The sequence below is a fragment of the Nipponia nippon genome, unplaced genomic scaffold (genome assembly GCF_047370975.1).
Source record: "Nipponia nippon isolate SJK-2023a ecotype South Korea unplaced genomic scaffold, ASM4737097v1 scaffold_45, whole genome shotgun sequence".
NCBI classification, from domain to species: domain Eukaryota; kingdom Metazoa; phylum Chordata; class Aves; order Pelecaniformes; family Threskiornithidae; genus Nipponia; species Nipponia nippon.
The window spans coordinates 424,199-494,522 of record NW_028262364.1 but is presented as its reverse complement, the minus strand read 5'-3'; the positions used below and the strand labels follow the sequence as shown (position 1 = coordinate 494,522).

The window sequence follows — 70,324 nt, the reverse complement described above, 5'->3', positions numbered from 1 at the left end:
CACCTCCTGCACCGGCGGATCTGCCACTTCCTCAATACCCCTGGGGCGAGTTGCAACAATGTGTGGAAAGGGAGCTGACTGATAGATTGCTGGATTGGGTCCCGGGGGCCAATGTGGGATCCCAGCGGTATCGCGAACTACGTGAAGGAAGATGGCGGGAAGGAGAAAAGGAAGGCAAAACACCTGAGGATGCCCCATTGTATCCCAGTGATCGACGAGTGCTGGACACACAGAGAGCGGAGGCAGGACATCGTGGGGGTGTGGTAGGGCTCCCCCGGCACTGCCAGTGATACGTGAGCCAGCAGAGGGAACCCCTATCCCTGGGGCAATGGGAAATCAAACTGGTATTCCCTCACAGTGGAGGGAGCCTGTACACGATTACCCCATGAGCTCTGATAGCAGTGAGGGCGAAGCGGGTGACGAGGGATCCTCGATTGTTGCTCATCCACCCCCGCTTCCGAGACGGACTAACGAGGTTTCAAGGGAACTCGAGGCATTGATCAGCCGATTGAGAGGGGTGGTGGCAAATGCGGAAAGTCTTATGCCAGGGGGAATGCCGAAAGAGAGGGCAAACGGGACGGATTGGCGGATGATTGCAAAAAATTGTGTCTTGGAAGGAGTGCGATTCCAGGCCCCTCCGATTCAAGCATTTCCTATCCGAGCAGCCCCAGGTGGAGGATATGAGTGGCAACCGTTAGATGCGAAGTTGGTGAAAGAATTGGTCACAACGGTGAAAAGTCATGGATTAAATTCCCCAGAGACCCAAGTCCTATTAGACTGTGTTTTTGCAACGCCGCTTGCACCTTTTGATATCATTCAGTTGATGTGGGCCGTATTGACCCCCTCGATGATGGTATTGTTTAGGGAGGAGTGGAGGAATGGGTGCACCCAAGTTGTTATCGAGGCACAACAGGCCAACCATGCCATGGCAGGAGTGACTTTAGAGCAGTTGACGGGTGAAGGACAGTTCGCAACTCCTCAGGCACAGGCTCAGCGAATGCGGGGGCGTGATTTTGCTGCATCTTCGAAAGCTGCCCAGGCAGCGATACGCATCATCGCGGCTCTTGATAAAAGGGAGCCTCCATGGGTCCAAATACGGCAATCGTTAAGTGAGCCCTTCACAAAGTTTTTAGACCGGCTGCAAGCGGCGCTCCAGGTTGCTCGACTTCCTGAGCAGGCTAAGGAGGCGATATTGCTTGACTGTGCACGTACGCAAGCAAACCCACAAACTGCAGTGTTGCTAAGACAGTTACCCATAGGGACCACGCTTTCACAGATGATTCGTTACGTGCTGGAACAGGAACAGGTGCAAAGTATGCAACCGGTAGTGGCTGCGGTCCATGCGGCCTGCCGTGGCGCACGACTTACGTGCCATAAGTGTGGGGGGCAAGGACACATGGCGCGACAATGCCCTTCAAAAATAAACACCCCCGGAACAGGGGAAGGAGAGAGAGACCTACGATGCTGGCGCTGCAGGCGACTAGGCCACAGAGCTCGACAGTGTAAAGCGGGGAGTCAGCAAAGGAGACCGGGCTGGGGAAACGAGAAGAGGGGATGGCTGAGGGCCGTGCCATCCCCACCTGCCCCAGTGATCAGCTCAACAGGCCCGACAACAGCAGCGCAATATATGGCACAGGGAGTCTCTCCTTGCCCGGGACCAGCAGAGTCGCCTGCGGTTCCAATGATGCAATATTCAACTCAGCTGCCTTGGGGAGATGGGAGCGCGCAATAGAGGAGGCTGGGGATAGAGCCTCGCCGTATGTGGCGCTCACCCTAAACATGACCACATGACCAGAAGTAGATATTATAGTTACCCCATGGCTCCCAGAGTTGGGGGGAACACCACGCCTCGTATTAAGAGCCCTTTTGGATACAGGAGTGGACGTTACAGTAATCCCATCGCATCTATGGCCAGATGATTGGCCACTCGAACCGAGAGGTTCGCTGCAAGGCGTGGGAGGCATGCAGACCTCGCATCAAAGCAGGAACCCAATGCAAATTATGTTGAAGGATCCGGAATCCAGACAAGCTAGGGTAGCATGGTGTAGCCCCGTCATTGCTGAGTTACCCATTGTCATCTTGGGACGATGTTGCTTGCAGAAGATGAATATAGTGCTGTGTACAAATTTATCATAATGGCCACTGCCTGTGTCCGCCCATTAAAACTCACCTGGTTGACAGATAAACCAGTGTGGGTAGAGCAGTGGCCATTGACAGAGGAAAAGAGGGCGGCTGTTCGACAATTGGTACAATGAGGACTTGACGCAGGACACATCGAACCCTCTACAAGTCCCTGGAACACCCCCATTTTCATGATAAAGAAAAAATCGGGAGCGTGGCAACTGCTACATGATCTACGCGCAGTTAATGCATGTATACAAGACATGGGCCCGCTACAAGCGGGCCTCCCTTCTCCGGCCATGATTCCACCTGACTATCAAATAGTGGTTATAGATATTAGAGATTGCTTTTTTAGTGTTCCCTTGCATGAAGAAGATAGAGTACGCTTTGCCTTTACTGTTCCTGAGCCTAACAATCAACACCCGTGCGCCAGATATCAATGGAAGGTGTTACCCCAGGGCATGAAAAACTCACCAGTCTTGTGTCAAATTGCTGTAGCTGCTGCGATACGCCCTATTCGAGAAAATTTCCCTACAGTCATCATTTTCCATTACATGGATGACGTGTTATTGGCGTCCAACCAAGAGGAGTTACTGGAAAAGGCACGCGTGCAGCTGATAGTCAGTTTGGAGCGACATGGGTTACACATTGAGCCTTGGAAAACACAGGTAGGGCGTGCAGTAAAGTATTTAGGTACTCAACTGAGGCCACGAAGCGTGACAGCACAATCATTTGAAATTCGGACTACAGTGACAACACTCCATGAGGCGCAAAAATTAATTGGACAACTATTGTGGCTTAGAAACTTTATTCCAATATCTGAGGCAGAAATGACTACCTTATATCAACTCCTGAAAGGAGGAGATTCCTCCCTAGCTCCAAGGACTCTTTCAAAAAACCATCAGGAGATTCTTAGGACAATCATGGAGAGGGCCCAGCGTTGGGCTCTCGCTCGATTTACACCTCAACAACCGGTCACTGCCCTGATTTACATGACCGATACCGCTGGCCATGGTTTACTAATTCAAAATAATGGTGAAAAAGGCTGGCCTTTTGCTTGGTTGTATCAAGGCAAACCAAAGACAGCTTTAATTTCTTGGCCAACATTATTATCCCAGCTTATTCTCCGCTGTCGGAGGCAAACTCAGCACTTAACAGGGAAGGACCCAGAGGTCATCGCATTGCCCTGTTCTTTGGCACAGTGGGAGTTGGTACTTCCACAAGTGGGGCTCCTGCAAGCGGCGATAGCTGAATTTACGGGTCGTGTTGAAGGTCTAAGACCACACCCCTGTGGGGAGATAATCCAGGTACTGCATTTTTTGCCAGCTAGTGCCATTGTTGAACAACCCACCGGAGGCCGCACGGTTTTTACCGATGCATCATCGATTACTGGGAAAGCTGTTGTTACATGGCAGGAGGATGGTCAGTGGACCCACATTAGTTATCAAGATCAAGGACAATCTGTGCAGTATCTTGAGGCCAAAGCGGTATGGATGGCTCTCACTCAATGGCCCGAAGAGGCCTTGGATCTAATCACAGACTCTTGCTATGTATATAAGTTACTGAAGAAGTGCCGATGGGCACTTGGGGCAACGTCGGAGATTGCTGGAATGTTGCTCACCGCACTGCAAATGAGAACCGCTCCTGTCTGTCCTATCCATGTTAATAGTCATAGTTCCATACCGAGTTGTCTTTCTGCTGGGAATGAAGTAGCGGACAGCTTAGCAAAGAGCGTACTGGCGGTTGAAGAAACTTCTAACCTAAGGCGAGCTTTCCGCCTGCATGAGCTGCTCCACTGTGGAGCTCGCGGTTTAGCTAGGCTCGCTGGCATTACGTTGCAAGATGCTCGCTCTGTAGTTGCTGCTTGTCCTGTGTGTTCCAAAGGTCCCCTCTGGGAGGCAGGAGTAAACCCTCGAGGGTTGCAGCCCAACCAAATATGGCAGTCTGATGTTACAATTTATGAACCCTTTAATCCACCTAAGTATCTGCATGTCACAGTTGATACCTGCAGTGGAGTTATTTTAGCGACTATGCATGCTAAACAAAATGCTCTCGCAGTTATTTTACATTGGCAGGACTGTATGGCGCAACTTGGCATCCCACACAAAATTAAAACAGATAATGGAGCGGCATATGTCAGCAAGAAGACAAAGGACTTTTGCGCGCGCTGGGATATTCAGTTGAGTCATGGCATTCCCTATAACAGTACGGGCCAAAGCATTGTAGAACGCGTGCACCGCACATTAAAAGAGTTACTCGACCGACTTAGGGAGGGGGAAAAGATAAGCCCAGGAACAGGGGTTCCCCCTCCCCTTGACCCTCCCTTATTTCGGGCACAGCGTCTGTTGACGACGGCACTAATTACCTTAAATCATACCATTTGAGGGAACACCTATAAAACCCAGACTGCAACCCAGGCACATTTCCGGCTCGATGAGAACGAAGGGCCTTACCCTTTGGTTCAAGTACGGGACCTGCAAACCCGTGAATGGCGGGGGCCTTATTCCCTCCGTTGCCTGGGACATGGGTATGCGTGTGTGCAAACCGAGAAAGGGACGCTAGAATGGGTACCAAGTCTAAATATTCGACCGTATAGACATTAATCAATTTATTGAGTCTTATCTTGACAGGTTACCATTTCCCTATGCATCCTGATGATGTGGGGGAGTAATGAGGGAGCCGTGAGGCACTACTGGCTGGACTGGGCAAAATCCATGAACGTAACGGATGCGTGTCTGTATAAGTCTCACCACATATCGATTATTTTACATACAGCTTTCCCAGCAAGATCCAGAACTACTGGAGCTAAGGGAGGGGGAAATGTAGTAAAGATAAGGGCTGACGACCGGAAGATCACATGCTGTACGGAAAGAGTTAAGGGTCGACCCTCCCTTGTCTCTGCCCCTTATAACATGACACGCCTACTGCTGGGGGTATAAAGCCCGGGTGGGCTGGAGATCTGGCGGGATAACTTTGATGTGTAGTGTTTGCTAGAGACAGGCTGGGAAGGTGAGGAGCGGGGCTTGCCCTTTCAGCGAGAAGCAGCTGGCATTCATGGAGCTCTGCTTTGGGACATGCAATGAGCGAGCTCAACATTGTGGTGGGAGGCTACTAGAGATCACCTGATCAGGAACCAGAACTAGAGGAGGCCTTCTTCTGACAACTGGAAGAAGCCTCATGTTCACTGGCCCTGGTCCTCATGGGGGATGTGAGCAGTACCACGTGTTGGCTGGTGGGGCAGTCCAGCAGGGCACAAGCAATCGAGCAGTTTTCTGGCATGCACTGATGAAAACATCATCAGAGGAAGAATTGGTGGTGGATGTGAAGGTGAGGTGCAGCCTTGAATGCAGTGGTCATGCAGTGTTTGAGCTCAGAATCCAGAGAGAGAGGGAGCAATGGAAAAAAGAGGACCGCAGCCCTGGACTTCAGGAGAGGCGAATCTGGGCTCTTCTGGGATCTGCTTGGAAGAATCCCATGGGTTATGGTCCTGGATAGAGGAGGGGTCTAGGAGAGCTGCTTCATTTTCAGAGGTCACCTCCTTGAGGGTCAAGAATGATTCCTCTTGAGGAAGCAGAGGGTGAAGCATAGGTGATGTGGGAGGGATCTTCTTTGCCTCATTCTTTGCAGGCAGTCCTGGCTTTGAGGAACCCCAGGTCTCTGTCCCCCTTCAGAGTGTCCAGAGCTGGGAAGACTTGTGTCAGTGGAGGAGGATAATGCCAAGGCACAGTTAAAGAACCTGGAGGGACATGACCGTATGGGAAGTGATAGGGTGCACCCACGAGTGCTGAGGGAGCTGGCTGATGTCGCTGTGAGACTGCTCTTAATAATTTTTGACGTGTCTTGGTGATTGGGAGAGTTTTCTATGGACTGAAAGAAAGAAAAGGACAGTCCCATTGCCAAGAGGGAGGATCTGAGGATGTCCAGGCCTCTCAGCCTCATCTAAGTTCCTCCAAAGGTGATGGGGCACATAGTTCTGGAAACCATTGCCAAACAAATGAAGGCCAAAAAGGTGATTGGGAAGAGTCAGCATGGTTTGTGAAGTGGAAATCATGCTCACCGAAATTTCGAGCCTTCTACAATAAGACGATGAGTTTTGGTGGATGAGGAGGGAGTAGGTGTTGTGTATTCTGAATTTAGGTATGCTTTCAGCACTGTCTCTCTGAGCAGTGTTGTAGACAAAGCTATTTCTGATGGCCTAGATAAGTGTCCAGTGCCATGGAGTGTTCAAGGGTACATCTTCCTTGCTCCAGCCTTTCTCCCTGGACTCTGGGACCTGGGATTCCTGAGGGCCACTCTTGCCAGTAAAGACTGAGGGGAATTAGGCCTTCAGGACCTGCCACTGGGTCCCCCACCCCATTCAGCAGTGGGCCTGCATTTTCCCTTGCCTTGCATAAGCATGGGCCTCCTGGCAATTGTAGCTGCTCGTTGGGATGGACTGCTCTTGAGCTCAGCACTGGTGAGACTGTGGACTACTGCGCCCAGTCCTGGACTCCCCAGCACAGGAAAGACATGGACATACCAGACCAAATGCAATGACGGGCCATGAAGATGAGGAAGGCAGCATCTGACATACAAGGCGAGCCTGAGAGAACTGGGTTTGTTTAGCATGGAGAAGGAAATGCTAGGGGGGGATTTGTCAGTGTGTGTAAATACCTGAGGCTGTGTAGCCTCCATTCTTGGAGGTATTCAAAACTGAACAGCACAAGGCTGTGGGCAGCCTGCCGTCCCTAACCCTGCTAAGCAGCTCAGTCCCACACCGCTGCTCGCTTAGTCAACCTCAGTAGGATGGGTGGAGAGAACCGGCAGGGTAAAAGTGAGAAGATTTGTGTGTTGCGATAAAGAGAGTTTAATAAGCAAAGCAAAAGCTGCACGCGGAAACCAAGGAAAATAAGGAATTCATTCCCGACTTCCACACGGCAGGCAGATGTTTAGGCCTTTCCAGGAAAGCATGGCTTCATCACCCATAGTGGTTACTTGGGAAAGACAAATGTCCTAACTCCCAATATCCTCCTGTGCTCCTTATTTCCCCCAGGTTTATTGGTTCACATGGCTTTATGTGGTATGGAATATCCCTTTGGCCGGTTGTGGTGAGCTGTACAAGAAGGCCTTCATGCTGTGTGAGCACTGTTCAGCAACAGCTGAAACATCAGTGTGATATCAACCCAATTTTGGTCACAAAACATTGCAGCTGCCCATACAGACTGCTATCAAGAAAATGGACTGCATCCCAAGGAGACCCAGTACATTTACTGAACAGCAGCTAACCCTGTTTCAAGCCTGAGGGTTAAACTAGGTCTTTTCCAGAGGTCCATGACAGCCTCAGCTCTTCTGCATTTCTAGGAGCAAAGCTGCCTCCTCTTCTGGTCCACTTTCTCATGCCCTTTCTGGGGAGCCTGAAAGGACAGCATCAGGCCTGATGGCCAGCCAGAGCTTTGAAGAGGCAGCTTTGGGGGCTGGAAATGCTTTGGGAGTACTCTTGCGTCCTTGGGTTTCTGACTGGGGGGAAGACCTCTAGTCTTTGCTCCGGACCTCCTGCGCTGCCAACATGCCGCCATGGACCCCCTGCAATCCTCTGGCAGTGGCCTTTGGCTGTGGTTGAATTCCCTGCCCTCCACTCTGTCCAGGCACCCTGGACACAGCAACAAGTTGTGGTTCGCAGTTGGGAGCAGCCAGTTAACCAGTCAAATGGTGATGAACGTTTTTGCCCATCCTTCTGAAGCCAGGCTCTGGGTTTGTGTACGTGGTTGTACAAGCTCGTCACATGCGTACGTAGCTGTATCTGCAACTTTACAAAAGAACACCAAACCATAAGGTCTAACAGAAGACCACACACCATAAATACAGCAGACGCCAGAAATACAGCAAACACAACCATGCTGAATAGCTCCCCCCAGTCCTCTGTGTGCTACTGTTTCACCTGACCATATTACTTGTGTATCACTCGCATATCTCTCTTTTGAGTTCCAGCTTTGAAACTTGTAGGAAAGTGAGTTTTCCTCAGCACTCCTGTAAAAAGCTGTTTCTGGCAGTCATCAGGGCCCTAGCTCTGAAAGGCAACATGCTCACTGCAATACCACTTGCTTAGAAGAATGAACACGTCCTGAGACTGTGAGCTTTTACCTCAGGCTCGATGCGACCTGATGACCCAACCTAAGCCAGCTCTTCCCAACTCAGAACACCCCATACCGATGATAAAACAAGAGAAGATTTAGCCTTCAATGAAACCTGGCATGTAACCACAGCCAGAACTGCAATCAACCCAAATCCAGGATAAAGCCTTTACGTAGCAAAGTCTGAGTTTCAGTTTTCCCCTTTGCCCTGTCACATATCACCTACAAAGTCGTGAATGTGCCTGTGAGTCTTTCGCCAAATCACAAGGTGGTTGATGTTGGAAGGCACCTCAGGAGGTCATCTGGTCCATCCCACCGGCTTCAGCAGGGCCACCTAGAGCCGGTTGCCCAGGACCATGGCCAAATAGCTTTTGAATAGTCCAAAGCAGGGAAACTTCATAACCTCTCTGGGAAACCTGTGCCAGTGATCAGTCACCCTCAGCATGAAAAAATGTTTCCTGATTTTTTCAGAAGCAGCCTGCTGTGTTTCAAGTTGAGTGCACTGCCTCTTGACCCGTCATTGGCCACAACTAAAAAGAGCCTGGCCCTGCCTTCTTTGTACCCTCTCTTCAGGTATTTCTAAGCATTGATGAGATCCCCCCTGAGCCCTTCCTTTTTCCGTGGTCAACCGTACCAGCTCTCTCTCTCCAGTCCCATAATCAGCTTTGTGGCCCCTCACTCGACTCTCTCCAGTATGTTCATGTCTCCCTTGTACTGGAGAGCCAGGACGTGGAGCCGGTACTACAGATATGAGCTCTCCAGTGTTGAAGAGGGAGGGAAGGATGACCTCCCTCAGCCTGCTGGCAACACACCTCCCGGTGCGGCCCAAGATACCATTAGCTGCCTTTGACTCAAGGGCACATTCCTGGGTGACGCTCAGGTTGTTGTCCATCCGAACCTTCGGGTCCTTCATGGCTGCTGAGTAGCCCCCAGCCTTCCATGGTGCCTTGAGTTGTTCCTTCTCAGGCAAAGGACTTTGTCCTTCCTCTTGTTGGACTGCATGAAGTTCCTGTCAGGCCATTTCTCCAGCCTGTCGAGGTCCCTCTGGATGGCAGCACAACCTTCTGGTCTATCAGCCACTCCACCCAGGTTGGTGTCATCTGCACATTTGGCGAGAGTGCACTCTGTCCCATCGTCCAGATCATTAAGGAAGATGTCGAACAGGACTGGAGCCAGTATTGACCCCTGGGGTACACCGCTAGTTGCCGGCCTCCACCTGTACTGTGTGCCACTGATCACCACCATCTGGTCCCAGGCATTGGGACAGTTTTTGATCCACCTCGCTGTCTGCTCATCCAGGCCAGACTTGGTTAGCTTCTCTAGGAGGATCTTACAGAAGACAGTCTTGAAAGGGTTCCTGAGGTCACAGTAGCCAATATCGCCATCTACAAAGCCAGACATTCCATCGCGGAATTGGTTATCCTGTTGGTCATGTGTGAATTCCCCTAGGTGAATCCTGATGACGTTCTTGTCCTTCACCTGCCTGGAAATGCTTCTGAGGATTAGTTGCTCCATCACCTTTGCAGGCAGCCTGGCAGTCAGAAGGTCTTTTCTGTACAGAGCAACTAATACTAGTATCGTGGCAAGGGAAACGAATAATGGTTTGATTTATATTTAATGGCTGTTATTCTGTTTTTATTCCCCATAAAGGTTCTATTTTTCTGTTGTTATTACTAGTCTCTTTCTAAGTAATGGTTCTCTTGTGGTCACAGCAGGTCACTGTGTGTAATATAGTGTCATGGTTTAACCCTAGCCAGCAACTAAGCACCACAGAGCCACTCGCTGATTCCCCCCGCCCCCGTGGGCTGGGGGAGAGAATAGGAAGAGTAAATGTGAGAAAAACCGTGGGTTGAGATAAGGGCAGTATAATAACTGAAATAAAGTAAAATAGTAGCAGGAGTAATAATAATAATAATAATAATAATAATAATAATAATAATAATAATAACAACAGCAGAATCTACAAAGCAAATGATGCACAATGCAATTGCTCACCACCTGCCGACTGATGTCCAGCCAGTTCCCGAGCAGTGGTCACTGCCACCCAGCCAACTCCCCCCAGCTTATATACTGAGCATGACGTCATATGGTATGGGACAGCCCATTGGCCAGTCTGGGTCAGCTGTCCTGCCTGTGCTCCCTCCCAGCTTCTTGTGCCCCTGGCAGAGCATGGGAAGCTGAAAAGGCCTTGAGCAGTGTAAGCACTAGAATCATAGAATCATAGAATCCCAGGTTGGAAGGGACCTCAAGGATCATCTGGTCCAGCCTTTCTAGGCAAGAGCCCAGTCTAGACGAGATGGCCCAGCACCCAGTCCAGCTGAGTCTTAAACGTGTTCAGTGTAGCGGAGTCAACCACTCCCCTGGGGAGATTATTCCAATGGCTGACTGTTCTCATTGTGAAAAATTTTCCCCTCATGTCCAATCAGAATCTCCCTGGGAGTAACTTGTACCCATTACCCCTTGTCCTCATCATGTGCCTCCTCGGAAAAAAGGGAGTCTCCATCTTCTCCGTAACTACCCATTAAGTACTGGTACATGGTGATGAGCTTAGCAACAACTAAATCATCAGAGTGTTATCAATGTTATTCTCATACTAAATCCAAAACACAGCACTATACCAGCGACTAGGAAGAAAACTAACTCTACCCCAGCTGAAACCAGGACAGTATCCAGCCCTTGTTCTATACCATCTGCGTCATGCCCAGGTCCAACACTTTCCAATATATTCCAATTAATCACCACCACTTTTCCTGTCTTTTCATATATACACACAGATAGCATTCCCTTAGTGTATGGGCCATCCCTCTAAAACATCCATTTGAGTTCATTCAGTCCATGACTTTGGGCTCCACCCGTCATAACAGTCCTTCAGGGCAGGAGAGATGGTGTGTGGTGTTGGGCTGTTGCATGCTGAAGCCAGTTCTGATTCCATTATCGCTGCACTTGTCCAGTTCTACCATTGCTGCACTTTGCTCAGTTTCATCAAACCTCCTTCTTCATTAATCTGGGTGATTCTTACTGTAATACCATTGATATGGCGTATAGCCACCACAGAAGTCATTTCAGAATCGTAAAATCATAGAATCATAGAATCAGAAAGGTTGGAAAGGACCTCTGAGATCATCGAGTCCAACCATTAACCTAGCACTGCCAAGTCCACTACTAAACCATGTCCTCAAGCACCACATTTACCCATCTTTTAAATACCTCCAGGGATGGAGACTCAACCACTTCCCTGGGCAGCCTGTTCCAATGCCTGACCACCCTTTTGGTGAAGAAGTTTTTCCTAATATCCAACCTAAACTTCCCCTGGCGCAGCTTGAGGCTGTTTCCTTTTGTCCTATCCCTTGTTACTTGGGAGAAGAGACTGACCCCTACCTTGCTACAACCTCCTTTCAGGTAGCTGTAGAGGGCAATAATGTCTCCCCTCAGCATCCTCTTCTCCAAACTAAACAACCCCAGCTCCCTCAGCTGCTCCTCGTAAGACATGTGTTCTAGACCCTTCACCAGCTTTGTTGCCCTTCTTTGGACATGATCCAGCACCTCGATGTCCTTCTTGGAGTCAGGGGCCCAAAACAGTACTTGAGGTACAGCCTCACCAGTGCCAAGTACAGGGACACTATCACATCCCTGGTCCTGCTTGTATTCCTGATACAAGCCAGGATGCCATTGGCCCTCTTGGCCACCTGAGCACACCGCTAGCTCATGTTCAGGCACTGTCAACCAACACCCCCAGGTCCTTTTCTGCCAGGGAGTTCTCAAGCAACTCAAGCCTGTAGCGTTGCCTGGGGTTGTTGTGACCCAAGTGCAGGACCTGGCACTGAGCCTTGTTGAATCTCATACAGGTGGCCCTGGCCCATTGATCCAGCCTGGCCAGGTCCCTCTGTAGGGCCTTCCTACCTTGCAGCAGGTCGACACTTCCATCCAACTTAGTGTCATCTGCAAACTTACTGAGGGTGCACTCAATCCCCTCATCCAGATCATCAATGAAGATATTGAACAGGACCGGCCCCAAAACTGAGCCCTGGGGAACACCACTCGTGACCGCTCGCCACCTGGATTTGACTCCATTCACCACCACTCTCTGGGCTCGGCCGTCCAGCCAGTTTTTAATCCAGCGTAGAGTGCATCCATCCAAGCCATGTGCAGCCAGCTTCTCCAGGAGAATGCTGTGGGAGACAGTGTCCAAGGCCTTGCTAAAGCCCAAGTAGACAACATCCACAGCCTTCCCCTCATCCACTAAGCGGGTCACTTTGTCATAGAAGGAGACCAGGTTACTGAAACAGGATCTCCCTTTCATAAACCCATGCTGGCTGAGCCTGATCCCCTGGTTGTCCTGCACGTGCTGCATAATGGCACTCAAGATGATTTGTTCCATTTGTTCCTCAAGTAAGAGGAGCTCCAGTCCCATTGTCACCTTCTTGGCCCTCACTGGCCTCTCTCCTCTATGCCCAAGTCTCTCCTGTACTGGCGAGCAGAGAAGTGGAGCCAGTACTGCAGGTGTGACCTCAGCAGTGGTGAGCAGAGGGGAAGGATCACCTCCCTGACCTGCTGGCAATACTTTGTCTAATGCAGCCCAGGATACCATGGACCTTCTCTGCCACAAGGGCACATTCCTGGTCAAGCTGTGGTCCACCAGAACCCTTGGGTGCTTTTGTGAGAATGCGATTTCCAGCTGGGTGGCCCCCAGCCTGCCCTGGTGCATGGGGGTGTTGCTCCCCAGGTGCCGGACTTTGCTGTTGCCCTCCTTGAAGTGCAGGCCGTTCCTGTCAGCCCATGTCTGCAGGCTGTGGAGGTCCCTGTGGGGGGCAGCCCAGGGCTCCGCGTGTCTTGGTCGGCGCGGGCAGGGGACGGGAGTGAGGCCAGGGCGGGCTGGGGGTGCGGGGCACGGGGAGGGTCCTGCGAGGGGCCGCTGCGGGCCGACAGCCCGGCACCGGCGCTGGCGCTGGGGCTGGGGCTGGGCGAGAAGGCGGGAGAGCGTGGGAGCCGCGCTGGGAGCCAGGGGCCAGGAGCCTTGGGGGGGCGGGGCGGGGCGCTCCTGCTCTGCCCACGGCCCTGGCCCGCGTCCCTCTCCGCGCCCGCCCTTCTCCTGGCGCGGAGGGGCCGCGGCCCCGGGGGGCCGGGCCGGGTGGGTTGGGGGCGGGCAGAGGCGTCGGCGCTGCCCCGGCGAGGGGCCGAGGCGGCGGGGCGGGCAGGAGCAGGAGCAGGGGCAGGGGCAGGGACAGGCGCAGGATGAGGATGGGTGCGGAGCGCGGGTCCGCTGGGCTGCTGTGCGGCTGGGCCCGGGCCCTTGGGCGCCGTCCGTCCCCGGCGCGGCAGGGCGTGATGGCGCCCGGGCTGGGGCCGTGGCTCCTGGCCTTGTCCTTGGCCGCGGGGCCGGCAGGTGAGAGGCGGGCGGGGAGGGGAGCGAGGCCGGGGCTGGGCCCGGGGCTGGGGCTGCCCGCGGGCGGCCGTGCCCGTGCCGGGGCCGCGGGGCTGCGGCTGCTGCCGCGGCGGGCGCGCTGTCGCCTGGCGCTCGCCTTCGTTAGCGGGGGAGCGGGGAGCGGGTGGCGTGGGCGGGAGAGGGAGGGGGAGAGGCAGGGGCAGGGGCAGGGGGAGGCTGTCGGGCAGCGGGTCGGGCCGCAGTGTCGGGAGCAGGCGCGGCTGAGCCCCGAGGGGGGCAGGCGGGGCATTGCCCCGGGCGCGGGGCTTTGGCGGGAGAGAGGGGGGTGGCGGCTGGGGCTGTGCCGGGGCGGGGGGCGTCGGGGCGTCGGGTGAAGGTCGTCGGGCCGTGGGCGCGCCCTGCCCGGCTGCGAGCGCTCTCCGTCCGCAGGGGTGTGGGCGCAGCTGAGGCTGGTGGAGGCCGGCGGAGGGCTGCGAGCGCCCGGGGACTCCGTGCTCCTCTCCTGCCGCGGGTCCGGCTTCACCTTCCAGAATTATGCAGTTCTGTGGTACCGTCAGGCACCCGGTGGCACACTGGAGTGGGTGTCCTACATCAGCTCCGCTGGTGGTACCAAGGAGTACGGGGCAGCAGTGGAGGGTCGAGCCATGGTGTCCCGGGACAATTCGCAGTCTGAGTCGTCTCTGTCCCTGCGTGCCCTGCACCCGCGGGACTCTGCCCGCTACTTCTGTGCCGTTCGCACGGAGACAGGAAATCCAGCTGAGCTTGAACAGAAAGGTGCTGGGGCCCAGCTCAGGTTGCATTAGATGTGGGGAAGGTGAATGTTGGCAGGGGTGAGGAGGGGGCAGGTCTCAGGGCTGTTCCCAAGGAGTCAGGTGGCACCACTGTGCACCGCAGGTGTTCCTGGCCTTCGCTGCACACTCTGGGAATGCTATTTTATTGCCAATTAAATTAGAGCAGAATTGTGAGTCACAGCAAAACGCCTCCTTAAAACACCTTGCCCCCCCTGAATCCCCGCCGCTTCCCAGGCTCAACTTCAGTCCTTCATTCCTGACTTCTCTCCCTCCTGTCCCCAAAGTGCGTGGGGGGAATGGGGTGTGGGGTCAGTCCACAACACGTCATCTCTGCTGCTCCTTCCTCCCTCCCATGGTCTGCAGTGCTTCACCAATGGCTCCAGGGTGGCTCCTTCCCAAGGGCCGTAGTCCTTCAGAGTAAACCTGCTCCAGCCTGGGCTCTCCACAGGCCCCAGTTCCAGTCAGGGCATATTCACATGCTCTGGCATGGGATCTTGCACAGGCTGCAGGGAAATCCCTGTTCCACGGGGGTCTCTTCCGCGGGCTGCAGGCCAATCTCTGCTCTGGCACCTGGAGGGTCTCCCACTCCTTCACTGACTTGGTGTTTGCAGGATCGTTTCTCACACTTTCTTTCCTCACTTCTCAGACTGCTGCACCCTCTTTGGACCACTCTTAGATACGTTGTCCCATAGGCAATGCCATCTTCACTGCTGGGCTCATCTTATGCCAGCAATGGGTCTGCTGCCGAGCTGGCTGGAAGAGCCCATCTCTGTGCCCAAAGGCTCTTGCAACCCTGTTTTCACAGAATGGTTTAGGGTTGAAGGAACCTCCCGAGGTCATCTGGTGCAACGCCCCTGCTCAAGCAGGGCCCCCTACAGCTGGTTGATCAGTACCATGCCCAGGCAGCTTTGGAATACCTCCAAGCAGAGAGACTCCACAGCCTCTCTGGACAACCTGTGCCAGTGTTGAGTCACCCTGACAGTGCAGAAGTGTTTCCTGATGTTGAGAGGGACTGTGCTGTGTTTTAGTTTGTGCCCATGGCCGATTGTGCTGTCACTTGGGAACGACTGGGAAGAGCCTGGCCCCGCCTTTATGTGCCCCTTCTCTTCAGGTAGTAGGAAGTCTGCGTTTCTCTCCCAGATCTGACGTTACAATGGGAGCAAGAGCTTGTGATCTTGTGTGTTTGCAGCTGCTGGATCTTGGGGGTGACAAGCAGAAGCCCAGGGAAGTGGTGGAGTAGGTGAAGCAATTGATCGATCTCTTGTTGCTGGTTCATCCTTGTCTCCTGGGGTCGCAGGTGCCCTTTCTGAGGTGCAGACAGAGGCCTCAGGCCCCACGGTCGGGAAGGTCTCAGAGTCTCTCACGCTTACCTGCCACATCTCTGGTGTCCCCATCAGCGACAGCAGCTACGCTTGGGACTGGATCCGGCAGGCTCCTGGCAGAGAGCTGCAGCAGATAGCGTTGCAGTATCCTTTCCCGGGACTCCAGCACATTGCTTGATCCTTGCAGACGCGAGTCACCAGCTCTGCAGACCCCTCCAGGAACCAGCTGTTGCCGGAGGTGCTCTCGCCCACAGCTGCAGACAGGGCCACCTATTTCTGCAGCACCAGAGAGCTGGAAAAGATCACCGTGCTTGAAACACCGGCAGGGCCAGGGCAGAAGTGGAAGGAGGTGGGTTAAATCCAGCCAGGTCATTGGTGGTTGGCCGCAAGAAGGCTTCTCAAGACTAGACTGGTCTGGCTTTTCCCAGAATCAGGCACAGAGGTGGAGCAGCAGCAGCAGCAGCAGCAGAGTGTCCCACCAGCACACACCAAACCATGAACATGTTGTTAACTTCCTTCCTTCCTTCTCAGTCTCTCCCACGGGCAGAAAGGGAGAGGTAAAGAGGTTTTTTTTTGAAGAAGCAGAGTGAGCACTGAAGAACTCAAATGTGAACATGGAAACCCAGAGCTGAATTGAGTTTTGAAACCTGATGTTGTTGAGGGAGTCCCAGAGCAGTGCCACAGAAGGAGTTGAGCTGCAGAGTGCCTTTTCCCCTGGACATGATGAACAGTCTCTTTGTTGTGTTGTTAGTGTTGGCTGCATGTGCATATATGCTCATGTGTGTACAATGAGATCCAGCTTGGAATGTTGTAGGGGAATCCCAACAAGAAGGATGTGGAGGGTGGCCGGGGCCACAACTCCAGGCCTCCATGGGCTTGGAGCCATAGGGAACCCGGCATGTCCTACCATGCTGGGCCAGCTGCAAGTGTCCCCGTGCACCTTAGGCCACCCCAGCCCTGCATCCCCCTGCTGCTTTTCCCATCCTCAAGCCTCCAGTTTCAGTGGGCTCCTCTACCCTCTGCAACTCCCCTTCCCACGCCTGTCCTGGATCCCCTCCCCAAGGGGGAGCACCCAGGAAAAGCGAGGGGAGGGGAAGGATTCAGACAGTCTTTGGAGGGCCAGTGTGGAGTGGGCACTGTTCCCCAAACTGGTGGTCCCGGTCAAGATGGTGACACTGTGTCAGGGCTCAGTAGGTGTCTCATCCTTTGGCTGCAAAGGCCCTAGGGGGAGCTCTGGGTTCCTGCTGAGTAGGATGAGCACAGAGAAAGGAGTGTCCCTGCGCTGCTGAGCAGCCCCAACAGCCTGGTCCCTGCTGAGTCCTGTGCACATGAGTTTTGGTAGATAAGTTGGGAGGCTTGAGCCTGCACATCTACCCCAGAGCTTGAGCACCAAGGACAAGCCAGATCTCACGTGCCCAGAGCCCTGTAGGGCCTTTTCTGCTTGGGGGTGTGGGAGGCTCTTGCCAAGGAAGAAGCAGGTGGAGAAGTGTCAACGCGAGGGAGGAAATGGAGGAGTAGGGTGGTGGGCGGGAGTGGAGGGAGCAGGGTGGGGAGCACATCTCCAGTGGAGTGTCCATTCCAAGCGGAGCGGGGCTCAGGGGAGACCCATCCAGGAGCAGCATCTCAGGAGCACCAAGGGAGAGGGGCCCACTGGGAGGACAACCTGCCACCCCCAGGGCCAGGTCCACAGTCCCAGCAGCACCCTGCTGTCCTCCCTCAGAGGAAGGTTGTAGGTGGCTCTAGAGCCACACATCACCATTTGCCCAATAGAGGCTTTCCTGTCAATTGAGAGCTCTGTTATTGCACTCTGCAGGGTGGGAGGCACCCAGGAGTGCACCAACAGGTTCAACTTCTGCTCCTCCAGCCCCCGCCTCTCACTCTCACTGTTGTCATAGACTGAGGGAGTGCCTAGGAGGGACGAGGACTGCCTGCAGTGACAGAGGCCCAGCCAGGGGAGATGTGGGCAGAGCTGTTCTGCAGGCAGAGTGAAGGTGGCGAGAGGCGAGCCAGAGCGCACCTGGGCATGTGGACTGCCCTGTGCGTGGGGTTATTGCCCATCGCAGGTAAGTGCAAGGAAGGGGTGATGCTCAGGAAGCGTGCATGGCCCTGTGCTCTGCACAGCTCTGTGGAGCTGTGCTGGCTGCTTGCAGCCTGAGCTGCCTCTGGCTCGTCGTCCTCACCCATCCCTGCAGAGCACAGTGGGAACAGCCCTCCTCCTCTTCTAGCTGTGAGTTAGACAGCTCTGTCCAGCCTGCCTCGTCTGTGGTGTGGGGACAGGCAGGGCACCTACCTGCTACTCCCACCTCCTGGGTCCTAATGCTTTGCCATTGAAGTGGCACTCTGCTCCTGGGGCACTGCAAGCCATCTTGCAAAGACCAGGTTGAGGATGGCAGCATAGGGCCCAAGCCCCACTTGCCTGTGAGTGGTCCTGTGCTCATTCAGAGCAGTTTCAGGGACAGGAGAGTCAAAGGGATTTGTCCGCCATGGTGCAAAACCTTCCTGCTTTGAATGGGAAAATCAGAAAAAGTTCCTTGTCTGACAGGGAAAAGGAGGGAGGGGAATGTGGTGTCTCCCTCCTTGTGAGCCCTGATTCCTGGTACCATCTCTATTTTTCTGCCCATCTTTGTCAGCTGGATTCAAAGAGAAGGATTTAGTCCTCCCAGTAGTCCGATGCCACAACAATGCCTCCACCTGCGTTGTCTTGAGCATTGCTGATTCTTGGAGTGATCACAGCTTGGTCTTGCTCTCTGCAGCAGTCACTGGCCAGGTGGCCTTGGAGCAACATGTCAGGGAACTGGCCGTGCGAGAGGGAGATGAAGTCACCTTCCAGTGCAGCATGCATGCAGCCAGCATGAGCAGCTACTGTATGTTCTGGTACCGGCAGGGGCCACGTGGCTCTCTGGACTGGATTTACGGGGAGGGTGATTCCTATGGAGAAGGTTTCCAGGATCGCTTTAAGGGATCAGCAGAGAGCTCCCAGAACAGATTCATGCTGCAGATGCAGGCAGCAAAGCAAGGGGATGAAGCAGTGTATTACTGTGGTGCTAGGCTCACCCTGGAGCAGCTCAGCAGCAGAGTGGGCCAAAACCCGACTGACAGAGAATACAGATCTCTCAGCTTTTCTTTCTAGCAGCTGCTAATGAGAGGTTGGTGTCACGAAGTGGGAAGTGCAGGAAAGACCTTTGCATGCTTGCAGTAGAAGGTGGTGAAGGGAAGTGTGGTTGAAGGGCTGAGACCATTTCTGATGCAGGAGGATCTACTGTGGGAACTTCAGAGGCTGTGTGGTGAAGTGCAGGTTAGTGCACGTTGCCTGGGCTCCTGTCCAGCATGGCCCAGTTTTTGCTCCCTGGCTTGGCTGTAGAGCTCTGGGATCCTGGCGGTGCAGCGCGGTAGCTGACAGGAGTGCTGTAGTGGATGGAGCCAGGCTGTTCAGGAAAGACAGGCTGGGAAGGCGAGGGGCAGGGCTTGCCCTTTCTGTGAAAGAGCAGCTGGCATTCATGGAGCTCTGCTTTGGGACATGCAGTGAGCCAGCCATAGCCTATGGGTGAGGATTAGAGAGCAGGTCAACTTTGTGGTGGAAGGCTACTACAGATCACCTGATCAGGAACCAGAACTAGAGGAGGCCTTCTTCTGACAACTGGAAGAAGCCTCATGTTCACTGGCCCTGGTCCTCACGGGGGGCGTGAGCAGTACCACGTGTTGGCTGGTGGGGCAGTCCAGCAGGGCACAAGCAATCGAGCAGTTTTCTGGCATGCACTGATGAAAACTACATCAGAGGAAGAGTTGGTGGTGGATGTGAAGGTGAGGGGCAGCCTTGAGTGCAGTGGTTATGCAGTGTTTGAGCTCAGAATCCAGAGAGGAGGGAGCAATGGAAAAAGGAGGACCGCAGCCCTGGACTTCAGGAGAGGCGAATCTGGGCTCTTCTGGGATCTGCTTGGAAGAATCCCATGGGTTATGGTCCTGGATAGAGGAGGGTGTCTAGGAGAGCTGCTTCATTTTCAGAGGTCACCTCCTTGAGGCTCAAGAATGGCTCCTCTTGAGGAGGCAGAGAGTGAAGCAAAGGTGATGTGGGAGGGATCTTCTTTGCCTCATTCTTTGCAGGCAATCCTGGCTTCCAGGAACCCCAGGTCTCTGACCCCCTTCAGAGTGTCCAGAGCTGGGAAGACTTGTGTCAGTGGAGGAGGATAATGCCAAGGCACAGTTAAAGAACCTGGAGGGACAGGACCGTATGGGAAGTGATAGGGTGCACCCACGAGTGCTGAGGGAGCTGGCTGATGTCGCTGTGAGACTGCTCTTAATAATTTTTGACGTGTCACGGTAATTGGGAGAGTTTTCTATGGACTGAAAGAAAGAAAAGGACAGTCCCGTTGTCAAGAGGGAGGATCTGAGGATGTCCAGGCCTCTCAGCCTCATCTAAGTTCCTCCAAAGGTGATGGGGCACATAGTTCTGGAAACCATTGCCAAGCAAATGAAGGCCAAAAAGGTGACTGGGAAGAGTCAGCATGGCTTGTGAAGTGGAAATCATGCTCACCCAAATTTGGAGCCTTCTCTAATAAGACGATGAGTCTTGGTGGATGAGGAGGGAGTAGGTGTTGTGTATTCTGAATTTAGGTACGCTTTCAGCACTGTCTCTATGAGCAGTGTTGTAGACAAAGCTATTTCTGATGGACTGGATAAGTGCTCAGTGCCATGGAGTGTGCAAGGGTACATCTTCCTTGCTCCAGCCTTTCTCCCTGGACTCTGGGACCTGGGATTCCTGAAGGCCACTCTTGCCAGTAAAGACTGTGGGGAATTAGGCATTCAGGACCTGTCACTGCGTCCTCCACCCCATTCAGCTGTGGGCCTGCATTTTCCCTTGCCTTGCTTATCCATGCAGGCCTCCTGGCAATTGTAGCTGCTCGTTGGGATGGACTGCTCTTGAGCTCAGCACTGGTGAGACTGTGGACTACTGCGTCCAATTTTGGACTCCCCAACACAGGAAAGACATGGACATACCAGAGCAAATGCAATGAAGGGCCCTGAAGATGAGGAAGGCAGCATCTGACATACAAGGTGACCCTGAGAGAACTGGGTTTGTTTGGTGTGGAGAAGGAAATGCTAGGGGGGGATTTGTCAGTGTGTGTAAATACCTGAGGCTGTGTAGCCTCCATTCTTGGAGGTATTCAAAACTGAACAGCACAAGGCTGTGGGCAGCCTGCCGTCCCTAACCCTGCTAAGCAGCTCAGTCCCACACCGCTGCTCGCTTAGTCAACCGCAGTGGGGTGGGGGAGAGAATCGGCAGGGTAAAAGTGAGAAGACTTGTGTGTTGCGATAAAGAGAGTTTAATAAGCAAAGCAACAGCTGCACGCACAAACCAAGCAAGATAAGGAATTCATTGCCGACGTCCACATGGCAGGCAGATGTTTAGGCCTTTCCAGGAAAGCAGGGCTTCATCACCCATAGTGGTTACTTGGGAAAGACAAATGTCCTAACTCTGAATGTCCCCGTGTGCTCCTTATTTCCCCCAGGTTTATTGGTTCACATGGCTTTATGTGGTATGGAATATCCCTTTGGCCGGTTGTGGTGAGTTGTACAAGAAGGCCTTGATGCTGTGTAAGCACTGTTCAGCAACAGCTAAAAGATTGGTGTGAACATGGTTTTGGTCACAAAACATGACAGCTGCCCGTACAGGCTGCTATGAAGCAAATTAACTCCATCCCAAGGAGACCCAGTACACCTACTCTAGTTGATCGAGCTTCGAGCAGGAGGGTTAAACTAGATCTTTTCCAGAGGTCCATTACAGCCTCAACTCTTGTCCTGGTTTCAGCTGGGATAGAGTTAATTTTCTTCCAAGTAGCTGGTAGAGTGCTGTTTTTTGGGTTTATGGTGAGAATAATATTGATAACACACTGATGTTGTAGTTTGCTAAGCAGTGCTTACACTGGTCAAGGCCATTTCAGCTTCCCATGCTCTGCCAGGTGCACAAGAAGCTGGGAGGGAGCACAGGCAGGACAGCTTACCCAGACTGGCCACAGGGCTATTCCATACCATATGATGTCATGCTCACTATATAAAGCTGGGGGAAGAAGAAGGAAGGGGGGGACGTTCAATGTGATGGCATTTGTCTTCCCAAAAAGCCGTTAGGCGTGATGGAGCCCTGCTTTCCTGGAGATGGCTGAACACCTGCCTGCCAATGGGAAGTAGTGAATGAATTCCTTGCTTTGCTTTGCTTGCATGTGCGGCTTTTGCTTTACCTATTAATCTGTCTTTGTCTCAACCCCCGAGTTTTCTCACTTTTACTCTTTCAGTTCTCTCCCCAGTCCTACCGAGGGGCACTGAGTGAGTGGCTGCGTGGTGCTTTGTTGCTGGCTGCGATTAAACCACGAGAAATCCTCTGCCATCGTGTGAGCAACACTGGCTCCTCTTCTGCTCCCCTTTCTCATGCTCTTTGTTGAGAGCTTGAAAAGACAGCATCAGGCCTGATGGCCAGCCAGAGCTTTGAAGCAGCTTTGGGGGCTGCAAATGCTTTGGGAGTACTCTTCCATCCTGACAGTGGAGAAGACCACTCGTCTCTCCTCCTTTCCTCGTGCGCTGCCAACATGCCGCCCTGTACCCCCTGCAGTCATCTGGCAGTGGCCTTTGGGTGGCTGTGAGGGAGAAAGGGCGAGCCTCTGCCAATCATTTCCTGATTGAATTCCCTCCCCTCCACTCTGTCCAGGTACCTTGGACACAGCAACCACCTGGGGCCCACATTCAGCCTCTCAGGCGCCAGGGAGCAGCCAGTCAACCGGTCAGATTGGGACGCATGTTATTGCCCATCCTTCTGAAGCCAGGCTCTGGGTTTGTGTACGTGGTTGTACAAGCTCGTCACATCTGCATGTACCAGTGTCTGCAGCTTTACAGAACAATCATAAGATGAAACAGAAGACTATAGACCATAAATACAGCAAACACAACCATGCTGAATAGCTCTCCCCAGTCCTCTGTGTGCTACTCGTTTACCCACCCATATTACTTTTGTATCACTTGCATATTTCTCTCTTGAGTTCCAGCTTTGAAACTTGTAGCCCGAAGAGGAAAGTGCCTGTGAGTCTTTCACAGAATGACAGAAGGGTTGAAGGTGGAAGGCACCTCAGGAGGTCATCCGGACCAAGCCCCCTGCTCGAGCAGGGCCACCTGGAGCCAGGTGCCCAGGACCATGTCCAGATAGCTTGTGAATATGTCCAAGCATGGAGACCCACCAACCTCTCTGGGCAATTTGTGCCAGTGCTGAGTCAGTGGAAAAGAGTCACATTAGGCTGCACATTGCCTCTTGACCTGTCACTGAGCACCGCTGCAAAGAGCCTGGCCCTGCCTTCCCTGCACCCTCCCTTCATATAGTTTTATGTATTGATGAGATCCCCCCTGAGCCTTCTCTTCTCCAGGGTAAACAGTGCCAGCTCTCTCAGCCTTTCCTCAGGTAAGAGGAGCTCCAGCCTCCCTGTCACCTTCTTGGCCTGCAACAACCACAGAGGCGCTCGCTCAGTGTCCCCTCAGCAGGATGGTAGAGTGAGTCGGAAGTGGAAAAGAGAGAAAACTCAGGAGTTGAGATCAACAGATTAATAGGTGAAAAAAAAAGTGCATGCACAAGCCAAGCAAAATACAGAATTCATTCCCTACTTTCCATTGGCAGGCAGGTGTTTAGCCATTTCCAGGAAAGCAGGCCTTCATCGCGCCGAACAGTTGCTTGGGAAGACAAATGCCATAACGCCGTATGCCCCCCTTTCAACCATCTGTCCCCGAGTTTTTGTTGCTGAGCCCCACATCATACGGTATGGAAAATTGCTTTGCTCAGTTGACATCAACTCTCTTGGCTCTGTCCCCTCTCAGCATCTTGTGCATCCCCAGCCTACTCACTGTCAGGGCAGCATGCAAGTCAGAGAAGGCATTGACACCGTGTGAGTGCTGTTCAGCAATAGCTAAAATATCCCTGTGTCATCAACACCGTTTTGCTCACAGATTCAAAGCATAGCACCATGAGAGCTACTATGAAGAAAACGAACTCTACCCGAGCCCAAACGAGTACACGTTGTTGAACTGCCTGAGGTTCCTGTCAGCCCGTTTCTCCAGCCTGCCGAGTTCCTTCTGGATGGCAGCGCAACCCTCTGGTGTAGCAGCCCCTCCTCCCAGTTTTGTTTCATCAAGAAATTTGCTGGGGGTGCTCTTTATTCCATCCTCTTGATCACGGCTGAAGATGTTAAACAGGACTGGACCCCTGGGGTACACTGCTAGATACTGGCCTCCAACTGGACTTCATGCCACTGGTCACCACGCTCGGGGACTGACTGTGTGTCCAGTATTCAGTCCAGCTCACCTTCTGCTCATCTAGCCCAGACTTCATCAGCTTCTCTCTGAGGACCTTATGTTGGAGGACAGAGTTGAAAGCCTTCCTGAAGTCAAGGCAAACAATTTGCACTTCTCTCCCCTCCTCTACAAAGCCCGTCCTTTCATCACAGAAGTTGGTTATCAAGTTGGTCAAGCATAACTTGCCCGCCTGCTGACTTTCCTGCTGACTTTCTTGTCCTTTATGAGCCTGGAAATGTTTTCCAGGCCTAGTTGCACCATCACCTTCCCAGGGCTCAAGGTGAGGTTAACCGGCCTGTAGTTCTCTGGGACTTCCTTCTTGCCCCTCTTGAAGATAGCAGTGTCATTTGCTTTCCTCCAGTCCTCAGGCACCTCTCCCAAACACCGTGATCATTCCAAGACGATTGAGAGTGGCCTGGCAGTGACCTTGCTCCAGACTGTCCCCCCTGGTCTTTGTCCCTGAAAACCCTGCATGATGCAGGATTTTTTGCCCCAGGAGGTGTTGGATCTTCCTGAACCTAGAAGAAAAGGCATAAAGACCCTTGGGATTAGAGAACTCTTTTATTAACATCCCAGGAAAGGCGATAGGAAGTCTTGAAATCTTACATCTGTTCCAGTGCTGGGAAGCCCACGCTGCTGCAGCATCGAGCACGCATCAGGTGATATGGGCAGTACAGCTGGGCACAGAACATGCCTGCGTCGACTCCAGAGCATTTGTGATGCTTGCATTCTTGATGGGCAAGGGTCTTCCCGCTAGCACCTCTCCACAGCACTGACCTGCGTACTGTTGAACTTTCTCACTGATATCGTGATTTGCAGGTTAGATGCAGAAGCTACCAGCCCTTCTTGGAAGCCAGAAAGCCTTTTAGACACAGAGTGTACTGGTTTGGGCTGGGATAAAGTTACTTTTCTTCATAGTAGCTGGTATGGGGCTATGTTTTGGATTTTTGCTGAAAACAGTGTTGATAATATAGGGATGTTTTAGGTATTGCTGAGCAGTGCTCACGCAGAGTCGAGGCCTTTTCTGTTTCTCGTGCTGCCCCACCAGCAAGGAGGCTGGGGGTGCCCAAGAAGCTGGGAGGGGACACAGCTGGGACAGCTGATCCCAACGGACCAAAGGGCTATTCCATACCATATGACATCATGCTCAGCAAGAAAAGCTGGGGGAAGAAGAAGGAAGGAGGAACGTTCTGAGTTATGGTTTTTGTCTCTCCAAGTAACCGTTATGCATGATGGAGCCCTGCTTTCCTGGAGATGGCTGAACACCTGCCTGATGATAGGAAGTCATGAATGGATTCCTTATTTTGCTTTGCTGGCGTGTGCAGCTTTTTCTTTGCCTATTAAACTGTCTCAACCCGTGAGCTTTCGCACTTTTACCCTTTTGATTCTCTCCCCTATCCCAGCGGGGGGGAGTGAGTGAGCAGCTGTGTGGTGTTTAGTTGCTGGCTAAGGTTAAACCGCTACAGAGAGCAATTACTGTAATTATTAATGCCAGTATAGTGGCAAGTGAAACAAATAATGGGCATGAGAACAGGTGTCGAATGGCAGTGGTGTTGGAGGTAAAACCACCAGAGCTGTCCCACCATCTGGCAAGAGCAGTGCTAGCTGCTCATTCAGCAGACTGACTACCTCTACTTGATTGCGTTGTTTATCAGAGTCCAGCAAGGAGAGTATTTCGTGGTCCAAATTTGCAGTAAATTGAAGAAGACTGTTTAGGAAGCCTCCAGTTCCCAATATTGGCAGGGGGAGGGTAGGGTCCATTATTGCTTAATTAATTGGTGGTACCATGGTATTTTTTCTGTTTCTCTTTATAATGGCAGACTGTTATTCTATAGCTATTACTATTAATGGTTCTATTGTTCTACTAATAGCACTAATCTCTGTGTATGTCTAATGGTTCTGTTGTGGCCAAACAAAGTGATTGTGTGGAATATGTGTGAAGTCCCACTGTCTGGAGACAAACATGAGGTTCATGGGCTGGCGGTAGACTCCAAGAGCGGTTTTGCCATTTTGTGGGATGTTACTCCATCCCTTGAGGCTTTTAAGGTACATGTCTGCTGCTCAGCTCCGGATATACCTGGGTCTTCTGGGGCACCATTTCGCCACCATTTAGCCACAGCCCATTCCCAAGGTTCTTGAATGTCTAGTGGGACGGCGTGAGCAGATGTAGAGGGTTCTACGCATGGAATAATTAATGCATGCCTACAAACTCTTCATGCTGTATTTCACCTGTAGGACAATTGCTCACCTCTACTGTGTGTCCACGGAAGCTTATCAGTCCCTTGGACTCCCGGTATTGCAGTAGACTTGGCTTAGCAGGGCATGACCTACAGGTATGGCCGACTTTTTCCAAATCCCGGAGATACTGGGCAGTGATGACTTTCAAAGCTTGGCCATTCTTGTTTCATAGCAGCCAGTAGCCTACTTTGATGTAAGGAGGTTGTGTACTATTATTTAGGCCACATACTCTGGCATGCACCCATGCCAGCCCAGCATCCCGTGGTCTACACGCTGGCCAACGCGGCTAAGAGAGCTGTTTGCAGTCTGACTGCTGCGGGTGCCAGTCTGTCTCACTTCATGCAACATTATGCATGCTCTGGGTGAACTGCTAGCTGTAAAAGCTTTGGAGTGTATGAAGAATTAAGGGCACCTACATTGCAATCCCAAGAGAGCTGATACCCGTTTCTCCTTTTACAGGACTTTTCCATGTGAACAGAGCAGCCATAGCATGACCAGGCACTGCAGATGGCATACAAGTACAATACAAGTATTCTGGGGACTATGTGGACTCCCCCACATGCCTAATTGTATGCCTAAGTTTTACCAGGGTCTAGAAAGACCTGTTCCTACTCTATGTCATCAGTCCGGTATCTCTGTCCTGAGCAGGCACGGGAGTGTCTCATCGCTCTTCCACATCCAGTTTGAAGCTATCCTTCGAGGCTGAGCGAGAGGTGAAACAGTAACAACAGTTTGATTAGCTAGCTAGTGCAGTAAGGTAGCAGTTACCCAGCACCTGGAGTTGTAGTAAAGATAAGAACATGCATCAAGGCTGACACCACATGGGTGGCAACTCCAGGCTCTTCCGCTATGATTTGACACCCGAGTTCATCCTGTGACAGGGGAATGTGCAGCACAGAGCATTGCAGAAGCTCCTTAGCTATGTGCAGCCCATTGCATGCCTGTGTGCACTCAGGTCAACTTATCCTTGGAAATTAGTCTTCTGGTGAGGACCACTAGAGACACCCAAATGGCTTGGGCTTTGGCAACGATGTTTCCCGTTCCCATCATTTCCGCTTGGGCTGTAGCCATGAGCTGGTCAGAGCACAGCTGTAGATAAACAGCCATGCTGGGTTTCTGGCATGTTTCAGATCCAACCGAGGAGGTCTGTGCAGTGGAGACAAGCAGGGCACACAGTGACTCTGCTTTATGCTTACAGGTTCATCGTCTGCTATATTCATGTGGCCTGCTACCCACGGCATCCCGTCAGGCCCACGCAGCACATGCTCCCAAGGAAGGGCTGGGGAGCCTCCTGCACCCACATAGGTCGACATAGGGACGCACATCACCCGAGACTTTAACTGCTAGGACCGGAGTCCCTTTGCAGCGGGCAGCTCCACTGAGCTGACGGGTGCCCCTTTTCGACCCCTCGCTCACACACACACACTCACCCTCGGGCGCTTTCTCTCCCCTCAGGCTCGACCCGAGGTTTCCCCAAAGCAGAGTCTCCCACATGGCGTACGCCAGGTGAATTTATTGAGTGGTACAGCGGTGAAGAGCAGCTCGAGCTGGATGCCTCCGGGGAGGGACCTCGAACAAAGAGATCCCTGGGCAATTAGACCCTTACAGTCTAAGTTCCCCTCCCGTCATGTGACGGTTGGGTCCAATAGTAATATTTGGGTCTGGGGTCTTCTTGTTCCTCATTGGATCCTTTCCCTGTCTCCAGGCAGGACATTCCTTTTCTTGTCTTGAAGAGTTGCAGCTTCTGCCGATGGTTTTGGCTACCTTACCTTCCTGGTTTGCACCAGTTTCAGGGCCTTCCTTCATGTAGCTAGGTAGGAGTTCAGTATACGGTCAGTGTATCTAGGTGAAAGTTCACAGCTTGCAGTCTAAGGCTTCAACAGGTCTTTGGATCCTTATTTGAGCTAAAAATGACTTCTACAACACTGACTATGTCAGCTACTTGCTGTTTACCACCTCTTGGCATTTAGGTTGGGAGCTGTGACAGGCCAGAGCAGTGTCGTGGGAGTAATGGGGCTGTAATGGTGGGCCAGGTGGGGGTGACAGGGGCACAGACAGGGAAAATGTGGTCAAAGCCGTGGGAAGGTGAGAGGAAGCAGTTGTGGCTACGTTTGCTCTCGTGCCCATGGGCTTTTTCCCATCCTGGAGAAGTGGGATGGGGAGACCCAGCTCCTGAGAACTTGAGCATATCCCTGCAGCCCTAACACCTCCCTGTCAGCATCTCCCACTGTCCATTTCTGGTGTTTCTTCTGTGTGGCAGAGGGGAACAGAGAGCCTGTTGACACTGGTCCCCAGCAGGACAGCCCTGCAACACTGTCGGAAACAAAGAGAACAACAGATTGCAAGAGATGGGAGGGAAGATGAGGAGTTGGGGGCAGGGTGGTGGACGGGTAGCTCTGCGGTGTGGAGAGGAGGAGTATGGGGCAAGGGGGTAGGAGTGGGGGTCATTTCCACACCCTTGCACATATCACCTGCAAAGTCCTGAATGTGCCTGTGAGTCTTTCACAGAATCCCAGGAAGGCTGAAGTTGGAAGGCACCTCAGGAGGGCACCTGGTCCATCCTGCCTGCTCGAGAAGAGCCAGCTAGAGCCATGTGCCCAGGACCATGCCCAGACAGCTTTGGAATATCTGAAAGACTGGAGACTCCACAGCCTCTCTGGGCAACTTGTGCAGTGCTTGGTCACCCTGAGAGTGAAAAAGTGTTTCCTGATACTCAGAAGGAGCATGCTGAGTTTCACTATGTGTGCATTGCCTCTTGACCTGAAACTGAGCACTACTGAAAAGAGTGTGGCCCCGTACTATTTGCACTCGCTCTTCACGTCTTTCTACACATCGCTGACCTTCCCTTCTCCAGGGTAACCAGTCTCGACTGTCCCTGCCTTTCCTCATGTGCAGCACAGGCCTCCACGTGTCTTGGTCAGCGCAGGCAGGGGACAGGAGCGAGGCCAGGGCGGGCTGGGGGTGCGGGGCACGGGGAGGGTCCTGCGAGGGGCCGCTGTGGGCCGACAGCCCGGCCCCGGCGCTGGCTCTGGCGCTGGGGCTGGGCGAGAAGGCGAGAGAGCGTGGGAGCCGCGCTGGGAGCCAGGGGCCAGGAGCCTTGGGGGGGCGGGGCGGGGCGCTCCTGCTCTGCCCACGGCCCTGGCCCGCGTCCCTCCCCGCGCCCGCCCTTCTCCTGGCGCGGAGGGGCCGCGGCCCCGGGGTTGGGGGCGGGCAGAGGCGTCGGCGCTGCCCCGGCGAGGGGCCGAGGCGGCGGGGCGGGCAGGAGCAGGAGCTGGGGCAGGGGCAGGGGCTTGCGCAGGATGAGGATGGGTGCGGAGCGCGGGTCCGCTGGGCTGCTGTGCGGCTGGGCCCGGGCCCTTGGGCGCCGTCCGTCCCCGGCGCGGCAGGGCGTGATGGCGCCCGGGCTGGGGCCGTGGCTCCTGGCCTTGTCCTTGGCCGCGGGGCCGGCAGGTGAGAGGCGGGCGGGGAGGGGAGCGAGGCCGGGGCTGGGCCCGGGGCTGGGGCTGCCCGCGGGCGGCCGTGCCCGTGCCGGGGCCGCGGGGCTGCGGCTGCTGCCGCGGCGGGCGCGCTGTCGCCTGGCGCTCGCCTTCGTTAGCGGGGGAGCGGGGAGCGGGTGGCGTGGGCGGGAGAGGGAGGGGGAGAGGCAGGGGCAGGGGCAGGGGGAGGCTGTCGGGCAGCGGGTCGGGCCGCAGTGTCGGGAGCAGGCGCGGCTGAGCCCCGAGGGGGGCAGGCGGGGCATTGCCCCGGGCGCGGGGCTTTGGCGGGAGAGAGGGGGTGGCGGCTGGGGCTGTGCCGGGGCGGGGGGCGTCGGGGCGTCGGGTGAAGGTCGTCGGGCCGTGGGCGCGCCCTGCCCGGCTGCGAGCGCTCTCCGTCCGCAGGGGTGTGGGCGCAGCTGAGGCTGGTGGAGGCCGGCGGAGGGCTGCGAGCGCCCGGGGACTCCGTGCTCCTCTCCTGCCGCGGGTCCGGCTTCACCTTCCAGGATTATAGTGTTTGGTGGTACCGTCAGGCACCCGGTGGCACACTCGAGTGGGTGTCCTACATCCACTTTGCTGGTAGTACCAAGGAGTACGGGGCAGCAGTGGAGGGTCGAGCCACGGTGTCCCGGGACAATTCGCAGTCTGAGTCGTCTCTGTCCCTGCGTGCCCTGCACCCGCGGGACTCTGCCCGCTACTTCTGTGCCGTTCGCACGGAGACAGGAAATCCAGCTGAGCTTGAACAGAAAGGTGCTGGGGCCCAGCTCAGGGTGCATTAGATGTGGGGAAGGTGAATGTTGGCAGGGGTGAGGAGGGGGCAGTCTCAGGGCTGTTCCCAAGGAGTCAGGTGGCACCACTGTGCACCACAGGTGTTCCTGGCCTTCACTGCACGCTTTGGGAATTCTATTTTATTGGCAATTAAATTAGAGCAGAATTGTGAGTCACAACAAAAAAGCCTCCTTAAAACACCTTGCCCCCCCTGAATCCCCGCCGCTTCCCAGGCTCAACTTCAGTCCTTCATTCCTGACTTCTCTCCCTCCTGTCCGCAAAGTGCGTGGGAGGAATGGGGTGTGGGGTCAGTCCACAACACGTCATGTCTCCTGCTCCTTCCTCCCTCCCATGGTCTGCAGTGCTTCACCAATGACTCCAGGGTGGCTCCTTCCCAAGGGCCGTAGTCCTTCAGAGTAAACCTGCTCCAGCCTGGGCTCTCCACAGGCCCCAGTTCCAGTCAGGGCATTTTCACATGCTCTGGCATGGGATCTTGCACAGGCTGCAGGGAAATCCCTGTTCCACGGGGGTCTCTTCCGCGGGCTGCAGGCCAATCTCTGCTCTGGCACCTGGAGGGTCTCCCACTCCTTCACTGACTTGGTGTTTGCACGATTGTTTCTCACACTTTCTTTCCTCGCTTCTCAGACTGCTGCACCCTCTTTTGACCACTTTTAGCTATGTTGTCCCATAGGCATTGCCATCTTCAGTGCTGGGCTCAGCTTTGGCCAGCGACGGGTCTGCTGCCGAGCTGGCTGGAACAGGCTATGTTGGGCATGAGGCAGTCCCTGGCCTCATCACAGAGGCCATTGCTGCAGCGCCCAGCTCCCAAAACCTTGCAGTGGAAGCCCAGTACAGGAGGGTCACAGCCCATCTCTGTGCCCAAAGGCTCTTGCAACCCTGTTTTCACAGAATGGTTTAGGGTTGAAGGAACCTCCCGAGGTCATCTGGTGCAACGGCCCTGCTCAAGCAGGGCCCCCTACAGCTGGTTGATCAGTACCATGCCCAGGCAGCTCTGGAATACCTCCAAGCAGAGAGACTCCACAGCCTCTCTGCACAACCTGTGCCAGTGTTGAGTCACCCTGACAGTGCAAAAGTGTTTCCTGATGTTGAGAGGGACCGTGCTGTGTTTCAGTTTGTGCCCATGGCCGCTTGTGCTGTCACTTGGGAATGACTGGCAAGAGCCTGGCCCTGCCTTTATGTGCCCCTTCTCTTCAGGTAGTAGGAAGTCTGCGTTTCTCTCCCAGATCTGACATTACAATGGGAGCAAGAGCTTGTGATCCTTGTGTGTTTGCAGCTGCTGGATCTCGGACGTGACAAGCAGAAGCCCAGGGAAGTGGTGGAGTAGGTGAAGCAATTGATCGATCTCTTGTTGCTGGTTCATCCTTGTCTCCTGGGGTCGCAGGTGCCCTTTCTGAGGTGCAGACAGAGGCCTCAGGCCCCACGGTAGGGAAGGTCTCAGAGTCTCTCACGCTTACCTGCCACATCTCTGGTGTCCCCATCAGTGACAGCAGCTACACTTGGGACTGGATCCGGCAGGCTCCTGGCAGAGAGGTGCAGCAGATAGCGTTGCAGTATCCTTTCCCGGGACTCCAGCACATTGCTTCATCCTTGCAGACCCAAGTCAGCAGCTCTGCTGATGATGAGGGATCTCTGATTTGAGATCCCCTGACGAGCCTTCATTTCTCCAGGTTAAACAGTCCCAGCTCTTAGCCTTTTTTAATAGGAGAGTTGCTGCAGTCCCTTTGGCATCTTGGTGGCCCTCTGCCAGACTCTCCCAAGTTCGTCCATGTCTCTGTTGTCCTGTGGAGCCTGGAACCAGTCCCAATACTGCAGGTGGAGCCTCACCGGTGTTGAGTAGCGTGGAAGCATGAGCTCCCTCGCCCTGCTGGCAACACTCCTCCTGGTGCCACCCAGGATACCATTACCTGCCTTTGCCATTCTGGTGGGTTAACGTTGGGTGGCAGCCAGATGCCCACCAAGCTGCTCTCTCACTCCCCTTCCGCAATGGACAAGGGGAGAAAATAAGATGAACATGCTCATGAGTCAAAATAAAGACAGGTAGGCTGCTCACCAATCCCAGGCACAGCAGACTTTGGGAAAATGAATGTATTGCCCATAAAAACTAGAGTAGGATAAGGAGAAGCAATGACAAGATTAAGAACACCTTCCCCCAGCCACCTCTTCTTCCCAGGCTCTACTTGGCTCCTTCGTCCCCGAGTCTTCTACCTCCTCCACAGCCCAAACAGTGCGGGGAGTTGGGGAATGTGGGTTGGGGTCAGTTCATAACGCTTGTTCTCTGCCACTCCTTTCTCCTCCCATTTTGCCCCTGCTCTGGCCTGAGGTCCCTCCCCCAGCAGACAGTCCTTCATGAACTGCTCCAGTGTGGGGCCTCTCCCCAGAGTACAGTCCTTCAGGAACAGAGTGGTGCAGCGTGGGCTCCCACGGGCCACAGTTGCTGCCTGAAGACTTGCTCCTGCATGGGCTCTGTGTGTGCACCAGCTTCCTTCAGGGCACATCTGACTGCTGTGGCGTGGGGTCTTGCATGGGCTGCAGTGTGGCTGTCTGCTCTGACGTAGGCCTCTATGGGCTGCAGGGGGACAACCTGTTCCACCATGGTCTCCAGGGAATGTCTGCTCTGGCGCCTGGAGCACCTCCTCCCCCTCCTTCTTCACTGACCTTAGTGTCTGCAGAGTTGTTTATCTCACAGCTCTTCTTACTTTTCTCTCTCACAGCCACTGTGCCGTGGTTTTTACCTCTCTTGTAAATATGCTTTCACAGAGGCACCATCGGCTTAGCTGATGGGCTCAGCTTTGGCCAGTGGTGGCCCCTTTTCGACCCCTCGCTCACACACACACACTCACCCTCGGGCGCTTTCTCTCCCCTCAGGCTCGACCCGAGGTCTCTGACATGGCGTACGCCAGGTGAATTTATGGAGTGGTACAGCGGTGAAGAGCAGCTTGAGCTGGGTGCCTCCGGGGAGGGACCTCGAACAAAGAGATCCCTGGGCAATTAGACCCTTACAGACTAAGTTCCCCTCCCGTCATGTGACAGTTGGGTCCAATAGTAATATTTGGGTCTGGGGTCTTCTTGTTCCTCATTGGATCCTTTCCCAGTCTCTGGGCAGGACATTCCTTTGTTACGTTATTACTCCACTGGCTATCCTTTTCGCTCATGTACATACAAGTGAAAGGGTTTGGTATAGTCTGAGAGTCCGAGAGCGGGAGCTGATGCCAAATCTCCTTTGATTGTTTTAAAAGCTTGCTCCTTTTCCGGACCCTATGCAATAGGTTCTACCTACTCATTACTTGTTACTTTTGTCAGTGATCTTGTTAATTCTCCCAACCCAGGAATCCACGGTCAACAAAATCCCACAGCTCCAAGGAAGCCTCGCAGCTGTTTCTTTGTGTCTGGACACGGAAGCTTTATTACAGCTTCTGTTCTTTTCTGAGTCTATTACTCACTGCTCTTCCCTTAGGATAAACCCTAAAGATTTAACTTCCTTCTGACACAGCTGAAGTTTGGATGGAGATGCACGATGACCTTTCTCTGCTAAGGCAGTACATAGATGTATAGTGTCTTTTATACAGGCATCCTCATCTTTACTCGCTATTAGCAAATCGTCTACGTATGGTACAAGAGCCAATTTGCCCGGTAATTTTATATCTCTCAAATAATTTGTCAGTGTTCGCAAAAAAAATTGTAGGAACCCTCCAAAGCCTTGTGGGAGAGGAGTCCAGTTTAATTGTTGTTCTTTCCATGTAAAGGCCAACAAAAGTTGGCTGTTCATGCCTAAGGGGATGCGAAAGGAGGCAGAGGTTAGATCAATCACCATAAAATCTCTTGCCCAATGTGGTATTTGTAAAAGTCTGGTAGAGGGATGGGGCACTGCTGGATGAGGAGTCACTATGTACTGATTAACCACCCGTACATCTTGTACAAAAACGATATTCCAGGTCCCCAGCTTCACCTAATCTGTTTTTTCTTTTTTTTTTCCCCGAGGAGTCTAGGAGCATTATCTGGTGAGACACACACACACTTTCAGCATCTTTTTGGCTAAATACCGGTCTATTTGCTTTTGAATGTTCTTCTCAGCTTCTTGAGGAATCAGATACTGTTTCACAGCCGGAGGGGGCTCTCCTCCCTTTGGTTTTTTTTTGTTTGTTTGTTTACGGGTTAAGCTGAAACTAGTAGTCCTACATCAGTGCTAGTTTTCCTCTACAGCTTTGTTGGTACTGGTTTCAATACCTCCGGTATTTTTAGCTCATTATTTGGGCTTCCAGTGACTACAGTCATTCCCATGATTATTAAATCTGTACCTTCAGGTGACAAGTGTAATTCTACATCTAGCGTCTGTAAGAGATCTCTCCCTAACAAACAGGCATGCTGGGGAGTCCCCCGCCAATACAAATCACCCTCATATACTCTTGTTTCTCATAATTCCTAATAGGGGTTTACTCAAATTCTGCTATCTTTGTCCTGTGACTCCACATATTAAAATTCTGTCTGTGGCCTGAGACAGTCTCGGGGTAAAATTCAAAAGGGATAATGTGGCTCCCGTATCGACCAAGAATTCAACTTCACGACCTTCAGCTTTACCTATAATATGTCTCTTGGTTTACCCACATTGGGTTACCCACATATTAAAAATTTGTAATCTTTCTGCTTCAAGATGCGCAGGGTCTCTTTCTTCCAGTCATTGTGATTGCGAATCTTCCCGAGGAATTCTTCTCGGTGACCATTTCCTTCTTTCGTCCTTTCCCACGGCCAGAGTGGGCATTCCCACTCTCTATGCCCGAAGTTCCCACAATACTAGCACTCCTTTTCACCATTCCTTCCCGTTCCTCTTTCTTCTTTTCCTGGTCTTAGCTCAGACCTCCTATCCAGTCTTCTTCCCCCCCAGCTCCCATCTCTCACTTGCAAATTCCTTGCTAAAGGGTCTTTTTCCCCTCTCAGCCCCCATCTCTCACTTGCAAATTCATTACTAAAGCCGCATCCAGTAAACTTGCCTCCTGTTCTTTTGCCTTTTTTCTTTTTTTTTTTCTTTTTTTTTTCCCCTTTAATCTGCTCAGCTTTTTGCCTGTCCTCGCACCCATCATATACAAACACAGTAATACTCAAAATCTTTTCCAAATTCTCTCCCTGCCACCCAGGCATGTGTTCTTTAAAGTAATCGCCTATATCGGGCACCGCCTGGCCCACAAAGACGCTAATCGTGAGCGCATCATTAAAATTCTGCAGCGTCATTCCTCCGTATTTTAGCAGAGCTTCTGGAGTTGTCCCCAAAAATCACCAGGAGGCTCATCAGGTCTCCTGCATGATTATAGTGCCCGTTTGGATCATTTGCTCTCCAGGGGTTCTGTTTCCTCCTGCCTGTTGAGGCAATTCAGCATCCTTATTGATTATTTATTCTCCTTCAAAAGGGTGAAAGAGTTCCCTTGATGGTATTCGGGTGTCACTTCAATTCGCATTACACTCTGCACATATTTTTGAGAGTAGCTGGGCTCACCTCTTGGCATCCTCCCTTAGGCGGGCCATCGTACTTCCCCACACCACTACCTCACTAGGTTTCCAAGGCTGGTACCTATAAAAGGTTAGCACTGTCCCAGTCTCCACCAGGCCCCAGGCTGTACAGCAGTAGGATTAGGAACATGACTCGTAGTGCTAGGAAAGAGCCCGGCAGCCGGTGGGTAAACAGGAGGAGAATCAGAAGCTAGAGAGGACATAAGGTGGGGCTGAACTACGTACAGGAGTTTCTTGTGTGGTAGCTTCTTCTACTGCTACAATGACCCCCTTTTTCTTTTTCGACTTTAGTCCTGGAAGCTTTCTCTCCCCAGGTCAGGCATGCCATAGCTACCAGTAATCCATCTGGTGTGGGTACCTATCCTCCAGTCTCCAATGTCTCCCTGGTCGTGACTGCAGGGAGCTCCCTCCTGCCATTCTTGTAATAAACGGCCATTCATCTTGGCATAATTTGGTTGCACACTTCTTAGATATTTCGGCTGTACCATAAATTTTTTCCCAATTCTGTAAAACCTCAGCTAAGGGTGTCCCCCTTTCTACGCTGGGTATGTTTCCCATTTCCTTTCCTTAATTATGTGCGATTTACACTGATGTGGCCACACACCACCTTTGCGTTTTTTTTTCTTTTCCCTTTATTTTTTTCCCCTTTTCCCGCCCTTTTTTTTTTCTTTTCCTTCTGTGTGATTTATGCTGATCAGGCCACGCACCCCCTAATTCACTAGTCTCAAGGTTGCTCAGGGAATTTTTACCACTCACCTTTCGGAGCCTCCCTCTCCAAAGGTCCCAGGTAAATTCACCTGCTGCCTCCAGTTGGATGTTGGAGGTAGGAGGATCGGAGGGTGCTGGCCTAAGGTCCCATCTGGGGTGCCAGACTGCTAAGGGAGCAGCAGCCGCCCGAGCATTCACACACCATCCTGGGAGTCGCACACACCCCTCACGAGACTTTAACTGCTAGGACCGGAGTCCCTTCGCAGTGGGCAGCTCCACTGAGCTGACGGGTGCCCCTTTTCGACTCCTAGCTCACACACACCCCCACCCTCAGGTGCTTCCTCTCCTTCAGGCTCGACCCTAGGTTTCCCCGAAGCAGTGTCTCCGCCATGGCGTACGCCAGGTGAATATATTGAGTGGTACAGTGGTGAAGAGCAGCTCGAGCTGGGTGCCTTTGGAGAGGGACCCCGAACAAAGAGATCCCTGGGCAATTAGACCTTTAAAGTCTAAGTTCCCCTCCCGTCATGCGACAGTTGGGTCCAAGAGTAATATTTGGGTCTGGGGTCTTCTTGTTCCTCATTGGATCCTTTCCCTGTCTCCAGGCAGGACATTCCTTTTCTTATCTTGAAGAGTTGCAGCTTCTGCCAACAGCACCCTCTCCTTCCTCACTGACAGTCAGCATGGGTTTGTGAAGTGGAAACTGTGCTTAACCAAATTTCAAGCCTTCTACAATAAGAAGATGAGTCTTGGTGGATGAGGAGCGAGTGGATGTTGTTTATTCTGAATTTAGTTATGCTTTCAGCACTGACCTCCCTGCAAACATCAGAGACAAAGCTACTGATTCTGGACTAGATAAGTGGGCTGTGACATGTTCCTTGCTCCAGCCTTTCTCCCTGGACTCTGGGACCTGGGACTCCTGAAGGCCACTCTTGCCAGTAAAGACTGAGGTGAATGAGGCATTCAGGACCTCAGGGATTTCCATGTCCTGTGTCACCAGGTCCCCACCCCATTCAGCAGTGGGCCTGCATTTTCCCTTGCCTTGCTTATCCATGCAGGCCTCCTGGCAATTGTAGCTGCTCGTTGGGATGGACTGCTCTTGAGCTCAGCACTGGTGAGACTGTGGACTACTGCGCCCAATTTTGGACTCCCCAGCACAGGAAAGACATGGACATACCAGAGCAAATGCAATGCAGGGCCATGAAGATGAGGAAGGCAGCATCTGACAAACAAGGCGAGCCTGAGAGACCCGGGTTTGTTTAGCGCTCTTCCAGCCCCTGCCTCTCGCCCTCACTGTTGTCATAGACTGAGGGAGTGCCTAGGAGGGACGAGGACTGCCTGCAGTGACAGAGGCCCAGCCAGGGGAGATGTGGGCAGAGCTGTTCTGCAGGCAGAGTGAAGGTGGCGAGAGGCGAGCCAGAGCGCGCCTGGCCATGTGGACTGCCCTGTGCGTGGGGTTATTGCCCGTCGCAGGTAAGTGCAAGGAAGGGGTGATGCCCCTGCTCAGGATGTGTGCATGGCCCTGTGCTCTGCACAGCTCTGCAGAGCTGTGCTGACTGCTTGCAGCCTGAGCTGCCTCTGCCTCGACCTCCACACCCATCCCTGCAGAGCACAATGGGAACAGCCCTCCTCCTCTTCTAGCTGTGAGTTAGACAGCTCTGTCCAGCCTGCCTCGTCTGTGGTGTGGGGACAGGCAGGGCACCTACCTGCTACTCCCACCTCTTGGGTCCTAATGCTTTGCCATTGAAGTGGCACTCTGCTCCTGGGGCACTGCAACCCATCTTGACAAGACCAGGTTGAGGATGGCAGCATAGGGCCCAAGCCCCACTTGCCTGTGAGTGGTCCTGTGCTCATTCAGAGCATTTTCAGAGACAGGAGGGTGGGTTCCTCACCATCGCATCTTGGCAAAGAGAAAGGGATTTGTCCGCCATGGTGCAAAACCTTCCTGTTTGAATGAGAAAATCAGAAAAAGTTCCTTGTCTGACAGGGAAAAGGAGGGAGGGGAACGTGGTGTCTCCCTCCGTGTGAGCTCCGATTCCTGGTGCCATCTCTATTTTTCTGCCCTTCTTTGTCAGCTGGATTCAAAGAGAAGGATTTAGTCCTCCCAGTAGTCCAGTGCCATTACAATGCCCTGATGAGTGTTACCCTGACCTTTGCTGAATCTTGGCGTGATCATAGCTTGTTCTCACTCTCGGCAGTCACTGGCCATGTGGCCTTGGAGCAACACGTCAGGGAACTGGCCGTGCGAGAGGGAGACGGAGTCACCTTCCAGTGCAGCATGCGTGGAGCCAGCATGAGCAACTACTACATGTTCTGGTACCGGCAGGGGCCACGTGGCTCTCTGGACTGGATTTACGGGGAGGGTGATTACTATGGAGAAGGTTTCCAGGATCGCTTGAAGGGATCAGTGGAGAGCTCCCAGAACAGATTCACGCTGCAGATGCAGGCAGCAAAGCAAGGAGATGAAGCAGTGTATTACTGTGGTGCTAGGCTCACCCTGGAGCAGCTCAGCAGCAGAGTGGGCCAAAACCCGACTGACAGAGAATACAGATCTCTCAGCTTTTCTTTCTAGCAGCTGCTAATGAGAGGTTGGTGTCACACAACGGCAGGTGCAGGAAAGAGACTTTTGCATGCTTGCAGGAAAAGGTGGTGAAGGGAAGTGTGGTTGAACGGCTGAGACCATTTCTGATGCAGGAGGGTCTACTGTGGGAACTTCAGAGGCTGTGTGGTGAAGTGCAGGTTAGTGCACGTTGCCTGGGCTCCTGTCCAGCATGGCCCAGTTTTTGCTCCCTGGCTTGGCTGTAGAGCTCTGGGATCCTGGCGATGCAGCACGGTAGCTGACAGGAGTGCTGTAGTGGATGGAGCCAGGCTGTTCAGGAAAGACAGGTGTAGTAAAGATAAGGGCTGACGACTGGAAGATCACGTGCTGTACGGAAAGAGTTAAGGGTCGACCCTCCCTTGTCTCCGCCCCTTATAACATGACACACCTACTGCTGGGGGTATAAAGCCCGGGTGGGCTGGAGATCTGGTGGGATAACCTTGATGTGTAGTGTTTGCTACATAGTGGTGACCCCGACGTGATCAGGCAACAGCGATGGAACTTGCGGAACTCATAAAGGTACTAAAGTCGGTAACGACAAGGGTGCTCAAGAGGAGGTTTGCGGCAAGGCGGCGCCGGCCTTCCGCACGTGGCGTGCTGATGGGGCATGAATCTCCTGGGAACGAAAAGCCAACAAGTTTAGTTTCGGAGGGGACACAGGCTGGCTGGGAAGGAGTGGCCTGTGGGACACAGACGGAACCGTTGTTACTGGGGGCTGAGCCAATGGAGGAAGGGGAGGTGCAGGGAGACTATGGCGCAGCGGGAACAAAGGAGTCGGGAAAGGTGTTCCTGATACAAGTGAGGAGTTTAGAGCGGCCACCCACGGAACCTTCGGCACCTCCTGCACCGGCGGATCTGCCACTTCCTCAATACCCCTGGGGCGAGTTGCAACAATGTGTGGAAAGGGAGCTGACTGATAGATTGCTGGATTGGGTCCCGGGGGCCAATGTGGGATCCCAGCGGTATCGCGAACTACGTGAAGGAAGATGGCGGGAAGGAGAAAAGGAAGGCAAAACACCTGAGGATGCCCCATTGTATCCCAGTGATCGACGAGTGCTGGACACACAGAGAGCGGAGGCAGGACATCGTGGGGGGGTGTGGTAGGGCTCCCCCGGCACTGCCAGTGATACGTGAGCCAGCAGAGGGAACCCCTATCCCTGGGGCAATGGGAAATCAAACTGGTATTCCCTCACAGTGGAGGGAGCCTGTACACGATTACCCCATGAGCTCTGATAGCAGTGAGGGCGAAGCGGGTGACGAGGGATCCTCGATTGTTGCTCATCCACCCCCGCTTCCGAGACGGACTAACGAGGTTTCAAGGGAACTCGAGGCATTGATCAGCCGATTGAGAGGGGTGGTGGCAAATGCGGAAAGTCTTATGCCAGGGGGAATGCCGAAAGAGAGGGCAAACGGGACGGATTGGCGGATGATTGCAAAAAATTGTGTCTTGGAAGGAGTGCGATTCCAGGCCCCTCCGATTCAAGCATTTCCTATCCGAGCAGCCCCAGGTGGAGGATATGAGTGGCAACCGTTAGATGCGAAGTTGGTGAAAGAATTGGTCACAACGGTGAAAAGTCATGGATTAAATTCCCCAGAGACCCAAGTCCTATTAGACTGTGTTTTTGCAACGCCGCTTGCACCTTTTGATATCATTCAGTTGATGTGGGCCGTATTGACCCCCTCGATGATGGTATTGTTTAGGGAGGAGTGGAGGAATGGGTGCACCCAAGTTGTTATCGAGGCACAACAGGCCAACCATGCCATGGCAGGAGTGACTTTAGAGCAGTTGACGGGTGAAGGACAGTTCGCAACTCCTCAGGCACAGGCTCAGCGAATGCGGGGGCGTGATTTTGCTGCATCTTCGAAAGCTGCCCAGGCAGCGATACGCATCATCGCGGCTCTTGATAAAAGGGAGCCTCCATGGGTCCAAATACGGCAATCGTTAAGTGAGCCCTTCACAAAGTTTTTAGACCGGCTGCAAGCGGCGCTCCAGGTTGCTCGACTTCCTGAGCAGGCTAAGGAGGCGATATTGCTTGACTGTGCACGTACGCAAGCAAACCCACAAACTGCAGTGTTGCTAAGACAGTTACCCATAGGGACCACGCTTTCACAGATGATTCGTTACGTGCTGGAACAGGAACAGGTGCAAAGTATGCAACCGGTAGTGGCTGCGGTCCATGCGGCCTGCCGTGGCGCACGACTTACGTGCCATAAGTGTGGGGGGCAAGGACACATGGCGCGACAATGCCCTTCAAAAATAAACACCCCCGGAACAGGGGAAGGAGAGAGAGACCTACGATGCTGGCGCTGCAGGCGACTAGGCCACAGAGCTCGACAGTGTAAAGCGGGGAGTCAGCAAAGGAGACCGGGCTGGGGAAACGAGAAGAGGGGATGGCTGAGGGCCGTGCCATCCCCACCTGCCCCAGTGATCAGCTCAACAGGCCCGACAACAGCAGCGCAATATATGGCACAGGGAGTCTCTCCTTGCCCGGGACCAGCAGAGTCGCCTGCGGTTCCAATGATGCAATATTCAACTCAGCTGCCTTGGGGAGATGGGAGCGCGCAATAGAGGAGGCTGGGGATAGAGCCTCGCCGTATGTGGCGCTCACCCTAAACATGACCACATGACCAGAAGTAGATATTATAGTTACCCCATGGCTCCCAGAGTTGGGGGGAACACCACGCCTCGTATTAAGAGCCCTTTTGGATACAGGAGTGGACGTTACAGTAATCCCATCGCATCTATGGCCAGATGATTGGCCACTCGAACCGAGAGGTTCGCTGCAAGGCGTGGGAGGCATGCAGACCTCGCATCAAAGCAGGAACCCAATGCAAATTATGTTGAAGGATCCGGAATCCAGACAAGCTAGGGTAGCATGGTGTAGCCCCGTCATTGCTGAGTTACCCATTGTCATCTTGGGACGATGTTGCTTGCAGAAGATGAATATAGTGCTGTGTACAAATTTATCATAATGGCCACTGCCTGTGTCCGCCCATTAAAACTCACCTGGTTGACAGATAAACCAGTGTGGGTAGAGCAGTGGCCATTGACAGAGGAAAAGAGGGCGGCTGTTCGACAATTGGTACAATGAGGACTTGACGCAGGACACATCGAACCCTCTACAAGTCCCTGGAACACCCCCATTTTCATGATAAAGAAAAAATCGGGAGCGTGGCAACTGCTACATGATCTACGCGCAGTTAATGCATGTATACAAGACATGGGCCCGCTACAAGCGGGCCTCCCTTCTCCGGCCATGATTCCACCTGACTATCAAATAGTGGTTATAGATATTAGAGATTGCTTTTTTAGTGTTCCCTTGCATGAAGAAGATAGAGTACGCTTTGCCTTTACTGTTCCTGAGCCTAACAATCAACACCCGTGCGCCAGATATCAATGGAAGGTGTTACCCCAGGGCATGAAAAACTCACCAGTCTTGTGTCAAATTGCTGTAGCTGCTGCGATACGCCCTATTCGAGAAAATTTCCCTACAGTCATCATTTTCCATTACATGGATGACGTGTTATTGGCGTCCAACCAAGAGGAGTTACTGGAAAAGGCACGCGTGCAGCTGATAGTCAGTTTGGAGCGACATGGGTTACACATTGAGCCTTGGAAAACACAGGTAGGGCGTGCAGTAAAGTATTTAGGTACTCAACTGAGGCCACGAAGCGTGACAGCACAATCATTTGAAATTCGGACTACAGTGACAACACTCCATGAGGCGCAAAAATTAATTGGACAACTATTGTGGCTTAGAAACTTTATTCCAATATCTGAGGCAGAAATGACTACCTTATATCAACTCCTGAAAGGAGGAGATTCCTCCCTAGCTCCAAGGACTCTTTCAAAAAACCATCAGGAGATTCTTAGGACAATCATGGAGAGGGCCCAGCGTTGGGCTCTCGCTCGATTTACACCTCAACAACCGGTCACTGCCCTGATTTACATGACCGATACCGCTGGCCATGGTTTACTAATTCAAAATAATGGTGAAAAAGGCTGGCCTTTTGCTTGGTTGTATCAAGGCAAACCAAAGACAGCTTTAATTTCTTGGCCAACATTATTATCCCAGCTTATTCTCCGCTGTCGGAGGCAAACTCAGCACTTAACAGGGAAGGACCCAGAGGTCATCGCATTGCCCTGTTCTTTGGCACAGTGGGAGTTGGTACTTCCACAAGTGGGGCTCCTGCAAGCGGCGATAGCTGAATTTACGGGTCGTGTTGAAGGTCTAAGACCACACCCCTGTGGGGAGATAATCCAGGTACTGCATTTTTTGCCAGCTAGTGCCATTGTTGAACAACCCACCGGAGGCCGCACGGTTTTTACCGATGCATCATCGATTACTGGGAAAGCTGTTGTTACATGGCAGGAGGATGGTCAGTGGACCCACATTAGTTATCAAGATCAAGGACAATCTGTGCAGTATCTTGAGGCCAAAGCGGTATGGATGGCTCTCACTCAATGGCCCGAAGAGGCCTTGGATCTAATCACAGACTCTTGCTATGTATATAAGTTACTGAAGAAGTGCCGATGGGCACTTGGGGCAACGTCGGAGATTGCTGGAATGTTGCTCACCGCACTGCAAATGAGAACCGCTCCTGTCTGTCCTATCCATGTTAATAGTCATAGTTCCATACCGAGTTGTCTTTCTGCTGGGAATGAAGTAGCGGACAGCTTAGCAAAGAGCGTACTGGCGGTTGAAGAAACTTCTAACCTAAGGCGAGCTTTCCGCCTGCATGAGCTGCTCCACTGTGGAGCTCGCGGTTTAGCTAGGCTCGCTGGCATTACGTTGCAAGATGCTCGCTCTGTAGTTGCTGCTTGTCCTGTGTGTTCCAAAGGTCCCCTCTGGGAGGCAGGAGTAAACCCTCGAGGGTTGCAGCCCAACCAAATATGGCAGTCTGATGTTACAATTTATGAACCCTTTAATCCACCTAAGTATCTGCATGTCACAGTTGATACCTGCAGTGGAGTTATTTTAGCGACTATGCATGCTAAACAAAATGCTCTCGCAGTTATTTTACATTGGCAGGACTGTATGGCGCAACTTGGCATCCCACACAAAATTAAAACAGATAATGGAGCGGCATATGTCAGCAAGAAGACAAAGGACTTTTGCGCGCGCTGGGATATTCAGTTGAGTCATGGCATTCCCTATAACAGTACGGGCCAAAGCATTGTAGAACGCGTGCACCGCACATTAAAAGAGTTACTCGACCGACTTAGGGAGGGGGAAAAGATAAGCCCAGGAACAGGGGTTCCCCCTCCCCTTGACCCTCCCTTATTTCGGGCACAGCGTCTGTTGACGACGGCACTAATTACCTTAAATCATACCATTTGAGGGAACACCTATAAAACCCAGACTGCAACCCAGGCACATTTCCGGCTCGATGAGAACGAAGGGCCTTACCCTTTGGTTCAAGTACGGGACCTGCAAACCCGTGAATGGCGGGGGCCTTATTCCCTCCGTTGCCTGGGACATGGGTATGCGTGTGTGCAAACCGAGAAAGGGACGCTAGAATGGGTACCAAGTCTAAATATTCGACCGTATAGACATTAATCAATTTATTGAGTCTTATCTTGACAGGTTACCATTTCCCTATGCATCCTGATGATGTGGGGGAGTAATGAGGGAGCCGTGAGGCACTACTGGCTGGACTGGGCAAAATCCATGAACGTAACGGATGCGTGTCTGTATAAGTCTCACCACATATCGATTATTTTACATACAGCTTTCCCAGCAAGATCCAGAACTACTGGAGCTAAGGGAGGGGGAAATGTAGTAAAGATAAGGGCTGACGACCGGAAGATCACATGCTGTACGGAAAGAGTTAAGGGTCGACCCTCCCTTGTCTCTGCCCCTTATAACATGACACGCCTACTGCTGGGGGTATAAAGCCCGGGTGGGCTGGAGATCTGGCGGGATAACTTTGATGTGTAGTGTTTGCTAGAGACAGGCTGGGAAGGTGAGGAGCGGGGCTTGCCCTTTCAGCGAGAAGCAGCTGGCATTCATGGAGCTCTGCTTTGGGACATGCAATGAGCGAGCTCAACATTGTGGTGGGAGGCTACTAGAGATCACCTGATCAGGAACCAGAACTAGAGGAGGCCTTCTTCTGACAACTGGAAGAAGCCTCATGTTCACTGGCCCTGGTCCTCATGGGGGATGTGAGCAGTACCACGTGTTGGCTGGTGGGGCAGTCCAGCAGGGCACAAGCAATCGAGCAGTTTTCTGGCATGCACTGATGAAAACATCATCAGAGGAAGAATTGGTGGTGGATGTGAAGGTGAGGTGCAGCCTTGAATGCAGTGGTCATGCAGTGTTTGAGCTCAGAATCCAGAGAGAGAGGGAGCAATGGAAAAAAGAGGACCGCAGCCCTGGACTTCAGGAGAGGCGAATCTGGGCTCTTCTGGGATCTGCTTGGAAGAATCCCATGGGTTATGGTCCTGGATAGAGGAGGGGTCTAGGAGAGCTGCTTCATTTTCAGAGGTCACCTCCTTGAGGGTCAAGAATGATTCCTCTTGAGGAAGCAGAGGGTGAAGCATAGGTGATGTGGGAGGGATCTTCTTTGCCTCATTCTTTGCAGGCAGTCCTGGCTTTGAGGAACCCCAGGTCTCTGTCCCCCTTCAGAGTGTCCAGAGCTGGGAAGACTTGTGTCAGTGGAGGAGGATAATGCCAAGGCACAGTTAAAGAACCTGGAGGGACATGACCGTATGGGAAGTGATAGGGTGCACCCACGAGTGCTGAGGGAGCTGGCTGATGTCGCTGTGAGACTGCTCTTAATAATTTTTGACGTGTCTTGGTGATTGGGAGAGTTTTCTATGGACTGAAAGAAAGAAAAGGACAGTCCCATTGCCAAGAGGGAGGATCTGAGGATGTCCAGGCCTCTCAGCCTCATCTAAGTTCCTCCAAAGGTGATGGGGCACATAGTTCTGGAAACCATTGCCAAACAAATGAAGGCCAAAAAGGTGATTGGGAAGAGTCAGCATGGTTTGTGAAGTGGAAATCATGCTCACCGAAATTTCGAGCCTTCTACAATAAGACGATGAGTTTTGGTGGATGAGGAGGGAGTAGGTGTTGTGTATTCTGAATTTAGGTATGCTTTCAGCACTGTCTCTCTGAGCAGTGTTGTAGACAAAGCTATTTCTGATGGCCTAGATAAGTGTCCAGTGCCATGGAGTGTTCAAGGGTACATCTTCCTTGCTCCAGCCTTTCTCCCTGGACTCTGGGACCTGGGATTCCTGAGGGCCACTCTTGCCAGTAAAGACTGAGGGGAATTAGGCCTTCAGGACCTGCCACTGGGTCCCCCACCCCATTCAGCAGTGGGCCTGCATTTTCCCTTGCCTTGCATAAGCATGGGCCTCCTGGCAATTGTAGCTGCTCGTTGGGATGGACTGCTCTTGAGCTCAGCACTGGTGAGACTGTGGACTACTGCGCCCAGTCCTGGACTCCCCAGCACAGGAAAGACATGGACATACCAGACCAAATGCAATGACGGGCCATGAAGATGAGGAAGGCAGCATCTGACATACAAGGCGAGCCTGAGAGAACTGGGTTTGTTTAGCATGGAGAAGGAAATGCTAGGGGGGGATTTGTCAGTGTGTGTAAATACCTGAGGCTGTGTAGCCTCCATTCTTGGAGGTATTCAAAACTGAACAGCACAAGGCTGTGGGCAGCCTGCCGTCCCTAACCCTGCTAAGCAGCTCAGTCCCACACCGCTGCTCGCTTAGTCAACCTCAGTAGGATGGGTGGAGAGAACCGGCAGGGTAAAAGTGAGAAGATTTGTGTGTTGCGATAAAGAGAGTTTAATAAGCAAAGCAAAAGCTGCACGCGGAAACCAAGGAAAATAAGGAATTCATTCCCGACTTCCACACGGCAGGCAGATGTTTAGGCCTTTCCAGGAAAGCATGGCTTCATCACCCATAGTGGTTACTTGGGAAAGACAAATGTCCTAACTCCCAATATCCTCCTGTGCTCCTTATTTCCCCCAGGTTTATTGGTTCACATGGCTTTATGTGGTATGGAATATCCCTTTGGCCGGTTGTGGTGAGCTGTACAAGAAGGCCTTCATGCTGTGTGAGCACTGTTCAGCAACAGCTGAAACATCAGTGTGATATCAACCCAATTTTGGTCACAAAACATTGCAGCTGCCCATACAGACTGCTATCAAGAAAATGGACTGCATCCCAAGGAGACCCAGTACATTTACTGAACAGCAGCTAACCCTGTTTCAAGCCTGAGGGTTAAACTAGGTCTTTTCCAGAGGTCCATGACAGCCTCAGCTCTTCTGCATTTCTAGGAGCAAAGCTGCCTCCTCTTCTGGTCCACTTTCTCATGCCCTTTCTGGGGAGCCTGAAAGGACAGCATCAGGCCTGATGGCCAGCCAGAGCTTTGAAGAGGCAGCTTTGGGGGCTGGAAATGCTTTGGGAGTACTCTTGCGTCCTTGGGTTTCTGACTGGGGGGAAGACCTCTAGTCTTTGCTCCGGACCTCCTGCGCTGCCAACATGCCGCCATGGACCCCCTGCAATCCTCTGGCAGTGGCCTTTGGCTGTGGTTGAATTCCCTGCCCTCCACTCTGTCCAGGCACCCTGGACACAGCAACAAGTTGTGGTTCGCAGTTGGGAGCAGCCAGTTAACCAGTCAAATGGTGATGAACGTTTTTGCCCATCCTTCTGAAGCCAGGCTCTGGGTTTGTGTACGTGGTTGTACAAGCTCGTCACATGCGTACGTAGCTGTATCTGCAACTTTACAAAAGAACACCAAACCATAAGGTCTAACAGAAGACCACACACCATAAATACAGCAGACGCCAGAAATACAGCAAACACAACCATGCTGAATAGCTCCCCCCAGTCCTCTGTGTGCTACTGTTTCACCTGACCATATTACTTGTGTATCACTCGCATATCTCTCTTTTGAGTTCCAGCTTTGAAACTTGTAGGAAAGTGAGTTTTCCTCAGCACTCCTGTAAAAAGCTGTTTCTGGCAGTCATCAGGGCCCTAGCTCTGAAAGGCAACATGCTCACTGCAATACCACTTGCTTAGAAGAATGAACACGTCCTGAGACTGTGAGCTTTTACCTCAGGCTCGATGCGACCTGATGACCCAACCTAAGCCAGCTCTTCCCAACTCAGAACACCCCATACCGATGATAAAACAAGAGAAGATTTAGCCTTCAATGAAACCTGGCATGTAACCACAGCCAGAACTGCAATCAACCCAAATCCAGGATAAAGCCTTTACGTAGCAAAGTCTGAGTTTCAGTTTTCCCCTTTGCCCTGTCACATATCACCTACAAAGTCGTGAATGTGCCTGTGAGTCTTTCGCCAAATCACAAGGTGGTTGATGTTGGAAGGCACCTCAGGAGGTCATCTGGTCCATCCCACCGGCTTCAGCAGGGCCACCTAGAGCCGGTTGCCCAGGACCATGGCCAAATAGCTTTTGAATAGTCCAAAGCAGGGAAACTTCATAACCTCTCTGGGAAACCTGTGCCAGTGATCAGTCACCCTCAGCATGAAAAAATGTTTCCTGATTTTTTCAGAAGCAGCCTGCTGTGTTTCAAGTTGAGTGCACTGCCTCTTGACCCGTCATTGGCCACAACTAAAAAGAGCCTGGCCCTGCCTTCTTTGTACCCTCTCTTCAGGTATTTCTAAGCATTGATGAGATCCCCCTGAGCCCTTCCTTTTTCCGTGGTCAACCGTACCAGCTCTCTCTCTCCAGTCCCATAATCAGCTTTGTGGCCCCTCACTCGACTCTCTCCAGTATGTTCATGTCTCCCTTGTACTGGAGAGCCAGGACGTGGAGCCGGTACTACAGATATGAGCTCTCCAGTGTTGAAGAGGGAGGGAAGGATGACCTCCCTCAGCCTGCTGGCAACACACCTCCCGGTGCGGCCCAAGATACCATTAGCTGCCTTTGACTCAAGGGCACATTCCTGGGTGACGCTCAGGTTGTTGTCCATCCGAACCTTCAGGTCCTTCATGGCTGCTGAGTAGCCCCCAGCCTTCCATGGTGCCTTGAGTTGTTCCTTCTCAGGCAAAGGACTTTGTCCTTCCTCTTGTTGGACTGCATGAAGTTCCTGTCAGGCCATTTCTCCAGCCTGTCGAGGTCCCTCTGGATGGCAGCACAACCTTCTGGTCTATCAGCCACTCCACCCAGGTTGGTGTCATCTGCACATTTGGCGAGAGTGCACTCTGTCCCATCGTCCAGATCATTAAGGAAGATGTCGAACAGGACTGGAGCCAGTATTGACCCCTGGGGTACACCGCTAGTTGCCGGCCTCCACCTGTACTGTGTGCCACTGATCACCACCATCTGGTCCCAGGCATTGGGACAGTTTTTGATCCACCTCGCTGTCTGCTCATCCAGGCCAGACTTGGTTAGCTTCTCTAGGAGGATCTTACAGAAGACAGTCTTGAAAGGGTTCCTGAGGTCACAGTAGCCAATATCGCCATCTACAAAGCCAGACATTCCATCGCGGAATTGGTTATCCTGTTGGTCATGTGTGAATTCCCCTAGGTGAATCCTGATGACGTTCTTGTCCTTCACCTGCCTGGAAATGCTTCTGAGGATTAGTTGCTCCATCACCTTTGCAGGCAGCCTGGCAGTCAGAAGGTCTTTTCTGTACAGAGCAACTAATACTAGTATCGTGGCAAGGGAAACGAATAATGGTTTGATTTATATTTAATGGCTGTTATTCTGTTTTTATTCCCCATAAAGGTTCTATTTTTCTGTTGTTATTACTAGTCTCTTTCTAAGTAATGGTTCTCTTGTGGTCACAGCAGGTCACTGTGTGTAATATAGTGTCATGGTTTAACCCTAGCCAGCAACTAAGCACCACAGAGCCACTCGCTGATTCCCCCGCCCCCGTGGGCTGGGGGAGAGAATAGGAAGAGTAAATGTGAGAAAAACCGTGGGTTGAGATAAGGGCAGTATAATAACTGAAATAAAGTAAAATAGTAGCAGGAGTAATAATAATAATAATAATAATAATAATAATAATAATAATAATAATAACAACAGCAGAATCTACAAAGCAAATGATGCACAATGCAATTGCTCACCACCTGCCGACTGATGTCCAGCCAGTTCCCGAGCAGTGGTCACTGCCACCCAGCCAACTCCCCCCAGCTTATATACTGAGCATGACGTCATATGGTATGGGACAGCCCATTGGCCAGTCTGGGTCAGCTGTCCTGCCTGTGCTCCCTCCCAGCTTCTTGTGCCCCTGGCAGAGCATGGGAAGCTGAAAAGGCCTTGAGCAGTGTAAGCACTAGAATCATAGAATCATAGAATCCCAGGTTGGAAGGGACCTCAAGGATCATCTGGTCCAGCCTTTCTAGGCAAGAGCCCAGTCTAGACGAGATGGCCCAGCACCCAGTCCAGCTGAGTCTTAAACGTGTTCAGTGTAGCGGAGTCAACCACTCCCCTGGGGAGATTATTCCAATGGCTGACTGTTCTCATTGTGAAAAATTTTCCCCTCATGTCCAATCAGAATCTCCCTGGGAGTAACTTGTACCCATTACCCCTTGTCCTCATCATGTGCCTCCTCGGAAAAAAGGGAGTCTCCATCTTCTCCGTAACTACCCATTAAGTACTGGTACATGGTGATGAGCTTAGCAACAACTAAATCATCAGAGTGTTATCAATGTTATTCTCATACTAAATCCAAAACACAGCACTATACCAGCGACTAGGAAGAAAACTAACTCTACCCCAGCTGAAACCAGGACAGTATCCAGCCCTTGTTCTATACCATCTGCGTCATGCCCAGGTCCAACACTTTCCAATATATTCCAATTAATCACCACCACTTTTCCTGTCTTTTCATATATACACACAGATAGCATTCCCTTAGTGTATGGGCCATCCCTCTAAAACATCCATTTGAGTTCATTCAGTCCATGACTTTGGGCTCCACCCGTCATAACAGTCCTTCAGGGCAGGAGAGGTGGTGTGTGGTGTTGGGCTGTTGCATGCTGAAGCCAGTTCTGATTCCATTATCGCTGCACTTGTCCAGTTCTACCATTGCTGCACTTTGCTCAGTTTCATCAAACCTCCTTCTTCATTAATCTGGGTGATTCTTACTGTAATACCATTGATATGGCGTATAGCCACCACAGAAGTCATTTCAGAATCGTAAAATCATAGAATCATAGAATCAGAAAGGTTGGAAAGGACCTCTGAGATCATCGAGTCCAACCATTAACCTAGCACTGCCAAGTCCACTACTAAACCATGTCCTCAAGCACCACATTTACCCATCTTTTAAATACCTCCAGGGATGGAGACTCAACCACTTCCCTGGGCAGCCTGTTCCAATGCCTGACCACCCTTTTGGTGAAGAAGTTTTTCCTAATATCCAACCTAAACTTCCCCTGGCGCAGCTTGAGGCTGTTTCCTTTTGTCCTATCCCTTGTTACTTGGGAGAAGAGACTGACCCCTACCTTGCTACAACCTCCTTTCAGGTAGCTGTAGAGGGCAATAATGTCTCCCCTCAGCATCCTCTTCTCCAAACTAAACAACCCCAGCTCCCTCAGCTGCTCCTCGTAAGACATGTGTTCTAGACCCTTCACCAGCTTTGTTGCCCTTCTTTGGACATGATCCAGCACCTCGATGTCCTTCTTGGAGTCAGGGGCCCAAAACAGTACTTGAGGTACAGCCTCACCAGTGCCAAGTACAGGGACACTATCACATCCCTGGTCCTGCTTGTATTCCTGATACAAGCCAGGATGCCATTGGCCCTCTTGGCCACCTGAGCACACCGCTAGCTCATGTTCAGGCACTGTCAACCAACACCCCCAGGTCCTTTTCTGCCAGGGAGTTCTCAAGCAACTCAAGCCTGTAGCGTTGCCTGGGGTTGTTGTGACCCAAGTGCAGGACCTGGCACTGAGCCTTGTTGAATCTCATACAGGTGGCCCTGGCCCATTGATCCAGCCTGGCCAGGTCCCTCTGTAGGGCCTTCCTACCTTGCAGCAGGTCGACACTTCCATCCAACTTAGTGTCATCTGCAAACTTACTGAGGGTGCACTCAATCCCCTCATCCAGATCATCAATGAAGATATTGAACAGGACCGGCCCCAAAACTGAGCCCTGGGGAACACCACTCGTGACCGCTCGCCACCTGGATTTGACTCCATTCACCACCACTCTCTGGGCTCGGCCGTCCAGCCAGTTTTTAATCCAGCGTAGAGTGCATCCATCCAAGCCATGTGCAGCCAGCTTCTCCAGGAGAATGCTGTGGGAGACAGTGTCCAAGGCCTTGCTAAAGCCCAAGTAGACAACATCCACAGCCTTCCCCTCATCCACTAAGCGGGTCACTTTGTCATAGAAGGAGACCAGGTTACTGAAACAGGATCTCCCTTTCATAAACCCATGCTGGCTGAGCCTGATCCCCTGGTTGTCCTGCACGTGCTGCATAATGGCACTCAAGATGATTTGTTCCATTTGTTCCTCAAGTAAGAGGAGCTCCAGTCCCATTGTCACCTTCTTGGCCCTCACTGGCCTCTCTCCTCTATGCCCAAGTCTCTCCTGTACTGGCGAGCAGAGAAGTGGAGCCAGTACTGCAGGTGTGACCTCAGCAGTGGTGAGCAGAGGGGAAGGATCACCTCCCTGACCTGCTGGCAATACTTTGTCTAATGCAGCCCAGGATACCATGGACCTTCTCTGCCACAAGGGCACATTCCTGGTCAAGCTGTGGTCCACCAGAACCCTTGGGTGCTTTTGTGAGAATGCGATTTCCAGCTGGGTGGCCCCCAGCCTGCCCTGGTGCATGGGGGTGTTGCTCCCCAGGTGCCGGACTTTGCTGTTGCCCTCCTTGAAGTGCAGGCCGTTCCTGTCAGCCCATGTCTGCAGGCTGTGGAGGTCCCTGTGGGGGGCAGCCCAGGGCTCCGCGTGTCTTGGTCGGCGCGGGCAGGGGACGGGAGTGAGGCCAGGGCGGGCTGGGGGTGCGGGGCACAGGGAGGGTCCTGCGAGGGGCCGCTGCGGGCCGACAGCCCGGCACCGGCGCTGGCGCTGGGGCTGGGGCTGGGCGAGAAGGCGGGAGAGCGTGGGAGCCGCGCTGGGAGCCAGGGGCCAGGAGCCTTGGGGGGGCGGGGCGGGGCGCTCCTGCTCTGCCCACGGCCCTGGCCCGCGTCCCTCTCCGCGCCCGCCCTTCTCCTGGCGCGGAGGGGCCGCGGCCCCGGGGGCCGGGCCGGGTGGGTTGGGGGCGGGCAGAGGCGTCGGCGCTGCCCCGGCGAGGGGCCGAGGCGGCGGGGCGGGCAGGAGCAGGAGCAGGGGCAGGGGCAGGGACAGGCGCAGGATGAGGATGGGTGCGGAGCGCGGGTCCGCTGGGCTGCTGTGCGGCTGGGCCCGGGCCCTTGGGCGCCGTCCGTCCCCGGCGCGGCAGGGCGTGATGGCGCCCGGGCTGGGGCCGTGGCTCCTGGCCTTGTCCTTGGCCGCGGGGCCGGCAGGTGAGAGGCGGGCGGGGAGGGGAGCGAGGCCGGGGCTGGGCCCGGGGCTGGGGCTGCCCGCGGGCGGCCGTGCCCGTGCCGGGGCCGCGGGGCTGCGGCTGCTGCCGCGGCGGGCGCGCTGTCGCCTGGCGCTCGCCTTCGTTAGCGGGGGAGCGGGGAGCGGGTGGCGTGGGCGGGAGAGGGAGGGGGAGAGGCAGGGGCAGGGGCAGGGGGAGGCTGTCGGGCAGCGGGTCGGGCCGCAGTGTCGGGAGCAGGCGCGGCTGAGCCCCGAGGGGGGCAGGCGGGGCATTGCCCCGGGCGCGGGGCTTTGGCGGGAGAGAGGGGGGTGGCGGCTGGGGCTGTGCCGGGGCGGGGGGCGTCGGGGCGTCGGGTGAAGGTCGTCGGGCCGTGGGCGCGCCCTGCCCGGCTGCGAGCGCTCTCCGTCCGCAGGGGTGTGGGCGCAGCTGAGGCTGGTGGAGGCCGGTGGAGGGCTGCGAGCGCCCGGGGACTCCGTGCTCCTCTCCTGCCGCGGGTCCGGCTTCACCTTCCAGAATTATGCAGTTCTGTGGTACCGTCAGGCACCCGGTGGCACACTCGAGTGGGTGTCCTACATTAGCCAGCCCTCGGGTAGTACCAAGGAGTACGGGGCAGCAGTGGAGGGTCGAGCCACGGTGTCCCGGGACAATTCGCAGTCTGAGTCGTCTCTGTCCCTGCGTGCCCTGCACCCGCGGGACTCTGCCCGCTACTTCTGTGCCGTTCGCACGGAGACAGGAAATCCAGCTGAGCTTGAGCAGAAAGGTGCTGGGGCCCAGCTCAGGTTGCATTAGATGTGGGGAAGGTGAATGTTGGCAGGGGTGAGGAGGGGGCAGGTCTCAGGGCTGTTCCCAAGGAGTCAGGTGGCACCACTGTGCACCGCAGGTGTTCCTGGCCTTCGCTGCACACTTTGGGAATGCTATTTTATTGCCAATTAAATTAGAGCAGAATTGTGAGTCACAGCAAAACGCCTCCTTAAAACACCTTGCCCCCCCTGAATCCCCGCCGCTTCCCAGGCTCAACTTCAGTCCTTCATTCCTGACTTCTCTCCCTCCTGTCCCCAAAGTGCGTGGGGGGAATGGGGTGTGGGGTCAGTCCACAACACGTCATCTCTGCTGCTCCTTCCTCCCTCCCATGGTCTGCAGTGCTTCACCAATGGCTCCAGGGTGGCTCCTTCCCAAGGGCCGTAGTCCTTCAGAGTAAACCTGCTCCAGCCTGGGCTCTCCACAGGCCCCAGTTCCAGTCAGGGCATATTCACATGCTCTGGCATGGGATCTTGCACAGGCTGCAGGGAAATCCCTGTTCCACGGGGGTCTCTTCCGCGGGCTGCAGGCCAATCTCTGCTCTGGCACCTGGAGGGTCTCCCACTCCTTCACTGACTTGGTGTTTGCAGGATCGTTTCTCACACTTTCTTTCCTCACTTCTCAGACTGCTGCACCCTCTTTGGACCACTCTTAGATACGTTGTCCCATAGGCAATGCCATCTTCACTGCTGGGCTCATCTTATGCCAGCAATGGGTCTGCTGCCGAGCTGGCTGGAAGAGCCCATCTCTGTGCCCAAATGCTCTTGCAACCCTGTTTTCACAGAATGGTTTAGGGTTGAAGGAACCTCCCGAGGTCATCTGGTGCAACGCCCCTGCTCAAGCAGGGCCCCCTACAGCTGGTTGATCAGTACCATGCCCAGGCAGCTTTGGAATACCTCCAAGCAGAGAGACTCCACAGCCTCTCTGGACAACCTGTGCCAGTGTTGAGTCACCCTGACAGTGCAGAAGTGTTTCCTGATGTTGAGAGGGACTGTGCTGTGTTTTAGTTTGTGCCCATGGCCGATTGTGCTGTCACTTGGGAACGACTGGGAAGAGCCTGGCCCCGCCTTTATGTGCCCCTTCTCTTCAGGTAGTAGGAAGTCTGCGTTTCTCTCCCAGATCTGACGTTACAATGGGAGCAAGAGCTTGTGATCTTGTGTGTTTGCAGCTGCTGGATCTTGGGGGTGACAAGCAGAAGCCCAGGGAAGTGGTGGAGTAGGTGAAGCAATTGATCCATCTCTTGTTGCTGGTTCATCCTTGTCTCCTGGGGTCGCAGGTGCCCTTTCTGAGGTGCAGACAGAGGCCTCAGGCCCCACGGTCGGGAAGGTCTCAGAGTCTCTCACACTTACCTGCCACATCTCTGGTGTCCCCATCAGCGACAGCAGCTACGCTTGGGACTGGATCCGGCAGGCTCCTGGCAGAGAGCTGCAGCAGATAGCGTTGCAGTATCCTTTCCCGGGACTCCAGCACATTGCTTGATCCTTGCAGACGCGAGTCACCAGCTCTGCAGACCCCTCCAGGAACCAGCTGTTGCCGGAGGTGCTCTCGCCCACAGCTGCAGACAGGGCCACCTATTTCTGCAGCACCAGAGAGCTGGAAAAGATCACCGTGCTTGAAACACCGGCAGGGCCAGGGCAGAAGTGGAAGGAGGTGGGTTAAATCCAGCCAGGTCATTGGTGGTTGGCCGCAAGAAGGCTTCTCAAGACTAGACTGGGCTGGCTTTTCCCAGAATCAGGCACAGAGGTGGAGCAGCAGCAGCAGCAGCAGCAGAGTGTCCCACCAGCACACACCAAACCATGAACATGTTGTTAACTTCCTTCCTTCCTTCTCAGTCTCTCCCACGGGCAGAAAGGGAGAGGGAAAGAGGTTTTTTTTTGAAGAAGCAGAGTGAGCACTGAAGAACTCAAATGTGAACATGGAAACCCAGAGCTGAATTGAGTTTTGAAACCTGATGTTGTTGAGGGAGTCCCAGAGCAGTGCCACAGAAGGAGTTGAGCTGCAGAGTGCCTTTTCCCCTGGACATGATGAACAGTCTCTTTGTTGTGTTGTTAGTGTTGGCTGCATGTGCATATATGCTCATGTGTGTACAATGAGATCCAGCTTGGAATGTTGTAGGGGAATCCCAACAAGAAGGATGTGGAGGGTGGCCGGGGCCACAACTCCAGGCCTCCATGGGCTTGGAGCCATAGGGAACCCGGCATGTCCTACCATGCTGGGCCAGCTGCAAGTGTCCCCGTGCACCTTAGGCCACCCCAGCCCTGCATCCCCCTGCTGCTTTTCCCATCCTCAAGCCTCCAGTTTCAGTGGGCTCCTCTACCCTCTGCAACTCCCCTTCCCACGCCTGTCCTGGATCCCCTCCCCAAGGGGGAGCACCCAGGAAAAGCGAGGGGAGGGGAAGGATTCAGACAGTCTTTGGAGGGCCAGTGTGGAGTGGGCACTGTTCCCCAAACTGGTGGTCCCGGTCAAGATGGTGACACTGTGTCAGGGCTCAGTAGGTGTCTCATCCTTTGGCTGCAAAGGCCCTAGGGGGAGCTCTGGGTTCCTGCTGAGTAGGATGAGCACAGAGAAAGGAGTGTCCCTGCGCTGCTGAGCAGCCCCAACAGCCTGGTCCCTGCTGAGTCCTGTGCACATGAGTTTTGGTAGATAAGTTGGGAGGCTTGAGCCTGCACATCTACCCCAGAGCTTGAGCACCAAGGACAAGCCAGATCTCACGTGCCCAGAGCCCTGTAGGGCCTTTTCTGCTTGGGGGTGTGGGAGGCTCTTGCCAAGGAAGAAGCAGGTGGAGAAGTGTCAACGCGAGGGAGGAAATGGAGGAGTAGGGTGGTGGGCGGGAGTGGAGGGAGCAGGGTGGGGAGCACATCTCCAGTGGAGTGTCCATTCCAAGCGGAGCGGGGCTCAGGGGAGACCCATCCAGGAGCAGCATCTCAGGAGCACCAAGGGAGAGGGGCCCACTGGGAGGACAACCTGCCACCCCCAGGGCCAGGTCCACAGTCCCAGCAGCACCCTGCTGTCCTCCCTCAGAGGAAGGTTGTAGGTGGCTCTAGAGCCACACATCACCATTTGCCCAATAGAGGCTTTCCTGTCAATTGAGAGCTCTGTTATTGCACTCTGCAGGGTGGGAGGCACCCAGGAGTGCACCAACAGGTTCAACTTCTGCTCCTCCAGCCCCCGCCTCTCACTCTCACTGTTGTCATAGACTGAGGGAGTGCCTAGGAGGGACGAGGACTGCCTGCAGTGACAGAGGCCCAGCCAGGGGAGATGTGGGCAGAGCTGTTCTGCAGGCAGAGTGAAGGTGGCGAGAGGCGAGCCAGAGCGCACCTGGGCATGTGGACTGCCCTGTGCGTGGGGTTATTGCCCATCGCAGGTAAGTGCAAGGAAGGGGTGATGCTCAGGAAGCGTGCATGGCCCTGTGCTCTGCACAGCTCTGTGGAGCTGTGCTGGCTGCTTGCAGCCTGAGCTGCCTCTGGCTCGTCGTCCTCACCCATCCCTGCAGAGCACAGTGGGAACAGCCCTCCTCCTCTTCTAGCTGTGAGTTAGACAGCTCTGTCCAGCCTGCCTCGTCTGTGGTGTGGGGACAGGCAGGGCACCTACCTGCTACTCCCACCTCCTGGGTCCTAATGCTTTGCCGTTGAAGTGGCACTCTGCTCCTGGGGCACTGCAAGCCATCTTGCAAAGACCAGGTTGAGGATGGCAGCATAGGGCCCAAGCCCCACTTGCCTGTGAGTGGTCCTGTGCTCATTCAGAGCAGTTTCAGGGACAGGAGAGTCAAAGGGATTTGTCCGCCATGGTGCAAAACCTTCCTGCTTTGAATGGGAAAATCAGAAAAAGTTCCTTGTCTGACAGGGAAAAGGAGGGAGGGGAATGTGGTGTCTCCCTCCTTGTGAGCCCTGATTCCTGGTACCATCTCTATTTTTCTGCCCATCTTTGTCAGCTGGATTCAAAGAGAAGGATTTAGTCCTCCCAGTAGTCCGATGCCACAACAATGCCTCCACCTGCGTTGTCTTGAGCATTGCTGATTCTTGGAGTGATCACAGCTTGGTCTTGCTCTCTGCAGCAGTCACTGGCCAGGTGGCCTTGGAGCAACATGTCAGGGAACTGGCCGTGCGAGAGGGAGATGAAGTCACCTTCCAGTGCAGCATGCATGCAGCCAGCATGAGCAGCTACTGTATGTTCTGGTACCGGCAGGGGCCACGTGGCTCTCTGGACTGGATTTACGGGGAGGGTGATTCCTATGGAGAAGGTTTCCAGGATCGCTTTAAGGGATCAGCAGAGAGCTCCCAGAACAGATTCATGCTGCAGATGCAGGCAGCAAAGCAAGGGGATGAAGCAGTGTATTACTGTGGTGCTAGGCTCACCCTGGAGCAGCTCAGCAGCAGAGTGGGCCAAAACCCGACTGACAGAGAATACAGATCTCTCAGCTTTTCTTTCTAGCAGCTGCTAATGAGAGGTTGGTGTCACGAAGTGGGAAGTGCAGGAAAGACCTTTGCATGCTTGCAGTAGAAGGTGGTGAAGGGAAGTGTGGTTGAAGGGCTGAGACCATTTCTGATGCAGGAGGATCTACTGTGGGAACTTCAGAGGCTGTGTGGTGAAGTGCAGGTTAGTGCACGTTGCCTGGGCTCCTGTCCAGCATGGCCCAGTTTTTGCTCCCTGGCTTGGCTGTAGAGCTCTGGGATCCTGGCGGTGCAGCGCGGTAGCTGACAGGAGTGCTGTAGTGGATGGAGCCAGGCTGTTCAGGAAAGACAGGCTGGGAAGGCGAGGGGCAGGGCTTGCCCTTTCTGTGAAAGAGCAGCTGGCATTCATGGAGCTCTGCTTTGGGACATGCAGTGAGCCAGCCATAGCCTATGGGTGAGGATTAGAGAGCAGGTCAACTTTGTGGTGGAAGGCTACTACAGATCACCTGATCAGGAACCAGAACTAGAGGAGGCCTTCTTCCGACAACTGGAAGAAGCCTCATGTTCACTGGCCCTGGTCCTCACGGGGGGCGTGAGCAGTACCACGTGTTGGCTGGTGGGGCAGTCCAGCAGGGCACAAGCAATCGAGCAGTTTTCTGGCATGCACTGATGAAAACTACATCAGAGGAAGAGTTGGTGGTGGATGTGAAGGTGAGGGGCAGCCTTGAGTGCAGTGGTTATGCAGTGTTTGAGCTCAGAATCCAGAGAGGAGGGAGCAATGGAAAAAGGAGGACCGCAGCCCTGGACTTCAGGAGAGGCGAATCTGGGCTCTTCTGGGATCTGCTTGGAAGAATCCCATGGGTTATGGTCCTGGATAGAGGAGGGTGTCTAGGAGAGCTGCTTCATTTTCAGAGGTCACCTCCTTGAGGCTCAAGAATGGCTCCTCTTGAGGAGGCAGAGAGTGAAGCAAAGGTGATGTGGGAGGGATCTTCTTTGCCTCATTCTTTGCAGGCAATCCTGGCTTCCAGGAACCCCAGGTCTCTGACCCCCTTCAGAGTGTCCAGAGCTGGGAAGACTTGTGTCAGTGGAGGAGGATAATGCCAAGGCACAGTTAAAGAACCTGGAGGGACAGGACCGTATGGGAAGTGATAGGGTGCACCCACGAGTGCTGAGGGAGCTGGCTGATGTCACTGTGAGACTGCCCTTAATAATTTTTAGACGTGTCACGGTGATTGGGAGAGTTTTCTATGGACTGAAAGAAAGAAAAGGACAGTCCCGTTGTCAAGAGGGAGGATCTGAGGATGTCCAGGCCTCTCAGCCTCATCTAAGTTCCTCCAAAGGTGATGGGGCACATAGTTCTGGAAACCATTGCCAAGCAAATGAAGGCCAAAAAGGTGACTGGGAAGAGTCAGCATGGCTTGTGAAGTGGAAATCATGCTCACCCAAATTTGGAGCCTTCTCTAATAAGACGATGAGTCTTGGTGGATGAGGAGGGAGTAGGTGTTGTGTATTCTGAATTTAGGTACGCTTTCAGCACTGTCTCTATGAGCAGTGTTGTAGACAAAGCTATTTCTGATGGACTGGATAAGTGCTCAGTGCCATGGAGTGTGCAAGGGTACATCTTCCTTGCTCCAGCCTTTCTCCCTGGACTCTGGGACCTGGGATTCCTGAAGGCCACTCTTGCCAGTAAAGACTGTGGGGAATTAGGCATTCAGGACCTGTCACTGCGTCCTCCACCCCATTCAGCTGTGGGCCTGCATTTTCCCTTGCCTTGCTTATCCATGCAGGCCTCCTGGCAATTGTAGCTGCTCGTTGGGATGGACTGCTCTTGAGCTCAGCACTGGTGAGACTGTGGACTACTGCGTCCAATTTTGGACTCCCCAACACAGGAAAGACATGGACATACCAGAGCAAATGCAATGAAGGGCCCTGAAGATGAGGAAGGCAGCATCTGACATACAAGGTGACCCTGAGAGAACTGGGTTTGTTTGGTGTGGAGAAGGAAATGCTAGGGGGGGATTTGTCAGTGTGTGTAAATACCTGAGGCTGTGTAGCCTCCATTCTTGGAGGTATTCAAAACGGAACAGCACAAGGCTGTGGGCAGCCTGCCGTCCCTAACCCTGCTAAGCAGCTCAGTCCCACACCGCTGCTCGCTTAGTCAACCGCAGTGGGGTGGGGGAGAGAATCGGCAGGGTAAAAGTGAGAAGACTTGTGTGTTGCGATAAAGAGAGTTTAATAAGCAAAGCAACAGCTGCACGCACAAACCAAGCAAGATAAGGAATTCATTGCCGACGTCCACATGGCAGGCAGATGTTTAGGCCTTTCCAGGAAAGCAGGGCTTCATCACCCATAGTGGTTACTTGGGAAAGACAAATGTCCTAACTCTGAATGTCCCCGTGTGCTCCTTATTTCCCCCAGGTTTATTGGTTCACATGGCTTTATGTGGTATGGAATATCCCTTTGGCCGGTTGTGGTGAGTTGTACAAGAAGGCCTTGATGCTGTGTAAGCACTGTTCAGCAACAGCTAAAAGATTGGTGTGAACATGGTTTTGGTCACAAAACATGACAGCTGCCCGTACAGGCTGCTATGAAGCAAATTAACTCCATCCCAAGGAGACCCAGTACACCTACTCTAGTTGATCGAGCTTCGAGCAGGAGGGTTAAACTAGATCTTTTCCAGAGGTCCATTACAGCCTCAACTCTTGTCCTGGTTTCAGCTGGGATAGAGTTAATTTTCTTCCAAGTAGCTGGTAGAGTGCTGTTTTTTGGGTTTATGGTGAGAATAATATTGATAACACACTGATGTTGTAGTTTGCTAAGCAGTGCTTACACTGGTCAAGGCCATTTCAGCTTCCCATGCTCTGCCAGGTGCACAAGAAGCTGGGAGGGAGCACAGGCAGGACAGCTTACCCAGACTGGCCACAGGGCTATTCCATACCATATGATGTCATGCTCACTATATAAAGCTGGGGGAAGAAGAAGGAAGGGGGGGACGTTCAATGTGATGGCATTTGTCTTCCCAAAAAGCCGTTAGGCGTGATGGAGCCCTGCTTTCCTGGAGATGGCTGAACACCTGCCTGCCAATGGGAAGTAGTGAATGAATTCCTTGCTTTGCTTTGCTTGCATGTGCGGCTTTTGCTTTACCTATTAATCTGTCTTTGTCTCAACCCCCGAGTTTTCTCACTTTTACTCTTTCAGTTCTCTCCCCAGTCCTACCGAGGGGCACCGAGTGAGTGGCTGCGTGGTGCTTTGTTGCTGGCTGCGATTAAACCACGAGAAATCCTCTGCCATCGTGTGAGCAACACTGGCTCCTCTTCTGCTCCCCTTTCTCATGCTCTTTGTTGAGAGCTTGAAAAGACAGCATCAGGCCTGATGGCCAGCCAGAGCTTTGAAGCAGCTTTGGGGGCTGCAAATGCTTTGGGAGTACTCTTCCATCCTGACAGTGGAGAAGACCACTCGTCTCTCCTCCTTTCCTCGTGCGCTGCCAACATGCCGCCCTGTACCCCCTGCAGTCATCTGGCAGTGGCCTTTGGGTGGCTGTGAGGGAGAAAGGGCGAGCCTCTGCCAATCATTTCCTGATTGAATTCCCTCCCCTCCACTCTGTCCAGGTACCTTGGACACAGCAACCACCTGGGGCCCACATTCAGCCTCTCAGGCGCCAGGGAGCAGCCAGTCAACCGGTCAGATTGGGATGCATGTTATTCCCCATCCTTCTGAAGCCAGGCTCTGGGTTTGTGTACGTGGTTGTACAAGCTCGTCACATCTGCATGTACCAGTGTCTGCAGCTTTACAGAACAATCATAAGATGAAACAGAAGACTATAGACCATAAATACAGCAAACACAACCATGCTGAATAGCTCTCCCCAGTCCTCTGTGTGCTACTCGTTTACCCACCCATATTACTTTTGTATCACTTGCATATTTCTCTCTTGAGTTCCAGCTTTGAAACTTGTAGCCCGAAGAGGAAAGTGCCTGTGAGTCTTTCACAGAATGACAGAAGGGTTGAAGGTGGAAGGCACCTCAGGAGGTCATCCGGACCAAGCCCCCTGCTCGAGCAGGGCCACCTGGAGCCAGGTGCCCAGGACCATGTCCAGATAGCTTGTGAATATGTCCAAGCATGGAGACCCACCAACCTCTCTGGGCAATTTGTGCCAGTGCTGAGTCAGTGGAAAAGAGTCACATTAGGCTGCACATTGCCTCTTGACCTGTCACTGAGCACCGCTGCAAAGAGCCTGGCCCTGCCTTCCCTGCACCCTCCCTTCATATAGTTTTATGTATTGATGAGATCCCCCTGAGCCTTCTCTTCTCCAGGGTAAACAGTGCCAGCTCTCTCAGCCTTTCCTCAGGTAAGAGGAGCTCCAGCCTCCCTGTCACCTTCTTGGCCTGCAACAACCACAGAGGCGCTCGCTCAGTGTCCCCTCAGCAGGATGGTAGAGTGAGTCGGAAGTGGAAAAGAGAGAAAACTCAGGAGTTGAGATCAACAGATTAATAGGTGAAAAAAAAAAGTGCATGCACAAGCCAAGCAAAATACAGAATTCATTCCCTACTTTCCATTGGCAGGCAGGTGTTTAGCCATTTCCAGGAAAGCAGGCCTTCATCGCGCCGAACAGTTGCTTGGGAAGACAAATGCCATAACGCCGTATGCCCCCCTTTCAACCATCTGTCCCCGAGTTTTTGTTGCTGAGCCCCACATCATACGGTATGGAAAATTGCTTTGCTCAGTTGACATCAACTCTCTTGGCTCTGTCCCCTCTCAGCATCTTGTGCATCCCCAGCCTACTCACTGTCAGGGCAGCATGCAAGTCAGAGAAGGCATTGACACCGTGTGAGTGCTGTTCAGCAATAGCTAAAATATCCCTGTGTCATCAACACCGTTTTGCTCACAGATTCAAAGCATAGCACCATGAGAGCTACTATGAAGAAAACGAACTCTACCCGAGCCCAAACGAGTACACGTTGTTGAACTGCCTGAGGTTCCTGTCAGCCCGTTTCTCCAGCCTGCCGAGTTCCTTCTGGATGGCAGCGCAACCCTCTGGTGTAGCAGCCCCTCCTCCCAGTTTTGTTTCATCAAGAAATTTGCTGGGGGTGCTCTTTATTCCATCCTCTTGATCACGGCTGAAGATGTTAAACAGGACTGGACCCCTGGGGTACACTGCTAGATACTGGCCTCCAACTGGACTTCATGCCACTGGTCACCACGCTCGGGGACTGACTGTGTGTCCAGTATTCAGTCCAGCTCACCTTCTGCTCATCTAGCCCAGACTTCATCAGCTTCTCTCTGAGGACCTTATGTTGGAGGACAGAGTTGAAAGCCTTCCTGAAGTCAAGGCAAACAATTTGCACTTCTCTCCCCTCCTCTACAAAGCCCGTCCTTTCATCACAGAAGTTGGTTATCAAGTTGGTCAAGCATAACTTGCCCGCCTGCTGACTTTCCTGCTGACTTTCTTGTCCTTTATGAGCCTGGAAATGTTTTCCAGGCCTAGTTGCACCATCACCTTCCCAGGGCTCAAGGTGAGGTTAACCGGCCTGTAGTTCTCTGGGACTTCCTTCTTGCCCCTCTTGAAGATAGCAGTGTCATTTGCTTTCCTCCAGTCCTCAGGCACCTCTCCCAAACACCGTGATCATTCCAAGACGATTGAGAGTGGCCTGGCAGTGACCTTGCTCCAGACTGTCCCCCCTGGTCTTTGTCCCTGAAAACCCTGCATGATGCAGGATTTTTTGCCCCAGGAGGTGTTGGATCTTCCTGAACCTAGAAGAAAAGGCATAAAGACCCTTGAGATTAGAGAACTCTTTTATTAACATCCCAGGAAAGGCGATAGGAAGTCTTGAAATCTTACATCTGTTCCAGTGCTGGGAAGCCCACGCTGCTGCAGCATCGAGCACGCATCAGGTGATATGGGCAGTACAGCTGGGCACAGAACATGCCTGCGTCGACTCCAGAGCATTTGTGATGCTTGCATTCTTGATGGGCAAGGGTCTTCCCGCTAGCACCTCTCCACAGCACTGACCTGCGTACTGTTGAACTTTCTCACTGATATCGTGATTTGCAGGTTAGATGCAGAAGCTACCAGCCCTTCTTGGAAGCCAGAAAGCCTTTTAGACACAGAGTGTACTGGTTTGGGCTGGGATAAAGTTACTTTTCTTCATAGTAGCTGGTATGGGGCTATGTTTTGGATTTTTGCTGAAAACAGTGTTGATAATATAGGGATGTTTTAGGTATTGCTGAGCAGTGCTCACGCAGAGTCGAGGCCTTTTCTGTTTCTCGTGCTGCCCCACCAGCAAGGAGGCTGGGGGTGCCCAAGAAGCTGGGAGGGGACACAGCTGGGACAGCTGATCCCAACGGACCAAAGGGCTATTCCATACCATATGACATCATGCTCAGCAAGAAAAGCTGGGGGAAGAAGAAGGAAGGAGGAACGTTCTGAGTTATGGTTTTTGTCTCTCCAAGTAACCGTTATGCATGATGGAGCCCTGCTTTCCTGGAGATGGCTGAACACCTGCCTGATGATAGGAAGTCATGAATGGATTCCTTATTTTGCTTTGCTGGCGTGTGCAGCTTTTTCTTTGCCTATTAAACTGTCTCAACCCGTGAGCTTTCGCACTTTTACCCTTTTGATTCTCTCCCCTATCCCAGCGGGGGGGAGTGAGTGAGCAGCTGTGTGGTGTTTAGTTGCTGGCTAAGGTTAAACCGCTACAGAGAGCAATTACTGTAATTATTAATGCCAGTATAGTGGCAAGTGAAACAAATAATGGGCATGAGAACAGGTGTCGAATGGCAGTGGTGTTGGAGGTAAAACCACCAGAGCTGTCCCACCATCTGGCAAGAGCAGTGCTAGCTGCTCATTCAGCAGACTGACTACCTCTACTTGATTGCGTTGTTTATCAGAGTCCAGCAAGGAGAGTATTTCGTGGTCCAAATTTGCAGTAAATTGAAGAAGACTGTTTAGGAAGCCTCCAGTTCCCAATATTGGCAGGGGGAGGGTAGGGTCCATTATTGCTTAATTAATTGGTGGTACCATGGTATTTTTTCTGTTTCTCTTTATAATGGCAGACTGTTATTCTATAGCTATTACTATTAATGGTTCTATTGTTCTACTAATAGCACTAATCTCTGTGTATGTCTAATGGTTCTGTTGTGGCCAAACAAAGTGATTGTGTGGAATATGTGTGAAGTCCCACTGTCTGGAGACAAACATGAGGTTCATGGGCTGGCGGTAGACTCCAAGAGCGGTTTTGCCATTTTGTGGGATGTTACTCCATCCCTTGAGGCTTTTAAGGTACATGTCTGCTGCTCAGCTCCGGATATACCTGGGTCTTCTGGGGCACCATTTCGCCACCATTTAGCCACAGCCCATTCCCAAGGTTCTTGAATGTCTAGTGGGACGGCGTGAGCAGATGTAGAGGGTTCTACGCATGGAATAATTAATGCATGCCTACAAACTCTTCATGCTGTATTTCACCTGTAGGACAATTGCTCACCTCTACTGTGTGTCCACGGAAGCTTATCAGTCCCTTGGACTCCCGGTATTGCAGTAGACTTGGCTTAGCAGGGCATGACCTACAGGTATGGCCGACTTTTTCCAAATCCCGGAGATACTGGGCAGTGATGACTTTCAAAGCTTGGCCATTCTTGTTTCATAGCAGCCAGTAGCCTACTTTGATGTAAGGAGGTTGTGTACTATTATTTAGGCCACATACTCTGGCATGCACCCATGCCAGCCCAGCATCCCGTGGTCTACACGCTGGCCAACGCGGCTAAGAGAGCTGTTTGCAGTCTGACTGCTGCGGGTGCCAGTCTGTCTCACTTCATGCAACATTATGCATGCTCTGGGTGAACTGCTAGCTGTAAAAGCTTTGGAGTGTATGAAGAATTAAGGGCACCTACATTGCAATCCCAAGAGAGCTGATACCCGTTTCTCCTTTTACAGGACTTTTCCATGTGAACAGAGCAGCCATAGCATGACCAGGCACTGCAGATGGCATACAAGTACAATACAAGTATTCTGGGGACTATGTGGACTCCCCCACATGCCTAATTGTATGCCTAAGTTTTACCAGGGTCTAGAAAGACCTGTTCCTACTCTATGTCATCAGTCCGGTATCTCTGTCCTGAGCAGGCACGGGAGTGTCTCATCGCTCTTCCACATCCAGTTTGAAGCTATCCTTCGAGGCTGAGCGAGAGGTGAAACAGTAACAACAGTTTGATTAGCTAGCTAGTGCAGTAAGGTAGCAGTTACCCAGCACCTGGAGTTGTAGTAAAGATAAGAACATGCATCAAGGCTGACACCACATGGGTGGCAACTCCAGGCTCTTCCGCTATGATTTGACACCCGAGTTCATCCTGTGACAGGGGAATGTGCAGCACAGAGCATTGCAGAAGCTCCTTAGCTATGTGCAGCCCATTGCATGCCTGTGTGCACTCAGGTCAACTTATCCTTGGAAATTAGTCTTCTGGTGAGGACCACTAGAGACACCCAAATGGCTTGGGCTTTGGCAACGATGTTTCCCGTTCCCATCATTTCCGCTTGGGCTGTAGCCATGAGCTGGTCAGAGCACAGCTGTAGATAAACAGCCATGCTGGGTTTCTGGCATGTTTCAGATCCAACCGAGGAGGTCTGTGCAGTGGAGACAAGCAGGGCACACAGTGACTCTGCTTTATGCTTACAGGTTCATCGTCTGCTATATTCATGTGGCCTGCTACCCACGGCATCCCGTCAGGCCCACGCAGCACATGCTCCCAAGGAAGGGCTGGGGAGCCTCCTGCACCCACATAGGTCGACATAGGGACGCACATCACCCGAGACTTTAACTGCTAGGACCGGAGTCCCTTTGCAGCGGGCAGCTCCACTGAGCTGACGGGTGCCCCTTTTCGACCCCTCGCTCACACACACACACTCACCCTCGGGCGCTTTCTCTCCCCTCAGGCTCGACCCGAGGTTTCCCCAAAGCAGAGTCTCCCACATGGCGTACGCCAGGTGAATTTATTGAGTGGTACAGCGGTGAAGAGCAGCTCGAGCTGGATGCCTCCGGGGAGGGACCTCGAACAAAGAGATCCCTGGGCAATTAGACCCTTACAGTCTAAGTTCCCCTCCCGTCATGTGACGGTTGGGTCCAATAGTAATATTTGGGTCTGGGGTCTTCTTGTTCCTCATTGGATCCTTTCCCTGTCTCCAGGCAGGACATTCCTTTTCTTGTCTTGAAGAGTTGCAGCTTCTGCCGATGGTTTTGGCTACCTTACCTTCCTGGTTTGCACCAGTTTCAGGGCCTTCCCTCATGTAGCTAGGTAGGAGTTCAGTATACGGTCAGTGTATCTAGGTGAAAGTTCACAGCTTGCAGTCTAAGGCTTCAACAGGTCTTTGGATCCTTATTTGAGCTAAAAATGACTTCTACAACACTGACTATGTCAGCTACTTGCTGTTTACCACCTCTTGGCATTTAGGTTGGGAGCTGTGACAGGCCAGAGCAGTGTCGTGGGAGTAATGGGGCTGTAATGGTGGGCCAGGTGGGGGTGACAGGGGCACAGACAGGGAAAATGTGGTCAAAGCCGTGGGAAGGTGAGAGGAAGCAGTTGTGGCTACGTTTGCTCTCGTGCCCATGGGCTTTTTCCCATCCTGGAGAAGTGGGATGGGGAGACCCAGCTCCTGAGAACTTGAGCATATCCCTGCAGCCCTAACACCTCCCTGTCAGCATCTCCCACTGTCCATTTCTGGTGTTTCTTCTGTGTGGCAGAGGGGAACAGAGAGCCTGTTGACACTGGTCCCCAGCAGGACAGCCCTGCAACACTGTCGGAAACAAAGAGAACAACAGATTGCAAGAGATGGGAGGGAAGATGAGGAGTTGGGGGCAGGGTGGTGGACGGGTAGCTCTGCGGTGTGGAGAGGAGGAGTATGGGGCAAGGGGGTAGGAGTGGGGGGGTCATTTCCACACCCTTGCACATATCACCTGCAAAGTCCTGAATGTGCCTGTGAGTCTTTCACAGAATCCCAGGAAGGCTGAAGTTGGAAGGCACCTCAGGAGGGCACCTGGTCCATCCTGCCTGCTCGAGAAGAGCCAGCTAGAGCCATGTGCCCAGGACCATGCCCAGACAGCTTTGGAATATCTGAAAGACTGGAGACTCCACAGCCTCTCTGGGCAACTTGTGCAGTGCTTGGTCACCCTGAGAGTGAAAAAGTGTTTCCTGATACTCAGAAGGAGCATGCTGAGTTTCACTATGTGTGCATTGCCTCTTGACCTGAAACTGAGCACTACTGAAAAGAGTGTGGCCCCGTACTATTTGCACTCGCTCTTCACGTCTTTCTACACATCGCTGACCTTCCCTTCTCCAGGGTAACCAGTCTCGACTGTCCCTGCCTTTCCTCATGTGCAGCACAGGCCTCCACGTGTCTTGGTCAGCGCAGGCAGGGGACAGGAGCGAGGCCAGGGCGGGCTGGGGGTGCGGGGCACGGGGAGGGTCCTGCGAGGGGCCGCTGTGGGCCGACAGCCCGGCCCCGGCGCTGGCTCTGGCGCTGGGGCTGGGCGAGAAGGCGAGAGAGCGTGGGAGCCGCGCTGGGAGCCAGCGGCCAGGAGCCTTGGGGGGGCGGGGCGGGGCGCTCCTGCTCTGCCCACGGCCCTGGCCCGCGTCCCTCCCCGCGCCCGCCCTTCTCCTGGCGCGGAGGGGCCGCGGCCCCGGGGTTGGGGGCGGGCAGAGGCGTCGGCGCTGCCCCGGCGAGGGGCCGAGGCGGCGGGGCGGGCAGGAGCAGGAGCTGGGGCAGGGGCAGGGGCTTGCGCAGGATGAGGATGGGTGCGGAGCGCGGGTCCGCTGGGCTGCTGTGCGGCTGGGCCCGGGCCCTTGGGCGCCGTCCGTCCCCGGCGCGGCAGGGCGTGATGGCGCCCGGGCTGGGGCCGTGGCTCCTGGCCTTGTCCTTGGCCGCGGGGCCGGCAGGTGAGAGGCGGGCGGGGAGGGGAGCGAGGCCGGGGCTGGGCCCGGGGCTGGGGCTGCCCGCGGGCGGCCGTGCCCGTGCCGGGGCCGCGGGGCTGCGGCTGCTGCCGCGGCGGGCGCGCTGTCGCCTGGCGCTCGCCTTCGTTAGCGGGGGAGCGGGGAGCGGGTGGCGTGGGCGGGAGAGGGAGGGGGAGAGGCAGGGGCAGGGGCAGGGGCAGGGGGAGGCTGTCGGGCAGCGGGTCGGGCCGCAGTGTCGGGAGCAGGCGCGTCTGAGCCCCGAGGAGGGCAGGCGGGGCATTGCCCCGGGCGCGGGGCTTTGGCGGGAGAGAGGGGGGTGGCGGCTGGGGCTGTGCCGGGGCGGGGGGCGTCGGGGCGTCGGGTGAAGGTCGTCGGGCCGT

General features: G+C 53.4%; 1 long non-coding RNA gene, 1 pseudogene and 2 gene segments (V, D, J or C); all 4 read left to right on the top strand.

Annotated features, from left to right (window-relative positions):
- Positions 1 to 13,475: 13,475 nt before the first annotated feature.
- LOC148052637 (Ig heavy chain V region C3 pseudogene) lies at positions 13,476 to 15,905 on the top strand (annotated as a pseudogene).
- A 13,774-nt stretch (positions 15,906 to 29,679) lies between these two features.
- LOC148052636 (Ig heavy chain V region C3-like) lies at positions 29,680 to 30,539 on the top strand. The segment is given in 2 exon segments: positions 29,680 to 29,737; positions 30,166 to 30,539. Coding segments are annotated over 2 exon segments (432 nt in total).
- A 23,110-nt stretch (positions 30,540 to 53,649) lies between these two features.
- Positions 53,650 to 62,385, top strand: LOC148052635 (uncharacterized). The gene is made up of 3 exons (XR_015709188.1): positions 53,650 to 53,800; positions 60,794 to 60,969; positions 62,217 to 62,385. It is a non-coding gene; the product is annotated as an uncharacterized LOC148052635 (long non-coding RNA).
- A 7,486-nt stretch (positions 62,386 to 69,871) lies between these two features.
- LOC148052634 (Ig heavy chain V region C3-like) overlaps positions 69,872 to 70,324 on the top strand; it is an 867-nt gene continuing 414 nt past the window's right edge. Inside the window, 1 exon segment of the V gene segment in view lies at positions 69,872 to 69,929. Coding sequence covers positions 69,872 to 69,929 — 58 coding nt within the window.